The sequence below is a fragment of the Diabrotica undecimpunctata genome, chromosome 10 (assembly GCF_040954645.1).
Source record: "Diabrotica undecimpunctata isolate CICGRU chromosome 10, icDiaUnde3, whole genome shotgun sequence".
In the NCBI taxonomy this organism is placed as follows: Eukaryota; Metazoa; Arthropoda; class Insecta; order Coleoptera; family Chrysomelidae; genus Diabrotica; species Diabrotica undecimpunctata.
In genome coordinates, this window is record NC_092812.1 from 24187050 (window position 1) to 24259138 (window position 72089).

Here is a 72089-nt window from a genome sequence, read left to right on the forward strand (position 1 = left end):
AAAATGTGCCTCAGGTCACACTTACCCCACACCAGTTGGGTAAATGTATACCATGGACCGCAAAAAAGTAACAAAATAAAATTTAAATGTGTAATTAAATGTGTGAAAAATAAACCAGATATAGATACATATTTTTGGTCAATGCACTTCCAATAAGAATTACCGAAGTTCACAGTTTCCCTTACCCCGGTATACCCTAATGAAAAAAGATTATAAAAGTAGGTAAATATAGTTATTTAAATAAAATATTGAAAAATAGTTACGTCATATATAAAATAGTATGTTTAGTATGCCAAAGATTTTGCATTGGACAAACAGACTAATAGCTCACACAATCCTACAAAAGTTCCGCAATTACAAAAACAGATTACTTCTTAAAATATGCCACGTGATTAACAATTGATGTGACATAAAATTGCTTAAAATTGAAAAATGACACCAAACAAGTGATTTATCTTTAGTGTAATGTCCTATCGATAATGAAATTTGATTAAATTGCTGCACATGTACATGTAACTTGTAAATCCTGATTTATTTTAAATATTATATTAAAATAGCAATTTTTATCACATAATGTGTAATTTTTTTGTTTTAAATAATTCTCTCAGTTTGATGTAAATATTTGTGTAATATGTCATATCATATCATGTTATGTTCTAGTATTTTATTCTAAGTAAGTTTACCATTTTACATTTTTTGTTTATTTGTTGCTCGTATTATAATGTACTCCTGATGGAAGCTATATTTATATCTATATCTAATAGGCGAAATATTCAGATTCGAGAAAAATGGAAATTTTTTTTACTTCTGAGCGAAAATCTGATAAATAAAAACTTCTTTTACGCACATATACATATATATATATATATATATATATATATATATATATATATATATACAAATATCTTAAATATAAACAATAATACTGTTTTCATCATCATTACAGTTGATAATAACTTTACAAAGATTTCACTGAAAAATGTCAATGTAAAGTTCGATACAATACTCTACAAAAAATTTTCGTACAGATTTAACAAAAAATATAATTTCTACAACAAGATGAATATTCTAAAATATTTTTATAACACGAAAATTTCTATTTACCAAAGAGATTAAGTTAAATTATTATTTTTTTACTAAAAAACTGTTAAAAAAATAATAAGATATTGAACAATAAAAAACGATGACCGTCAACCAATTATAGAAAAATGCAAAGAGAGTGATAAAGATGAGCCAAATGCAACCCCAATAAAGTTAAAACCCTGATAGACCACCAGTCTTTAGAAGTCTTCAAAACACACCTTCAAAATATATTCACCAGCCCAAACAATCCCATATTTGACCAAGCCTTTCGTGTACTTACTGAAAGAGATGCACAACGATAGCTCGAAATCCCTTTCGACCTAAAAGTACCCCATAAACATTCGCTCAGGACCTTTTTGGATTAAAAACATTGGACAACTACTATCAAATACACAACTCCAATTCACCAGGTCCTGACAAAATTCCCAGGAACTTCGTGAAATATCTACCTGATGAACATAGTTATCTACCGCATCACTCAAACTCTGCTACTTTCCATCACCGTGGACAGTAGCCATCACGATTTTTGGTATGAAGTGTTATGGCTAAAGTCTTCAAGAGGATCCTTAAGAAAAAACTCGTACTCTTTACTACAGAAAAAATATCATTCCCTACTTTTAATTCGGCTTTAGATAACGTCACTCCATGATAACCACTTTGACTAAAATCGTTACCCATATCACTCAAAAGTTTAATAATAAAAAACTTTCTCTCGGAGTGCCACAAAGTTCTGTCCACAAGAGTATGGATTGGCACCCATACTCTACACAATATACAATAGCGACTTCTCCAACCCACCAGACACGAATACATTAACACTACTTTACGCAGATGATACTGCTCTCGAGATATAGGTGTCGCCAAAAGATATGCTCAAAATCACTTAAAAGATGCCGATAGGTACTGTGGGAGAGCAACGCTAAATATTAATAAAACTCAAGTCATACTCTTTAGATATCCCAACTGTAGCGGCTACGCTACACACAATGCTGAAGAAAGAATTGACCTGAGGCTATGGGGATACCGACCCCAACTCAGAGGTCAGATTGAGTACCTACTACTCTCCTGCCCTAATATATCAACTATCGAACATCCAGAGCATACTCCCTGTACGTTACAAACTATCAGAGGCCAAAACTTCGGCAATGTATTTATCAGACACCCCAAACGAAAACTACCCTTCCTCACTACAAAACTGCTGACCTCTGCCAGCAACGAACTCCTTGCTGAATACGTCGACACCCTGGAGATAACTCGACTTTTCTGCTGAATACTCAGATAAATAGGTCACTTCGACCTTTGCACACAGACAGGTAGGGATCGGTTTTCTGTGGTTTACCGATCCCATTGCACAATTATACCTGTCCATAGGGAGGATACAGCCACAGTTGCGCTCAACGTGAAATAAATTCAGCTTATATAACTATGTCATTGATATATTCAACTCATTCACATATTCAATTAAATAAAAAAAATCTGAAAACAACCATTTCAGCATCCAAGCCGTTTCTCCTCTGACCAACCTCTGAAGATGACCTGTTCCGCAGGACACACAACTCCACATACCAAACTACAATGATGAAGTCTCATGCAAGCAAACAATTGGCTATACCATTAGAGTTATCTATATCAAAGAATTAAATATATGCATCGTGCTATTACAAATCATATACATCTTTAACTATATAAAATAATCCAATTGGGATTACTACAGTACTATCTACACGGATGCCTCCAAATCAGAAGACGGTACAGGATGTGCCTTTTACATCCCCATGGAGAAGGTAGAAAAAATGTTCAAATTAAAAGCAAATATTTCCATATTTAGTGCGGAAGCAATTGCCATTATATCAAGCCCTACTTTTTATATCCTCCGTTATTATTGTTTTAGATTCCATGTCAGTTCTCACAGCCATTAACCAACCTTTTTTTTCCAACCAAATACTCCAATCCCTACATAATATTAATTAAAAAATTAGTGAAACGATTTAAAGAAAATAAAAAAAATGTGATATTTATATGGGCCAAAGCACACAGTGGAATTAAACATAATGAACATGTTTAACGTTTTATCTGCCCTAGCGACTCAAAATAGATTAATTTACGATTACATAATCGTTTTTTTTGACCAAATGTAATATTTCTTTTTAGTTAAAAAAAAATTGTTTTTATTTTTACCTTTGTTTTCTCTCCTATATATGTTTAATCCTATCTACCGTGGCCTAGTTCTCCTGTGTATGTTATATATTATAGTGTCCTGATGGGCCTCTGAACGTGAAGCGAGTGACCCATGTTAATTGTATGTGTTTATGGATATATATGTATGTATATATATTTTTTCTCTTCTTTTTATTAATTGTTGTACTGATTTCCCAACTTTAAATTTATCTATTTTAGTCTATTCGATTGCAAATAATTCAAAAACTTTTTACTGCGCCTAATGAGATTAAAAGATCATGTAACTGGCTGTATGGCAAACTGCCCGAATCCATATAAAAAAAAGAAAAAAAAACTATATAAAATAGGGTTTATTTCCTTTAGGGAAAAAACAGATTTATAGATCAACCATTGCTATCTACTGTTTGAAAGTAACTTAGAAAGTGTTAGTAGGATATGTTCTCTTTCGTTTATTAATTTTTTCTTTCTTGGTAAATTTCTCATCGGTTTGCTTTGTTGAAGTTTTTGCGTCAATGGCTTATGTTAACCACTCTACTATTGTCAAATAATAATAGGTTAAATTAAATTAATATCTTTTTATAAATGTGTATTACTGCACTTAGAAAAAAGCTGTGCTTGTTTATAGAACGTGTTAAATAAAAATATTTTAAAATCAGTCAACTGGTTGCTTTTAAATATAATAACATATACCCTGTTAACAAGAATCCCCACTAAAATATTCCCGCTAGTATTTTATTTTTTAAGAGATATTCCGAAAAAACAGATTACATTAACAATGATTTACTTAAGATTAAGAAGAATACCCAGTTATTTACAAATTAATATTTCCCAAAGATAAAAACCTTCAACTTCCTTGGTTTATATCAAGGTTGCTAAAATAGCAGGATGTGTATATGTAAGAAACTATGATGAGAGCGAAGATATTAAATGAGCTGTTGGACAATCCAGCGGAGCCTGTTTGCATTGCAGCTGGCATTTCACCTAAAAGAAAGATACGTTAGTATTTACATAAACATTCTTAATGTAGTAGTTTTAGCTATTTGTGTTCAAATTTTTAAATATTAAATTATTTATTCTTTTGTTTATAAAATCTTAAATTTTCTATTACTTTTATATAGACGCATATCGAAATTAATGATTTCTTTGTTTTGAAAAGATTAGCTACCAAATAAATGGTTATTACATGTTTTATATTGTGCCAATAAATAATATTTAATTGTTCAAATTTATATTTCAGGCGTATTACCCAAAGAGTGGTTAACTTTGATTTTTATTTGTCTGCCCAAAAAGAAAAACGCAAGAGAATGCAGAGATTACCGCACCATTAGCTTGATGTCTCATGTGCTAAAGTTACTACTAAAAGTCATCCATAACCGAATATATCACAAACTGGACATAGACGTTAATGATACACAATTTGGTTTTCGCAAAGGTCTAGGAACGCGTGAAGCTCTTTTTTCACTTAATACACTGATACAAAGATGCCTGGACGTTAATCAAGATATATACGCATGTTTTATTGACTATAATAAAGCATTCGATAAAGTACGACATAAACAATTAATGAATGTCCTGAAATCAAAGAAGATTGACTACAACGATCTCAGGATCATATTAAATTTATATTATAAACACCGAACAAAAGTACGTGTTAACGAACACCTGTCAGAAGAAATTGAAATTAGAGGTGGAGTGAGACAGGTATGCGTATTGTCGCCAATTCTTTTTAATACCTACACCGAAGAGATTCTGAAAAACACTTTTGAGGGTGAAACAGCTGGAATAAAGGTAAATGGAGTTCCCATTAACAACAACATTAGATATGTGGACGACACTGTGATCTTAGCCAAAAATATTGAAGATCTTCAGAGACTTGTGACCAGAATAGCGGAGTATGGAAAAGAGTATGGTCTAACAATGAATCGAAATTTATGAGAATATCGAAAACTCAAAGAAATAACGAGAATCTCCTAATAAACGGAACCAACGTCGAACAAATCGACAAATATGCATATCTGGGAACAATGATTAACTCCACAAATGATTACATTCAGGAGATCAAAATAGAAAAGGCTAGAGCAAATTTCAACAAAATGAGAAGAGTGCTATGTACAAGGGATTTAAAATTGGAACTAAGAGTTATGTTGGCGAGGTGCTATGTTTTTTCGACTTTATTTGATGGAATGGAATCTTGGACCTTGAATGCGACATCAATGAAAAAACTGGAATCATTCGAGCTGTGGGTGTATAGAAGAATTCTGAAAATATCGTGGACAGAACACGTCACAAACAAAGAGGTTTTGAGAAGGATGAATAAAGAAATATAAATTTGAAATACAATTAAAACAAGAAAATTGGAATATCTCGGACATAGTACACATGGAGAGAAATACACCTTGCTCCAACTGATTATGCAGGGAAACATTCAAGGAAAAAGAAGCATAGGGAGGCGTAGAATGTCATGGCTGCGCAACCTGAGAGAGTGGTACGGATGTACATCAAATGAACGTTTCAGAGCAGCCGTTTAAACAGTCGCTATGATGAATAGCTATGATGATTGCCGACCTCCGCCGCGGAGATGGCACTTGAAGAAGAAGAATAAATAATATAAATATTAAATTTACACAAAATTAAAAGTACTATTCGTCAAATATCACACAATTAAAGAAGGCAAAAGGAAGTAAAAAGGAAAAGTTAAAAAGTTAAAATAAAAAAGATTAAAATAATTTAGAAATTTTTAAAAATTCTGGAAGTAAAGCTACAAGATGGAATGACTGATAATGGAGGCGTTGGTGACTATTGCAGAAAGTGTAGACTACCCACCGTGACTATCAAATAAAGGAGCAGAAGGGACAAATTATCTGCTCATAACAAGTTGCTGCTCTATAATAAAATCCTCAAGGCTGTTTGGAGTTGTGGTATACAACTATAAGTTTGTACCAGCGAAAGTAACACAGATAATCCAACGTTTCCGGAAGAAGGTACTAAGGAATATCTTTGGTGCTCCGTGCTAGATTAGAAACAGTAACATTTACAAAGACTATCACGGTCGTAACCACCCAGATAGACTCAATCATCACGTGAATATTGTTCTGAAGCTATTTTCTTGTGGCATTTTAAATTAATTTATATTTAAATGGGAATAAGCCACAATTAAAGGTTAAAATACGTTTATTGACGTTTCAATTTCCACTTCGGAAATCGTTCTCAAAATACTTGAGAACGTATTTTGAGAACGATTTCCGAAGTGGAAATTGAAACGTCAATAAACGTATTTTAACCTTTAATTGTGGCTTATTCCCATTTAAATATAAATTAATCACGTGAATATCGAGACCGTCCAGATAATTGACAAAAGGTCCACGAAACATAGATATGCCGGTTGATTGTATTCTAATGATTTCTCTTGCACCATTATTTATATTGCATCGGTGCATGATCTTTCTGACCTAAAACCTTGTTGTTCTTCTGCTTGTGTTATAATTTCATTCAGTTTATTTGCTATCACTTTGGTTATTAATTTTAGTGTTGTTTTTAATATATTAATAATTCCTCTGTAATTTTCCGGGTCCGATTTGTCTCCCTTTCTAATTTTTTGACAGTAGAATTCTTGTATAAAATTTACAATTACTAAAGCATATACTTGACAAATTCTAAAACCACTTGAATATATATAGGTTAAAATTTACAAATAATTGAAATATAAAATCTTCTTCTTCCAAAAACAAGAATACAGAAAATGAGAACAATGAATAAACTAAAAAAGAACAGTGAAGTTTTGAAAGGTAATATTGAAGACTTACCCCTAGGTGGAGGTTGAAATTACAATGAAAAATAAAATATTTAACTGAAAACAGCCAATTTAAACAGTACAAAACTGAACCCTGCTTTCTACTGTTTATCAGAAGTCAGGGAAAAATACCTTGTTGATAAGATGACAAGTGTCATCAGTTTTACCAATCATTACAAATACACTATGTACACAAGGGAAGTGTACAAATGTGATACAAAAAGTAAAAGAACATAGTAAAAGAAAATAGAACAATAATAGTTGAAGACGATATTATATTTAGTGGTAAGAAAATTGGAATGACACTTATTTTTAAAATAAAAACAGAAAGTTGACACATAAACGAAATTCAAAGAAATTTAGAATAAAAGAATTACAAAGACAAAGAATAACTTTTTAAAAACTGTTTATTTAAATAGGTGATTTCTCTAGATTATTATGTGTTGAATCCAAATATGGCCTAATTTTTGTTTGTATCACCTATAATTTTTGAGCAATCTGCTGTCTATTATACCTATAGTAAAAAACCACTATATGGTATATGGTGAAATTAATGAAACTGTGTGTTCCATCATAAGCATGGTTTGTATTTAGATGTAAAATACATATTCTGAAAAAATAAAAACAAAATATCATAGAAAAAAAAGGATTGATTAATCGAAAAAATCAAAACTGCCTGTAGGTAATAAAGCTGTTATCTTAGAAACTAGTCGTCATATATGAATCGTATGTTGTCAATAAATCCAAAATCAAAAATCACTCAGATAGACCAGTCAAAAATTCTTCACCACTTCGTAGAAAGTAATAGTAATGGTAGCAGTAGTAATAGCAGTAGCAACAGTAGTTCATATCTAACAAGAATAATCTGCATATCCTGATAATCACAAAGGGTAAGTGAAAATTAAAAACTTACCATTTAATACATGAACTCGTATACTTGCAACATCAGCATTTGAAGGGCTGCAGGAATATTTTCCAGAGTCCTGTATACCAGCATTCTGGATTAGTAAGAAACTTGTAGTAACATCGCCCTTTTCAGTGATCACGCTTACCCCACCACGGCTGGAATCATAGCTGATAACCTATTAAAACAAGGAAGATTAGTATGTTTCATTTAAGATAATTAATTTGCCTGCCTACGATCGCCGTCGTATTTCGTGGTTGAAAAACCTCCGACAATGGTTTGGGATGACCTCCGCGGAGCTGTTTCGCAGAGTAGTCAACAAAATCATGATCGTCCTTTTTATATTCTCTGGATTTCTGAATTATTTGTTCTAATATATGGATGGCGTTTGTTGTTGATCGTTCTGGACGAAATCCGTTCTGGTAATCACCTAATATTTTCTCTTACTATCCTTCTAATTTCTGATTTACTAACTTAGCTACGATTTTATAAGTTTTATATTATTCCAGTTGTCCACTCTACAGGCATTTGATTCCTTTCCCTATGTAGGTGCTTACCGCCGTACTTTATCAGTTCTTTTACTAATTTATCTTTTCCTGCTGCTTTACCATTTTTTGCCGTATTTATTTCCTTTTTTATTTCAGCATTCAAACTTCAATTAATTCGTTTTCTCCACTTTGTTTGTTCAAGGTTGTGCAGCAATATTTTTTCCAAATTTTTCCCATTTTTGTGGGGTCATGTTCAATTCTTCCCTCGTTATCAGTTATACCCCTTACTACAGATGTCCGCTTGGGATTAAATGATGGTACCTTTTTATAGAATTCTTTCAATTTGTGGGTACGTCTGTCTTGCTCTATTGCTCCTAGTTGTTAGTTTAACCACTCGATCTTTTCTCCCTTGTAGATGGAGTTTGCACCATTTTTTGAATTTCGTATTCTTTTACGTAGAACACTCAAGCAATCAAAAATAAAATACTTTGAAGGTCAACTGACAAAATATAAAACTATACTTATATACTAAGATAATCAACATGAACTGTTATTATATAGGCTCTGAAGTAGAGGGGGCATAAGAAACAGACGAAAACATACATCGAAAAGAGTAATGGAAAAATAAATAAAAAATATCAACTTTAAATAAAGCAAACGGATGGCAAGAAAGACGAGAGTAGGCAAAAAACTGGTAAACAAAATGGAACGGAATTCAACAACTGTTGTGTGAGATTATCAGCCTCGCCATCGATAACTTGTTACAATTAAAAAGCAGTAAGGTGCAAAAGATATTTAACGGTAAGACATAGAACAAGTAGAAATTACTCCAAAGATTACTCCAAAGAAAAATCAAAGTTCGAGTAGAAAAAGCACGAACAAACTTTAACAAAATGAGACTGGTACATTCCCATTTCATTGACGTACAAGTGTTGAATAGTACAAGAGACCTGTAACTGGAATTGAGACTGGCCAAGAGTTACATTTTCTCGCCTATGTTTCTATCATTGTTTCATTCATCTATGTTTCATTTACAAAAAAAATCTGAATATAAGTATTATAGACAGAGCATGTAATAAACAATGAAGTCATGAGAAGAATTACCAAAGGAGTGGAAATAGTGGAAACCATCAAAACACGAAAGCTACAATACCTGGGTTATGTTATGCATGGGAAGATTGATTGTGATAATCTATAGTATGATAATAATGATGAAATCCGCCTTAGATTCAAGTGTTTTTGAGCATTTTTATATTATAATCTAACAGTACTTATATATTTGAGTAGTAACAATCCCATTAGAATGGAACAGTAATCTAAAACTACAATGATAATTATCAATCTAACTTCTATACTTACATCGTCATGATGATACCAAAATATATACGCGGGAGGCTCAGGACTAAATCTGATGGAGCAGGTTAGGTTGATGGTACTACCTTTATCGACATGTAGATCTGGTCCCCCTAGAATCTGAGCGGTAGGTACTGTAAAAAAAGCAAAAAAATTTAAATATTAACTTAAATTTAAGTTTTTCAACATGAAGACATCAAAACTTTACAAAAACATAAAAAAAAATTACTACGAAATGAACAATATAGCAGTAGAAATTAATTTAGGAGTAGTACACAAATATTTTGATTTAATTACTATTTAAATGGGAATAAGCCACAATTAAAGGTTAAAATATGTTTATTGACGTTTCAATTTCCACTTCGGAAATCGTTCTCAAAATACAAAAATTAGTAAATTAAACAAATTTTTTTTTTTGATGTCTGTCTGGTCAAAAATTTGTTCATCATCCGAAGATATTTTTCGAATGATAAAATAGACCGACAGCTCCTAAACATTGTAAATAGGAGGAAAACAAAATATTTCGGCCACACAGATAGAGGACATAAATATCATCGGTCTCGACTTATAATATTAGGAAAAGTAAAAGGAAAAAGATGGACGGAATAATTATTTGGGAGTATAAATATCTCACCAGCAAAGAAAATTTTCGAGACATAATGACAGCCAAAGTTTGCTGCTTGAATCCTGCTCTGGTGTCTTCTGTTAAAATCCAGTTTTCTGACCCATGTGTCAATGTTGGCCTATATATTATTTCGTATATTGCCATCTTCGTTTTTCTTCAAATTTCTTTGTTGTTGAGGAATTCTATATTCAATGACTGGAATAGTTTTCTACCAATTCTTCTTCTCACCCTTACGTCTCTTATCAAGCTCCTTTCTATTGGTTGCTATGGTTTCATAACATCGTTTCATTTTTCTGCTTCTTTTCCACTCTAACGCCCATATCTCCTTCGCTGTACAATTATTTTCGTTTTTAGGTGCATCTTTATAGGTCCATAGCATATAATTAGGTTTGTTATCGTTTCCTTTGTGCCCATCTCTATATCTACTTCAAATATACGATATTTTTCTTTATCATGCATGCTGACTCTGCCTGGAGTCTCTTTTTTCTTCGAAACCACTATATATTAGTATGAAAACGGTAGTTAAGTCTGTTTTGGAACGCGTTGGTACAGGGGGCAGAGAGAATGTTATCACTCCAGCTCTCAAAAACTCTATTTGGTAGAAACTTCTGTCTTCATCTTGTAGAAAAGTTCTCTTTTTGTTTAAACTGATAATCTCTGAGGCGTTCATCTTAATTTATGGTAAACATTTCGTCGAAATTTCCGAAAGTTAATTTTAATATTTTAAATGTGATAATAAGTCTCCACGTTGTCGTTGAAGTTCAAAAAAAGTTAGGTTAGCCATACTAATTTCTTCTGTATAAGGAGGTCTTCTCGGTCCCAAAGGAATTCGAGTGGCTTTTCATTAATTGTTTTCGAACAAAGTTTTGTCTCGAATCAAATCAGAATACCACGTTGGACCAGCGTATTCAAGAATCAGTCTTACGTAAAGAGTGTAAAGATAACAGAATGTTTACATTGAAACTCTCGAAAAACATCTCAGATATAGTCTGGATGTCGCAAGTTTATAAATAGAAGTAATAAGCAAGTGGTCAGACCACATTAGGCTGCTGTATACGTTAACACTAAGCTTGTTATACGAGAACACAGAATCTAATGGTTGCCGGTCAACACAGTAAGACACAAGTGGGTTATTTTTACCAGTTTGAAGCACTACACATTTTTTTTGCATTTAAGGGTAGTATTCACTGGAAAACTAAGTTAAAATAAAGTCCAAGTCCATTTGGACGGTTAGCTGGCATTTAACTGAAATGGCATATATTTTTGTGTCATCAGCATATAACGATATTTTACTTGAAACATAATAAGGAATATCACTGCCTGTCTTGTGAGAAAGATTCGCTTGAATTTTCACGAGATTCACTTTAACTTTGTAATGACGATCTGTCAGGAAATGTTTTAACTTATGAAGAAACCTGTGCTAAGGAACACGGTCAAAGGCTTTAGAGAAATCTAGATAAACAACGTCGACCGGCTGCGAACTGTTAAGGGACGATATCCAGTCGTTAACATAATGTAGGAGATTGGTTAGAATAAACCAACCAGAGATAAATCCATGTTATTTTGTTGGAATAACACATTCCCGGAGAAAGAATTTGGTCATTTCCTCGGAAATAATGGCTTCCATGACTTTGCCAACTACTGGCAGCCAGCTAATGGGACGATAATTGTTGGGGTCGAGTTTATTGCCTTTTTTAAAAATAGATGTGACGGATGCTTATTTTGTAACTAAAGGAGAAAGGAATCCTGTAAAAAAAGGCCTGCATACTTAACGTTAAAAGTATGGCAACCGTGTCTGCACATATTAAGTTTTGGTGTTAAGCTTTGGTTGGGTTTTTGAAGTAGAGGAATGGAAACTTTAGACGTCAAGGAGGATCGTATGTATTTGCAGACTTTTTAAAGTTACCACTTTAAATAAAACTCGCTTCAATTTTTTTTTAATTTTTAGATATAATTGTAAGTTATTTGAAAATCTGCGGTGGTTTTGGAAAACACTGAGAATCCCGGTGTGTTTAAATTTCCGCGAAAGATGTCGTTTGTGATTAATTTGTTTTATTGCTGTTTGATTTATCCAGGGTTTAAGATTTTTATAAGTCTTACGGAAGGTGGTATTTGTAGAAATTATATTGTGGACGGTATCGAGAAATTCATTCCACATTAATGAGGGATCGTTTAAGTCTGCAAAAAATAAATGCCAGTCGATTTAAGAGAGTTTAGTGTCAACTTCAGAAAAGACATTAGTAGCGTAGTTTTGATTGAACTGAATGTGAGCCGTTATAACTGCATGATCTGACTTTCCCATATGAGAGCTGATTTCGAAAGATGAAATCAGCGGTTCGTCGTTAACAAACAATAGGTCTATAGTAGAAAGTTGGTTATTAATTTCTAATCTAGTAGGTTATGTGATGAGTTGTATCAGGTTTGAATTTACTACAAAGCTTTTAACAAATTATGGGCGTTTTTGGAGTCCGATAATGAAGTTATTGACTAGGTGATCTCTGGGAAATTAAAATCTCCAGTAATAATAAGATTATCAAGAGATGATATTTCTTTAAGTTTTCCAAAGAAAACATTATCCTGTGCAAGTATTGTAACAGGTGGACGATAATAACGAGACTAAATTAAGTTAAAAATGATTCTTACAAAATCAGGTATCCGAGAAAGCAGGTTCCCGAAGAGTATGCGGTCTTACAAAGTAAGCGCTGGAGAAGCGGAACGTTGGCAGAAGAAGGAGGAAGGCTGTAATATATTGTATATGTTATTGAAATGTAACTATTATTAGACAATAAGACAATAAACGAGTTTGGGTAGTTTTCCGTTCTATATTTGAATGGAACTTGGGTTTGTTGTTGCTGCTCTACTTTATCTGTTTCTATAAATTCCGGATGGTTCTCTGTGGGTAACTCTAAAATACAGTCTTCCCATTCTTCTCCTTTTATGTACTTTACTTAAAAACTGTACTGATACGGTGGTATTGTTTTTCAAGTATTTCAATATTTTTCAAGATTCAGGTTTTCTTGCTGCTCTTATATATTATTCAATGTATGCCCATATTGCTTGTCATTCTTAATTCTTTATTCATATCTATTTATTGTTGCTTTATTCTGGTTGTTTCTTTTTTCAACTTCTTCCAAAACTTCCAACGCGACTTTTTTATGCTGAATTTTACATGCTAAATGTGTCTTTAATATTACCTACTTAAATCGAATTCCCATAAATGTTGGTCCAATTTTTTGACACAAATTGGTCTTGTAATAAATGTATATTAAACACTATATATTTTTCTATCTCTTTTTGTACTCTTATTGTAATGTATTAAAAAATAATTTTAACAAAATTCTGATAAAATAGAAAAATAACTTACCGACTACATTTAAGTTGACGAAATAACTTTTTACCGGTTGGGTACTAATCTGACATTCATAAGTACCAGCATCTCTTTTTTGAGCCCATTTGATCTGCAAAGTCCAGTCGTCTGTTTCAGGATGGTGATTTGCTTGAAAACGTTGATCGCTCGTATATGTATAGCTGCCCACTGTGAGGATATGAATATCTCTGTGTCTGATCCATGATACCTAAAAACAAAAATATTTCACAGAATTATTAGATTTTTGTTTCGATACAGTGCAGCGACAACCGCTGATACGTATTTCGACCTCCTTAGGTCTCGTCAGAACGGTATAGTCACTGCTCTGAACCAAAACAAAAATCTCTCCCGTCCTAGACAATAGTTATTAAAATAACTATATACGGACGTAACTACGCCATCTAAAAGCAAAAAGAGAAATCAAACGATTTCTACCTAGCGAAACCGAATTCAAATTTTTACCAATGTGTTTCCTAAAATTTGCGAAACAAACAGCTGGATGAATTATTCGGCAAGGGAATCTAAAATTGCATTCCACAAGCCGTTCATCCTGGTCAAAATTCGTAGTGAATTCAGTTTCTGGTACTTCAAACGAAGTAAATAATAAAACAGAATGACGGTATTAGATTTTTGTTTCGATACAGTGCAGCGACAACCGCTGATACGTATTTCGACTTCCTTAGGTCTCGTCAGAAAAGTATAGTCACTGCTCTGAGCCTCTAAGGAGGTCGCAATACGTATCAGCGGTTGTCGCTGCACTGTATCGAAACAAAAATCTAATACCGTCATTCTGTTTTATTATTTACTTCGTTTGAAGTACCAGAAACTGAATTCACTACGAATTTTGACCAGGATGAACGGCTTGTGGAATGCAATTTTAGATTCCCTTGCCGAGTAATTCATCCAGCTGTTTGTTTAGCAAATTTTAGGAAACACAGTGGTAAAAATTTGAATTCGGTTTCGCTAGGTAGAAATCGTTTGATTTCTCTTTTTCTTTTTAGATGGCGTAGTTACGTCCGTATATAGTTATTTTAATAACTATTGTCTAGGACGGGAGAGATTTTTGTTTTGGTTCAGAGCAGTGACTATACCGTTCTGACGAGACCTAAGGAGGTCGAAATACGTATCAGCGGTTGTCGCTGCACTGTATCGAAACAAAAATCTAATACCGTCATTCTGTTTTATTATTTACTTCGTTTGAAGTACCAGAAACTGAATTCACTACGAATTTTGACCAGGATGAACGGCTTGTGGAATGCAATTTTAGATTCCCTTGCCGAGTAATTCATCCAACTGTTTTTTTCGCAAATTTTAGGAAACACAGTGGTAAAAATTTGAATTCGGTTTCGCTAGGTAGAAATCGTTTGATTTTTCTTTTTGTTTTTACAAAAATATTTGTTTAAATATTCTCAGATTTATCAACCAATAACGAAAGATTAGTTGTTAAATGGTTTAAAATAGAAAACATGATCGCCAGGAGCCTAAGATCATTTTTTTTAACACTATGTGTTAGCCTTTCTCTGTGAAGTCTATTTTTGATGGATGTTTTATACTTGTTTATCCTGACACTTAGTGGTCTTGCGACTTCTTCCACATAGAAATCTTTGTATTCTTCCTCTTCTTCCTACTTTATAAATAGACTTAATGCCTGTTTTACTTCGGTTTTTAGCCTCAATTGACGTTGTCTGATCATCTTTTCCTCGGTCGTCCCAATGATCTTCTTCCATTTGGCGATTTGTCTCTTGCTATTCGTACTATTCTATTTTCTGTCATTCTTTCGATGTGTTGATTCCATTCCACTTTTCTTCTTTTGGTCCACGCGTTTATTTCCTCTATACCACATCTCGCTCGTATTTCCTCACTTCTTACTCTGTCTCTTAGAGTTTGGTTTGTTATTTTTCGTAAGACTTTCATTTCTGTTGTTTCCAGTACTCTTTGTGTTTTCGCCGTATCTGCTCTTGTTTCCGCTGTGTACTTCATTATCGGTCTTATTGTTGATTTATATATCCTGGTTTTCGTTTCCGTTGTGAGGTATTTGTTTCTCCAGATTGTGTTGTTGAGACATCCTACTGCTCTGTTTGCAATGTTCACTTGTTTTTGTACTTCTTCTTCCACTTTTCCGTAGCTTGACAGTTTTATTCCCAAGTATTCAGATTCCATCACTTGTTCTATTATTTTGTTATTTACGACTACGTTTTTTCTGTTGAGATCTCCATGTTGTATATGAGCGCCGTATCCTCGAATTCTTTAATTAATCTTTGTAAGTCATCTTCATTTTCAGCTGTTATTGTGGCGTCGTCGGCGTAGCATATTATCCTTGTTTCCTTTTCTCCCATTCTATATCCTCTTCTTTTTTAACTTTCTTTATGATTTCATCCATTATCAGATTAAATATTAATGGGCTCAGCGAATCTCCTTGTCTAATGCCAGTTTCATATTTGATAGGTTGCGATAGTTTTCCTTTACATCTTACCATAGCTATGTTATCTTTATATATATTCTCAATGGTTTTTACTAAATCCAGTGATATTCCCTTCGCCTGCATTGCCCACTAGGTGGATCGAGTAGCTTGATGGGTGATGTTGCCGGTCCCAAGCCCGGATAAAGGAGGAGGGTTGTAGGGTTAAGTTAGCAGCCTGCCATATATAACAATAAAAAAAAAGCTCAAAGAACCGGTGACGAGCCTCGGACTAGGACAGAAATCTTTGTATTGTTGGGTTTAATTTTGGACATAATAAATCTCAGTGTATTAATTCTTTTGAATGTTGTTGTGATGTTGTATTTATTTCCTATCCTTTTTAATTTTTCTGCTAAGCCTTTTATATATGGTATTGTTGTCTTCTGTGAATCCCTTCTTGTGAGTGTTTCTGCATTGCTTGTGATCTTTTGTTGTTTCATGTCTCCAGTTTTATAAAATTTTTTGTTTATAAATGACAATGAGTATTAGCAGGTTGTTTTCTTTTTGAAATGAATTTTCATTAGAATAGGTGTTTTCAGCTAATAATAATAATAATGATTTGATAATTCCCTTTTTTGATGTTGACGTCGTGGTTGGAGTTAAAATCTAAATATTTGTTGATGTGGGTTGGTTTTACACGTGTACACTTTGGTTACAAATTTAGCATATTTATTAACATTAATACTCTTATTATGGGACACCGTTGAATTTGGGATACAAAGCTTTTTGTTTGGCCTAACCTTCACCCCCTAATTTTTTCCATTTTAAAGATGTCACAGCGCCCGTGATGACGTCACAGATCTCATGTATATGTCAATTGATAGTATTGTAGTTAAAATTGACATTTCCCAATTTGCAAATAAAAATATTCATATATTCCTGAATTATAGGCTGGCAAAATCATCTTGGAACACCCTGTATAGTATATATTATATCGATAGTTCTTAGCAACGAGTCACACGCTCTCTCTCTCTCTCTCTCTCTTTCTCCAAAAAATTTCCAGAGTATAGTGGTCTGTCTTTGTCATGCCGCGAAGTATAGACGTCTGCTCTATACGATAACATAATTCGCCAACGCACAATGCATATTCGCCGATCCCACTACGTACAGAATGTGCAAGTAAATACGTCCCTGGGATTGGTAATAAATATAGTAAGGGGATATTATGATTTGACGCCAAATTCAATTTTGTTATGCCACAGAAGTTGTTTCTAGAGTTCTAATGGGCATTTTTTTAAAATCTTTTAGTTATACCTACAGTTTTTTAAGTAGAATTCAATGGTATGGGTTGAATTTTTTCCAAATATGATATTTTTGAGAACAAACTTTCTGATATTTACTAACTCAAATTCAAAAAAATGAAAAATATCAAATTTGGAGAAATATAGGTATCTTAACCACTGGATTTTACGGTAAAACTATATAAATCTTTTTTTAAATTAGAAAATAAGTGAAAACAACCTAGAGGTTCTAGATATATAAGGTTCTTGAACTCCTAAGTGGAGCATAGAGCTTCAGTGAAAACGCGCCATCGGGTTCTATTTTGCGCTAAGGCCTTCACCTCATTCCAAGACTTTCCTTGGCCTTTTATCTCGTCCATGATGGATCTTCTCCAAGTTTGTACTGGGCGACCTCTTTTTCTTTTCCCTTGGGGATTCTACTCTAGGGCAGTCTTTGCGATACTGGAACTATTTTTTCGGAGTGTGTGACCGATCCAACCCCACTTTCTGGACTTAATTTCATTTTGTACCCTCTTTTATTCGGTCAGGTATAGCAGATCTTCGTTTCTGATGGTGTTAGGCCAGAATATACGAACAATTCTTCGTAGACATTTGTTAACAAAGACCTGCAGTTTGTCTGTGAGGGTGTTTGTCACTTTCCAGGTTTCACATCCGTAGAGTAGAACAGACATGACATTTGATCGGAATATTCGGATCTTTGTCCTTGTAGTATACTCGCCAGATCTCCAAACAGGGTTGAGCGTGCTGAAAGCTTGTTGGGCTTTTCGTATCCTCATACGAATATCGTCTTCTGTATCTCCGTTTTCTGTTATGACACTTCCAAGATACGTAAAGTTCTCCACATTTTCAATCTGCATATTGTCGATAGTAAATAGCGTGTTGTTCCTTGCATTTATTCTCATGGACTTGGTTTTACTAATATTGATTTTCAAACCTATTTTATTGGCTTCAGTGGAAAGTGTTTCCAATTGGTAAGCCAGATCTTGGAACCTTTGACCTAATAGGCAGATATCGTCCGCGTATTCTAGATCGCTTAGGCGTGTGATTAACGTCCATTGTATCCCTCTTGTGTCGGAGTCTAGTTTGGAGAGAACATAGTCTATAGCTATGTTAGAGGGTCTAGAAGGGGACTAGAAAATTTTTGGAATTTGACATCTTTAGTTTATTTAAAAAAAAGGAGCATTGCGCAAATCCCAAGTCTCTGATACCTACAGTACTCACAGCACTACACTGCAAATACAAAGAACATATTAAGCACCTCGTTTAAGATATGTAAAGTATAAAGAATTTTTGTTGATACTAACTAGCGAAAAAATAAAACTATTTGAATATTTTTTTTATTTGAGACGACGTTTAAATTAGGACCAATCGGAGGTTCGTATTTATTTTCCTATGCCATACGTTGTAGGATCGGCGAATATGCACGCCCAATAATAGGTGTACGTGTTATATACAGTGCAGTCCCGATATAACTAACCCCGATATAAAGAAATCCCCGATATAACAATTTTTTAAATCCCCTTCAAACGTCCATAACACTCAATGTAAAAAATACCCCTATATAACGAACTATTTCGGTTTTAATCCTCGATATAACGAATTTTTACGATTTGCGGAAAAAAATTAAAACCCCTGTATATTGAATATTGAGTGTGGCAAACACCTACATAACGCACGAAATCCCTGTGTTACGCATTTCTGCGTTCCAAACCTCGGCTTAGCGTAGTTTAGTACAGATTGTGGTGACTCACGGACAAGTCCAGACATGAAAACAATGTGACCTGCTTCCCACCCCTTACCCCTAGAACCATCAGTCAGTCAGTGCAGTGCTGACCTTGATACTGTGTTTACACCGTGATCAGTACCTAAAGTACCTAAAGATTTGAGTGTTACTATCGTACATCGAAGTGTAAAGTTTTTTTTATTTTGTGTTCGTATTTGCTATGTCACAAAAACACAGTAGAATTACAGTAGAATTTAAACGTAAACTGATACAATTTGTTTAAAAAAATTCCAAAAAGAAGAAATTTGAGATTGCCAAATTACGGAGTTGACGGTGGACTGTCCACAATTTGCAAAAAGGCTAAGAAATGTGAGCTACAGGATGTCGAAGAAGCTGTTATTAAGTGGTTTAAACAGTGCCGTGATAAAAATGTGCCCGTTGGAGGTCCCATACTCCAAGAAAAGGCTCAACAGTTTGCAGAACAATTAGGGCATGCAGACTTTCGAAGCCAGTAGTGGCTGGTTGGATCGGTTCAAAAAGAGAGACGAAATTAGTTTCAAAAAAGTTTGTGGTGAAAGTGCTGTCATGGATAATGTAACTTGCGAAGATTGGAAAGCTAAATTGCCAGACTTGACCCGTGGATACAATGCAGATGTTATCTACAATGCTAATAAAACAGGGTTTTTTTAAGTTCCTACCGGACAAAACGTTAATGTTGAAAGGAGACCCTTGCAAAGGGGGCAAAAACAGCAAAGATCGTTTGACAGTCTTACTCTGCACTAACTCATCTGGTACAGATAAACTGAAACCTCTCGTCATAGGAAAATCAAAAAAACCCAGATGTTTCAAAAACGTATCAACCTTACCAACAGACTATACAGCTAATAAAAAAGCGTGGATGATCGAAGAGGTCTTCAGTGACTGGCTGAAACAAACCAACAACGCGATAAAAAAGAAGAAAAAACGCATTCTTTTATTTATCGACAATTGTACTACACATGGAGATATTCCGGTTATAACAAACATTAAAGTTTAGTTCCTGCCTTCAAACACAACGTCTAAACTTCAACCGCTTGATCAAGGAATGAATATACAAAATTTCAAAACCAAGTACAGAAGGGAGGTTGTCCGTCAATTCTTGAACGACTTGGAATGCCAATCTCCAATCAAAATTAGTGTGTTAGATGCTATGTGGATGGTTACAAAGGCATGGAATAATGTTAACGATAAAACTATTGTCAACTGTTTCAAGAAAAGCGGCTTTCAAGTGAATGATCGTGACCAAAACCAAGATGAGGACAATCCAGAAGTTCAACAACCAGAACCAATTGAAGGATGTTGGACGACAGTGAGGGAGGCTTTAAACGTGGACTTGGGTTTTGAAGAGTTTGTCAACTTGGATGATGACGTTGCAATCTGTGAAGAGCTCACTGATGCTGAAATCGTATCTTCCGTGGCAGGAAGTAAGAAACAGTAGAAGAAGCAGAAGACGACTTGGATGAAGAACTCGTTAGTCAACCAGATTTTACATCAAAAGGATGCCCTCAATGTGTTATTTTCTAAAAAAAAAAATGCTTTAAATGATGGTGTTCTTAAATACACTCGCGATCATAAAATCCGGGTCATCTTGAAAATTTCAAGTTTCTTAAATATTTTTGCCTCTGGTGCAGTAATTACCTTTTTTTTGGCTAATGTATTTTTTATTTGTCATCAATGTTTGTTTTGAAAAAAAAAATGGTTTTTTATTGTTTTTATTGAAAAAAAACAGAAAACAAATCAAATTGTTGATAAAACAGACATACGAAAAAAAAAAATGGAAAATACAGACGTGGTAAAAAATCAGTGAAATTTCAATGACCAATATCGTGTATTGCCCTCCCTTGCTCTAATAACCTCTTGCAGACGACGGGGCATACTCTCAATTTTTCTCCGGATTACATGTTGTGGTATGTTATTCCACTCTCTCACTAACAGATCCTTAAGCTCCTGTGCGTTGTTAGGAGGAGGTGTATGGGTTTGAATACGTTTTTTCAAATCGTCCCAGAGATTTTCGATGGGATTCAGGTCCGGAGACCTAGCTGGCCAGGGTACCCTCGTAATTCCAACTTCGTCCAAGTATTACATACTGATCCTGGCCACGTGCGGTGGCACGTTGTCCTGCATAAAAACTGCGTTTTCTCCAAGCCCTGCCATGTTGGGCATAACATGTTCTTCCGGAATCTCCGTAATGTACCTTCGTGCAGTTAGGGACCCATTTTCTTTCAATGAAGGGTAATTCTGTGTGGAAGTCGGAAGATATACCTCTCCAAGCCATGACCGAGCCTCCACCAAATGGCATTCTTGGAGCAATGCAAGCTTGTGAAAATCGATCACGGGTCTCCTCCAAACTCTTACACGTCCATCGGATCCAGTTAGGCAGAAACGGGATTCATCTGAGAACAACACTTTGCTACAATCGTTAATTCCCCAATGCACGTATTGTCGAGCAAAAGCTAGTCGTGCAACTCGAGGCACCCGGCGAAGTGGCGGTCCTCTAGCCATTACCCGAGAAAATAGTCAAGAAGAACAAAGTCTTCTTCTGACTGTTGCAACACTAAAATTGCGATTTCGTACTTCCTCTAGACGATTTTGATGCATAACCGGGTTTCGTAAAGCCTGAAACACAAGGAAACGGTCATCTAGTGCCTTGGTCATTCTTCTTCGTCTAGAGCCAGGTCGCCTGGTTAGCAAACTTGCCTCCTGAAAGCGTTGAAGTACTCGTTGAACCGTAGAAAGGCTTACGCCAACAGTTCTTGCGACTTGCCGTTGAGTGTGACCGTCTTCCACAAGTGCAACAATTTGTGCCGTTTCAACAACAGTCAAAGGCATTTTTGTGAAAAAAGGTAGCGTTCATTTTGGGAAGTGTGCACTTTACCGCGAAATCGGCACTATTGGAATTCTTTGTTACAAAGGAACCCGCAACAATTCTTAGAAACATGCATGAGTTTGTATTTGTGTTATTATTATTTACGATAAAGCTCGTTAAAAATGAAATATCGGTGATTTTCAAGGTGACCCGGATTTTATGCTAATTTGATGCGGATCACTGTGCTGGATTGTGAAATGGATAACCTAACACAACAAGGTAAACAATCAAAAATTACTGCCTTTGCAGCGGTAATCAGGGTACTCAATAACGAACGATGTACATAGAAGGACGTAGTAAAAGTATTTTTTTATTTGTTTAGTTTTATATTACATTTCCAACACGAATTTAACTTTGTCAAATAAATTACGTTATTCTCAAAAATATTTAGGTTTTTCCCCTGTTTTTGGTAGCGTACTTTCTAAGTTAAGACACAGGTCTACAGTTATTCTGTAAATCATTATTTGTTAAACTGAGGTTAAGTGATGAGAAATTCGTTATATAGAGGTTTGAATTCAGCTTTAAGAACCCCTTTATAACGAATATTGGTCGCATTTAACCTCGATATAACGAACACCGTTATTGAAAAATTCCCGATATAATGAATTTTTTTTCGGAGCCTTCAGATTCGTTATACCGAGGTTGTACTGTATTTTAAAACTTTTTGTATAAAGTCGCATATTTATGTGTAAATATCTCCAATCATCCAACTATGTATATAAATATTATAAAGTTTTATTTAATTATTATTAATTAATTAATTTTATTTTAATATATTAATACGATATTAATTAAGATACTAATTTTATTATATAATGTTTTAACAGTTGTAAAAAGTGAAGGAATAAAATTTAGCGAAGTTAGAGTTATCTCGAAATGAAAGCAGACTGGATTTCGCATGTGGCTAAAGGTATTTGTGGTATCTGAATCAGCGTGATATCTGGGGATATGAATATATTCAAAGTTTAGGAACTTTACTCGTCGTTCATTTAAATCCCCAAATGCTCATACTTATATCTCCAAATTTCAATTTTCCTAAGAGTTCATACATATCAGGCTAATTTTACTGGATAGTATTTCGGAAACATATCACCCCATTTCGGTCGATTTATCATTTCTTAGGTTTTGCATTCTTAAGCGGTATCTCTTGTAACATCTGCTCTCATTTATTAAGAAGTATGTGGAATATTTAGAGCGCGTTTAAATTTTATTGCAACGCGAGAAACATGTAAATATGTCTGGAAACTATTAAATAAAGTAAGCTAAAATTTACAGTTTTATTATAAGATAATATCATCTTAAAACAAAAATAAGTTAACGATGTAAAAGATCATATGTAATGAATAATGAAAAGTACAGAAATGAAGCTTGAAATTTATTAAATGAGAAAAATAATATCACTAAGAAATTCAAGAAAACTGCAAATATCAGACAGTGAAAAGAATTTTTTTAAATTTTGATTCTAAACATCATTAAAGGCTTTAAGAGCAGGTGGTTTATTCCTCTTTATTATTTAGAACTTACTATGCATTTTTGCTGCTATCGTGACTCTCTCTTATTTGTTCCTGCCTTTGCTTTGAATTTTCCAGTCCTTGGTATTAATTACATGTATATATTAACCTACGTTGTTCTACCATTTTTTACTAGGACTTTCTCTGCACCTGGTCCATAGCGGTGCAGTTAATTATCCTTTTCAGTGTATCTATGAGTCATCGTCTATGTATGTGTCCAATGCATTCTAAGCGAAGGGAATTTATGTTCCTAGCCAAATTTTCATTATACAAGTCATCTTTAATTTCTTCATTCATTTTCCTCCTTCTGTTTCCTACTCTTGTTACATTGTGGCCTACTTGTCCATGAGAATAGGGGAGCTAGAGCTACAAAGACTATAGTAATTTGAAAAATGTTATATACAAATTACAGCTATATTAGAAATGGTTCTTCTTGCAGTGCTTATCCGTTTCGGACGTGAGCGACCATCATGACAATCTGTATTTTGCAAACCGCTGCTCTGAAAACATTTGTGGTTGTTATGTTGAACCACGTACGTAGATTTTTCAGCCAGGAAATCCTTCGTCTACCTGGTCCTCGTTTTCCTTCTACTTTTCTTTGTAGCATTAATTGCAGCAACTCGTATCTTTCGTTGTTCTTCATGATCTGACCAAGGTATTCGATTTTGGCTGTTTTTATTACCCAACCAACTGATCATTGATAGAAAGACAAGAGCATCGTACAAATGAAACTACAGCCAAAGCACTCACTTATCTTGGAAAAATTAGAAATCCTGAAAACACATCATACAATCGAGCCAACCAAAAAACAAATCTACAGCCATTGATGACAATGAGCATAAGTCTCACCCTTATAATAAAAGTTATGTCTGTTCTAGCACTAATTTTATACAAAAAAAAATGTTATTTGGACCTAAAATGTCACAACAAAAAGGAGCAGGTCTACAAGAACTTCTTGAAGTTCCGAGGACAGAATTCAATACCAAGGAAAGAGGAGAAATGTAACTATAATACCTAGAAAAGTACCAACACGACTAGACCTCCTGGACGGAAGCAACAATACCATTATATATAAGTTATTACTTAAAACATTATACAAAAACTCACCTATTATAAATAGAGCTGATAGAGCCCTTTGATTAATCGCCGTGAATCACTCTGCATTCTTCTTGTCTACTGTCAAAGTTTGTTGTATAACTTGGCTTTCGTTACAATTTTCTTCCACTTATTTCGATCTGTGCATTGGTGTCTCCAGTTTCTCACTTTCAGGATTTTAATATCTCTCATGAGCTGGTTTTTTTATCTCTCTCTTGGTCTTCCCCTTGGTCTTTCAGTTTCTGGCTACCATTTGGTGACCTTCATAACCAGTAAGTCGTTTTTCCTCCTCTCTATGTCTCCCACACATACTAGTATCTACGCTTTAATAAATTTAATAATCTTCTCCCTTTATTACGCCTCTTATTTCTTCGTTCATTCATCGAGAACTAAAATAAAATGTAGTGTGGAAAGAACCCGATTAATTTTGATTCTGGTGGATATTAGGTTAATTATATTGCCCCTTTTTCCTTCAAATATTCTAAGAGTTCATCTTTAACGAGCTGTAACTTACTCAGTTTACATGCACATGACTTTTTGTAGTAAAACATAGTCTCACTCTTCTTTTATAAACTTCTTTTTGTTTTGCATTCTTTTTTGATCAAAGGCATAATATTTTTGAAAGTATTGACTTTCTGCAAAAACTCTATTGAACACAAGTTGCTTAATCCTCTACTTAATTCCGTGATTATTTTGAGTAAAAAAATTTCCACCCCTGAGAAGGGGTGACAACCACCCCTGGGAAGGAAGTACACATCGGCGTTATATAACTTTTGTTATTTGAGCACTTTGCTATTAACTCACCAAATTTCAAGTGAATCGGTTCCCTCCGACAAAATTAAGAGATGATTGCCCGAGTGACTGGATACTATATGTATGTCTAGTAATACGGGTGCATACCACAACGCCAGTAATGGCGAAGGTGAAGATTATTTACGCGACGCAGCCAGCAAAAATGGCAACCCAGTGTTTATTTTTTTGCAATCAGAGTTAAACTTTCTTTTATTGCATGAAAATGCATATACAAAATGGTATAAGTACATGACATCCACGGCATAGACCCGTCTCACAACATACAAAACATCTGCAAAGCATAGGATGCACAAATAGTACAAATTAAAACATAGACTGAACAATTCGTTGATATTTTATTTTAATTAATTATTATTTCTTTGACTAAAAAATAATTAAAACAAAAAACTAGTGTTAATTATTGTTGATGTAGATAAGTGACATGGTTTATAAAGTGGGGCAAATTTGTATTGGATTATTGTTTATATAAGTTTTACCAATATCCCTAACTTATGCCTCACAGTTTATAAGTGCAAAAATATTTTGGTATACATCTGGACGTTGAGAGCAATACGGCTTTCTGCATGGTGTTATAGAGAAGTTCATATAGACTCAGCTTTTTTATGTTTTCCAGGAGATTTGTCGGAATGATCCTAGTAATAAAGAAAATCATAGGTTTTATCTGAATACTTTCCATTCTCCATTGTCTTTGTATTTGAATTTCCAGATCTCTGTACTTATCGATCTTTTCATTGTTATGTATGGCTACATCAATTAGTATTATCCATATTTAGTCATACAACTCACACTCCCTCTAAGGTGAAAATTTTATTATTAATTATAAAATAATTATAAATTAAATAATTAATTTTAAAAATTAATGAATTCTTTATGAAACAATTAATGAAACAATTAATTATAAAAAAATAATATTATTATTAATTTCTATCTAGAAATTTAGCCAATCAGATCCCCTCTTAATAATGTTGGATCCGCCGCTGAGTGTATATCTAACAATATTTACAATTAAAATTTCAATTTAATACCATTGCTTAAAGACTAGCGTATTCTTGGGCGATTGCGTTACTAAAAAATTTCGAAATATGGAATGTTTTACTGTTTTCTGTAGAAAGAAGAAAATCGATCATAAAGCTTAAAAACATAATGAAAAAAAACAACTAAATTCCTAATAAAAAAAACTAATATAGAGAAAAAAGACATCTGTTTATAGTCCAAATCGTGAACAGACAACGTTAAGTTTTTTTTTCAACATCTGCTTTTTTTATTGAGTTAACAAGACGATAGGTATCGGTTTAATCTCCACTTCTCTTTTTGAGGGCAGGGGCTTGTACGTTATTACATTTTTTCGCCAATACTTAATCTAAAGTCAACTCCCTTTTATTAAATTTTGTAAGCCAATAAAGATTTTTTGGATAACGGTTAACTGCATTGATATATTTTTTTGTTAAATAAATCCGTGTCATATATTATACGTATAGGACACGGTCCAAAAAGATGACCATATCTTCGAGATTTTTGTGATTTTCGATATTACGAACTATTTTAAGAAATACAATGTGTACATTCAACATCAATATAATAAAAATTACTAAAGGTAAGAATTATTGTAGCGTTAATGGCAAAAATGTATATATTTATATCGTCTCTCGATAATATTCCAATTTGAAAAAATTAGTAAGTACTGGGATATACTTTTTTACTTAGAAATCTTTAAAAAAAATTGAATTATTATTTTATTTATATATTATTTTTTGAAATGCAGTGTAGTTTTGCGCTAATCGCGATAATTTTTATTAAGAACTCCAAATTCCTATCAGGCGTAAAACTGATGACAAAATTACGCGCAGCCGAGAGTTCAACAATTAAAAGACTTGGAAGTAATTGTAAATGGTAAAAATAAAAGTAAAGAAGTAACGGAGTGAATACTAGCAGGTAGGTAACATACTGGAGATACCGTAGGCTAATAAAGGGCAAGAACTTATCCAGAAATACAAAACTGTAAGTATACAGAATTTCGATGAGACCAGTAGTTACATTATGCAGCTGAGATACAGTGCCTCACAGGTAAAGATAAAGAAAGATTAGGAATATTCGAAAGAAAAATCTTTAAAAGAATGATGGGCCCGATAAGAACGAAAAACTGAGAAATGAGGAGAAGAATGAACGATGAAATAAGCGTAATAAAGTGAGAAGATTTATTAAATTTATTAAATCGCAGAGACTAGTATGTCTGGCAGACCTAGAGAGGAGGAAAAACGACTTACTGGTTAAGAAGGTCACCCAATGGTAGCATCATGTGCTACCAACACATTTAAAGATCCCCATTAAATTAATAAAACTCGGACCATTTATTATACTTTAAGATAATTGTTGGTAGAGATCTAATAAATATCTAATCAAACAAGGAAATATTCCAGACGATTAGAGCTTGGGGTATATAAGCTCTATTTACAAAAAAGAGACAAAAAAAAATGTAAAAATTACAGAGCTAGAAGCATTTTTAGCTCATCCGGAAGCATTATTGGACTACCATACAGAGAAAATACAAGTATAGAAGCTTCGCTTCAAAAAGAAAATTGGAAAAAATGCTTTTCATAGTTAATTTTGCATTACTCTTAAAAACAACATTTTTTATTATAAAACGTTTGTAAAAAGGTTACCACATGAGTTGTAACAAATATTAATCGAATTATATCCCCCAGCCAGTGTTTTATTTTTCCCCACTATAGTTTAATTGAAGCATTCTATAATGAATTATCCAACACCTTGAAACACCTTCCCAAAAAGGATCTAACCTTGATTAAGTATGGGTGATTTAAATGCCAAGATTGGTAGGAGACAATCGGGAGAATTCATAGGACAGTTTGGGCTTGGAGGAAGAAATGAGCGAGGAGACCGATTGGGTGAATTTGTATAAGTAGAGTTTGTAATTACTAACACTTACTTCAAACTCCCATACAGAAGATTATACACGTAGAAATCACCTCAAGATACTTTAGGCCCCATAGTCAGAAATAAAATAATTACATATTGATTAATAAAAGATTCCGTAACAGCATTATCAGCAGGAGCCGATATCAAGTCAGACCACAACCCACTCATTTGCAAAATGAGAGTCAGACTAAAGAAGATTCGACGTAGTGTCAACCCAAAATATGACATCAGGCTACTCAAAGACCAACGCACAGAACAGAGTGTAAAACAGTGTAAAACAGCAATTTGAATACCGTTATTCAAACTGATTTAATAGGATTCAACCAGGAGCTTGAACAATTGCATAGAGTTTTACAAGATATACAAGAAAAATTCCTCAAACCACTAAAAATTAAGAAAAAATCGTGGATGACAAATGAGATTCTAGATATGATGGAAGAGAGGCGAAAGGTCAAAGATCATTATACAAAAGAATAGACAAAGAGATCAAAAAAGCAATCAGAATGGCTAAGGACACACAGCTGAGAGAACAATGTACGGAGATACAGCTATTTCAACAGAAACACGATTCATTCAATATGCACAAAAAAGTTAACGCATCTGCAGGCTTATACAAGCCTAGAAGAGTTAGATGTTTGACAGACAACCAAGGTAATCCACTACTAAGTGTGGAGGAGAGACTAGACACTTGGAAGAAATATGTGGAAGTAACATTTGGAGATGAAAGGAAGATTGCCATTGAAGACAGAATGCCAAACAGGACCCCCGATTACCATTGAAGAAGTCACGGCCACTATTAGAAAAACTAAAGATGGTAAAGCTATAGGAAATTTTATACAGAACTCCTAAAAGTTATGGACAAACAAGGAATACAATGGATAACGACTATATTTAGAAACAAAATATATATAACTGGAAATATTTCCCAAAGCTGGTTAAAGTCGACCTTCGTAACTATACCAAAAAAATTAAATGCAAAAACATGCGAAGACTACAGAATAATTAGCCTAATGAGCCACTTACTTAAAACGTTTTTAAAAGTGATACCTAACAGAATATATAAAAAATGTGAAGAAAAAGTGTCATTTTTGGATTCCGCGATACCTAAGACACCCGAGAAGCTCTATTCGCAATACAAGTGCTTATCCAGAGGTGCAGAGATGTCAACTGTAATGTATATACTTGTTTTATCGACTACAAAAAGGCATTTGATAGAGTAAACATGACAGGCTCATATCCATCTTGAAAGAAGCGGGCTTGGATGATAGAGACTTGCGAATTATATATAATTAATATTACAACCAAACTGCCAACACTAAAGTGGATGACCAGTTGACAGAGACAATCTCCATAGATAGAGGTGTGAGACAAGGATGTATTCTGTCTCCAGTGCTATTTAACATGTACTTGGAGCGTATCTTCGAGCAAGCACTGGCCCAACTAGAGCAAGGAATCTTAGTTAACGGAGTGCTTCTAAACGACATAAGATATGCTGACGACGAAATGGTTTTTGCCGATAGCCTAGATGGTTTACAAACAATAATGTCGCGCATATCAGATATAAGTCGAGAATATGGGCTGAATCTCAATACAAACAACACAAAGTACACGGTAATTAGTAAGCGCGAAATATTAAATACACATCTTTTAGCAAACCAACAGCCAATGGACATAATAAACAGCTACACATATCTTGGTACTAACATATAACAAAACGCATAGGGAAAGCAAGATCAGCGTTCGTAAAGATGAAGTCTCTTTTCAGAAGTCACGATTTACCACTAAGTACCAAAATCTCTATCATCAGATGCTATATATTTTCTACATTATTATACGGAGTAGAGGCATGGACGCTCTCAGAAGCTTCTTTAGGAAAGCTCGAGGCCTTCGAGATGTGGGGTTACAGGCGCATCTTACGAATTCCATGGGTGGATCATGTGACTAATATTGAGGTAATACGTAGAATGAGCAAGGAATGCGAGATCACTAACACAATCAAAGAGCGCAAATTAGAATATATTGGCCGCCATGTTATGAGAAATGAACACAGATATGGCTTATTGCAATTCATTCTTCAGGGCAAGATATTTTGAAAGAGAGTACCAGGGAGAAGAAGAATATCTTGGCTTCAAAAACTAAGGAAGTGGTTCAATACGTCTACGACCGGACTATTCCAAATAGCCGCAAGTAAAGTTAGGATAGCTATGCTCATCGCCAACATCCGGAATGGATGGACACCGTAAAAAGAAGATAGTTTAATTAAATAAAGTACTTTACTCACTGTTTTATTTCCTAAATTTCGAACTCGGCAACTGAGATACGCTGATTTCCCAACAAGAGCAGTAACGTTACTGGGAGTCGTCGCATCGAAGTATGGATCAAAACGATTTGGTGGAATTGCAGGTGGTCCTATGGGTAGTGGAGGCAGCATTTCACTATCTGGGAGGGAGTTAAACCCGGTACCAGAAGATGCCATGCCGGAACTTACCAATGGCAAACCTAAAAATAAAATAAATATCTTACTAAGTTTGGCTGTTGATTTAATTATATTTTATTTTTTCAGCTTGAACTAGACGTAAAATGCTTATTAAAAATATAATATTAGTATTACATATGGCAAATTCTGGTATTTAAAAATCACTGAATATAAAAAAGGTGGGTCGCAGCGATAACAGCGGGTGAATCATTCAGTTTTATTGATTTGTAAGCGTAATAGTGTATCTCGTGCTATCTTCAGCAACCACGAAACTTATATTTCTTCCTCTACATGTACTGAACAAATTGAAAACTGTGTCGGTGTAATATAAGCGCCGAAGCTTGATATCTCAAACTTCGATAATTATATGTGCAAACTAAAGACTCGTTAGTTTGCACTATTAAAATATAATCATACACACATAAATAAACTAAGATTATTATTTTAAATTGTTTAAAATAAACACCTGTCTTCTGACAAAAAAATTATTCAATTAATTAATACTCTTGGCAAACAAAATTTTAAGTGTTTAACCACTTGATTACCAGGCAATTTTTAGTATGAACATAGAGAAAAGAATAAATCAGTTCAGTTTCCGAGAATAATAAAAAGATCAACAATTTAATTAGAAATCTGTATGTTCGTTAACAATCGATAACCAGATCTATAACAAATAGTGAAAGATAATTTTGTTAAATCTAGAATGAAAAAGAAGACAAAGTAATGGATGACAGAAATAACCTTAAATTATATATTGTTTTGCTAACTCTTGTTGCAAATTGTACGTTTATTTAAAATAACTTTGTATAATTTTTCCACCATACCTTGAAAACACTGAAAATTTAAAGAAATCAGAAATAAACACACAGTTTAATTAAAAAAGCAGGTTTTTAAAATCACCACAGTTTATGATATAAAATTAAATTAAAAACAAAAAAAGAAACTGTCATCCGTGGGATTCGATCCACGTTACCGAAGGGACCAAGACCAGACAACTAGTTCCAGTGTTGCTGTCTTATGTTTGTTATTATGAAATAATATACTTTTATTCTTTTTAAGTTTTACTTGAAATCTTACATATTACAATGTCCTTAACCTATATTCGTTAAGTGACCTGAAGTTGGTCATGGTCTTCTTGAAGCTGTCATAGTCATATGCTTAGAACTAGTTCCAAGGCTATATGAGACATCTTCCCCTTATACACTTTTTTAACAAAACTACAACTGAGAAACAAAAATAAGTATTCTGACTATGCTCTAGGAATACATCTATGAAAGCTATGTCTAACTTATAACTAATCTTTATACCTAGCTGGTTTTACAACAGCTATACCAGACCTTGTTGTAACTGTCTTACTATTAATACCTAAATTCAGGTTACTGTTACAATTCAAATTACTAGACACAATTTTGGTGGAAACAGTTGGTTCATTTAAACAAATCTCAGGCTTAAAGTTATTATTGGTATTATTATTAATATTTAACCTTGTTTGTGAGGAGCTAGGTTCAGACCTAATGAGTGGAGACATATAATCTTTCTGAATGGGAGGACATTCATTTGGTGATGATCTTAAAAATGAAGTATTTCGTCTCGTTACCCTGCCAAAGTTATCCCGAACCATATACGACCTAGGAGCATCACATTTCCCTACAATTTTCCCTGATATCCAGTGTTTCTCCTTTTCTAACCTGATTATTACACTATCACCTACCTTTCGAACTTTGATCGTAATGAATCTTATCCTTGTTCCTTTTTTCAGCTAGTTTCTGTGACTCACTATTCAAGGATGGTTCCAAATGTTTACCTGAAAGGGGAAGGATACTACGCAACTGTTTCTTAAAAATCAATTCTGCAGGCGAAATATTGCACCCTGCTAAAGGAGTGTTCCTATATTCTAATAACGCCTTAAAAACGTCTGTATTTGATTCTAGACTTTTTCTCAAAATATTTTTACATATACCTACTATTGGATTGACTTACGTGATCTGATCCTACCTGACCATGTTTTTTATTAAAACAACCTACTGCATAATGATTAAGTTTTCCACAATTTTGACAGTTTTTTCCATACGCTGGACAGCTCATTTTACCATGGTTTGTTCCACATTTGAAACATTTGTACACATCAATACTCTGTCTATTACTACTGTGTCTCATTGATTTCTTGTTACTATATCTTACAAAATCCACTTCCTTGTCATTTCTTATTTCTTTTACTTGAATTGAACTTATTTCAGTGGCTCTGCAATACTCTTCCGCCTTTTTTAAGGTTAGATTAGTTTCACGAAGGAATCTTTCTTGTAAGGACAAGTCTCTTATGCCACTTACAATCTTATCTCTTATTAAGGAATCTTCCAGGTCCCCAAAGTTGCAAGGAGACGCAAGGGTTTTTATGTCGGTGATGTAATGATCAAAACTCTCACCTTCTTGCTGAATTCTCGTGAAAAACTTGTATCTATCGTAATTCTCGTTCCTCATTAGCTTACAATGGTTTTGAAAGGCCCCAACAACTCTCTTAAATATTTTTTGGTCTGCATCTGACAACTTAAATGTCTCGAACTTTTTCTGGGCTTCTTCACCGGCATGGTTTAGTAATATTGCCACTTCGGTTTCATCCCTTTTTTCGCTCAAACCGGTCGCCTTCAAATAAATGTCCAAGCTTCTTAAAAAATTATCCAAATTCACGTGGACATTACGGTCAAACACCAGGTTTTTCGGCGGCTTGAAGCTACACTCCATATTAAGATTTTTATTTATCATCTATTTAATTACCTGACACCATGTCTTATGTTTGTTATTATGAAATAATATACTTTTATTCTTTTTAAGTTTTACTTGAAATCTTACATATTACAATGTGCTTAACCTATATTCGTTAAGTGACCTGAAGTTGGTCATGGTCTTCTTGAACCTGTCATAGTCATATGCTTAGAACATAAAAGTAGTTCCAAGGCCATATGAGACATTCCTTACCATTAAAAACTACAATGGTCTGGACAATATTGATGCCGAGCTAATTAAAACAGGCGGGCATGAACTCATAAGTAAAATCCATCAATTACTAGAAATGGCCTGGCAACAAGAAATAATTCCGAAAGAATGGTGTGGTAGTATTATTGTACCAATACACAAGAAAGGAAAAAAGGAATCATGCATGAATTACAGAGGAATCTCACTAATCAACACTACATATAAAATATTGGCTTCGATATTATTAAAAAGATTAGTACCATAGGCCGAAGAAATAGTTGGGGACTACCAGTGTGGTTTCAGGCCTGGCAGATCGACTATTGATCAAATATTTACAATAAGACAAATGCTTGAAAAGTATTGGGAATATAATCACGACGTGCATCAGATTTTTATAGACTTCAAACAGGCTTATGATTCAATTAATCGTGCAACATTATGGAAGGAAATGATCGAGCTCGGGGTACCCAAGAAACTAGCTGCGGTAACACAAAGTGTGTAAGTAACTCTTTTGCACAAGTTAGAATAGGGGGAAAATATCAAATGCTTTCTGCGTAAATTCTGGACTGAAACAGGGAGATCCCTTGTCCCCATTGCTGTTTAACCTGGCCTTAGAATATGTCATGCGAAAAATATATCCAAAAATCAAACCAGACATAACTGCTCGGGGAGCAAAAATCGTACTCGCCTTTGCCGATGACGTAGACGCAGTAGCACAATCAACATTAGAAATTAAGGAAATTTTCTTAAGCTTTGAAGAAGCTGCATTAAACATCGGTCTAAAAATAAATAAAGACAAAACAAAATACATGGTCGTCTCAAAAAAAGAACGACGGCGAATAAGGCAAAACATTACTATAAATGATCACAATTTCGAACTTATTAAAGAATTTAAATATCTAGGAGCAACAATCACAAATGACAACAAATTAGAGCGAGAAGTTGAAACGAGAATAATGGCAGGAAACAGATCTTTCTTTGCAATGCAACATCTAATAAAGTCAAAACTTCTTTCACGGGACACAAAGATCCGGATATATAAGACCATAATACGACCAGCAGTCGCGCATGGAAGCGAAACATGGACGCTAACAAAAAGAGAAATAAATAAATTGCTAGTGTGGGAACGTAAAATTCTTCGAATGATATATGGCCCTTGCAGAGACAGCGTGACAAACGAATGGAGGGGCAAATACAATAACGAGCTAGAGTCTCTATTCGGAAAAGAAAATCTAGTCAGATATATAAAGGCCAATAGACTCAGATGGGCAGGGCATGTGATACGTAGTAACGACAATCGCCTTATTAACAATGTGTTCTGGGAAAGGCCAGAGGGAAGAAGGTATGTAGGGCGGCCTAGCAAAAGGTGGAAAGATGCAGTCAAAGAAGATCTAGAGAAAATGGGAGTGCGACAATGGGAATTACTGGCACAGGACCGACAAACATGGAAGGGAATAGTAAACGCGGCAAAGACTCACGAAGAGTTGTAGCGCCATTGATGATGATGATGATCATTAAAAACTAAACTACCCCCTACCCCAACCCCCTGGGCGTAAAATGGGGTGCAACTTTGAAATTTTAAATTGCAACCCCTATTTTTTATTTCAGATTTTAATTTCACATAAAAAAATAAGTAGATTTTGTACGACACTTTTTTTCAAATTGTTAATAAAAAACGTCTCAATTACGAAAAACAAACATTGAATTGGAAATAATCTGATATTATAAATTCGTTTTTATAACCGATATTTGTCGAATGTGATCGGCATTGGAGTTTAAAAATTATGAATAGGGTTTGATATCTCGAGAAATACACTTCCAAATGAAAAAACCAATAAAACACTTGTGTAATAATTTTTAAAGCTCTATTGATTGACACCAAAAACTACCACCCACCATCACCCCCTGGGGGTGAGAGCTGATGCAACATTGAAATTTTAAATAGGAACCTTGATTTTTTGTTGCAGATTTCCTTTCCTCATAAAAAGATAAGTAACTTCATAAAATTTTTTTCAAATCGTTGATAAACGGCGCAAATTTTATATTTTTTACCATTTATTAAATTTTCTTAAAATTTACAGAGCTGTCACCATTTAGAGTCGTCAAAAAGGTCCAAACGGCTGTAAACTAGTCTATTGTACTATATTTATAAACTGTTCATTCACTTTGCTTATATTTTTTCGATATTCAGCCATTTTAACCTAAATGAAAGATTTTCGGTTATAATCAAGTTAATTATATAAATTAGAGGAAGTGCAAAAGATTTACATTGGTTTTTGGGCGGTCGTTTAAAAACGCAAATATATCCAAAGTTACAATAAATACGATTTAAAAGAGGGGAAAAAGACGAGCCCATAGACATCCAACAAGGCATAGTTTTATCTAATCTGAGTATTTTTTCAAAATTGTATGCTTTTTATCATTTATCAAATTTTCTTAAAATTTTACAGAGCGGTCACCATTTAGAGTCGTCAAAAGGTCCAAACGGCTGTAAACTAGTCTATTGTACTATATTTATAAACTGTTTATTCACATTGCTTAGATTTTTTCGATATTCAGCAATTTTAACCAAAATGAAAGATTTTCGGTTATAATCAAGTTATTATATAAATTAGAGGAGGTGCAAAAGATTTACCTTGGTTTTTGGGCAGTCGCTTGAAAACGCAAATAGATCCAAAGTTACAATAAAGATGGTTAAAAAGAGGAGAAAAAGACGAGCTCATAGACATCCAACAAGGCATAGTTTTATCCAATCTGAGTATTTTTTAAAATTTTATATTTTTTACCATTTATTAAATTTTCTTAAAATTTACAGAGCTGTCACCATTTAGAGTCGTCAAAAGGTCCAAACGGCTGTAAACTAGTCTATTGTACTATATTTATAAACTGTTTATTCACTTTGCTTATATTTTTTCGATATTCAGGCACTTTAACCAAAATGATAGATTTTCGGTTATAATCAAGTTATTATATAAATTAGAGGAGGTGCAGAAGATTTACATGGGTTTTTGGGCGGTCGTTTGAAAACGCAAATAGATCCAAAGTTACAATAAAGATGGTTGAAAAGAGGCGAAGAAGACGAGCCCATAGACATCCAACAAGGCATAGTATTATCCAATCTGAGTATTTTTTAAAATTTTATATTTTTTACCATTTATTAAATTTTCTTAAAATTTACAGAGCTGTCACCATTTAGAGTCGTCAAAAGGTCCAAACGGCTGTAAACTAGTCTATTGTACTATATTTATAAACTGTTTATTCACTTTGCTTATATTTTTTCGATATTCAGCCATTTTAACCAAAATAAAAGATTTTCGGTTATTATATAAATTAGAGGAGGTGCAAAAGATTACAATACCTTGGTTTTTGGGCGGTCGGTAGAAAACGCAAATAGATCCAAAGTTACAATAAAGATGATTTAAAAGAGGGGAAAAGACGAGCCCATAGACATACAACAAGGCATAGTTTTGTCCGATCTGAGTATTTTTTTAAATTTTATTCTTTTTACCATTTATCAAATTTTCTTAAAATTTTACAGAGCGGTCACCATTTAGAGTCGTCAAAAGGTCCAAACGGCTCTAAACTAGTCTATTGTACTATATTTATAAACTGTTTATTCACTTTGCTTATATTTTTTCGATATTCAGCCATTTTAAACAAAATGAAAGATTTTCGGTTATAATCAAGTTAATATTATATAAATTAGAGGAGGTGCAAAAGATTTACCTTGGCTTTTGGGCGGTCGCTTGAAAACGCAAATAGATCCAAACTTACAATAAAGATGGTTGAAAAGAGGAGAAAAAGACATCCAACAAGGCATAGTTTTATCCAATCTGAGTATTTGAAATACGTAAGAGTTTTTGGAGAATTGGTGACATTAATATTCAAAGAAACTACCTCTTCAGTGTATGAAACCCATATGTCCAAAATATCGTATGCAGACACAAAATAGCTCGAGATCAAATAATTATGCGTATTTCTTAGAAGTGGGCGACAAAAAAGTGAAAGTTTGCAAAACTTACTTCATGAATACACTGATGATATTTATAGCAAATTTATTTTTACCACCACCAAAAAGAAGGATGAAAAATGGAGTGCTTTCAAAAGATTTAAAAGGAACTCATAGCAACGGAGGACCAAAGATAGAACCCAGCATAAAAGAGGATATTAAGAAATCATATTAAATCTTTCCCAACAATACTGTCGGGCACGATCAAACAAACAGTAAATTGATGGAAGTTTGAAAATTACCACTTCGATTTTGAATTACACTTCTCATTCGACTTGACATTGAATTGATCTAATTCTGGATGTTATCTTGAAGAAAATCTTCCCATTTTTCCATGAGTGCCAACCGAAGCTGCTCACAATTTATTGGAGCAGGTATTCTGTTTCTTACTCTTCGTTTGAGTTGGTCCCAAACATGCTTAATCCGGTTCAAATCTGGGCTTTGAGCCGGCCAATTCATTTTTGTCACACCGACGGTTTCCAGGTATTGCATTACCATCCTCGCTACGTGTGACCGCGCGTTAGCTTGCATGAAAATAAAGTTTTCGCCCACAAACCCATCAAAAGGCATTGGACGCTCGTCTAGAATTCCGGTAATGTATCGGGTGAAGATTCAACGCTCCCCTATCAATAAACAGGAGTTCAGTACGGCTTTCGAATGAAATTCGAAATTCTTCTAATGTGTTTTTTAACAATGGTTTTACTGTATCTGGAATTCTACGACAAGAACTATGGTTTATAATCATTTTTAAGCATTATTTTATACCGAAAAGGAACTTTGCCTGTTCCTTCAAAAACTTCAATATTATTTTTAACAAAACTTTCTTTGTCGTCACCCTGTGATCTTAGAGAATCAATTTTTTGTACTAAATTTAGTTTTACACAAGCATTTAGACCCAAAATAGGCACCGAAGCCTCCTCAACCAACAAAAACTTTATATTATAGACAGCATTTTTTATTAAACATTTTATTATGACACTCCCAACTGTTTTAACCTTATTATTGCCATATGACACAATCGTTACACTAGACTTGTCAATTTTATTTTTGTTTAGATTTAATTTAGTAAATAAACTGAGAGGCATGCAGTTACAACTAGCCCCAGTATCTAATTTTAGCGATACTACCTGATTGTTAATCTGAGCTTGTACATACCAAGCCTTATTATTATTACTATCAACTGAGTCTAATATTAAATAATCAATAGAATATGAAACATCTTCATCTGAACTCTCATTATCAACCTCATGTACATGTTTTCTTAAAAGATTGTTATTTTTATATCCAAAATTTTTAACATTATGATACCTACTATTGGATTGACTTGCCTGATCTGATCCTACCTGACCATGTTTTTTATTAAAACAACCTACTGCGTAATGATTAAGTTTTCCACAATTTTGACAGTTTTTTCCATACGCTGGACAGTTCATTTTACCATGGTTTGTTCCACATTTGAAACATATGTAACACATCAAAACTCTGTCTATTACTACTGTGTCCCATTGATTTCTTGTTACTATATCTTACAAAATCCACTTCTTTGTCATTTCTTATGTCTTTTACTTGAATTGAACTTATTTCAGCGGCTCTGCAATACTCTTCCGCTTTTTTAAAGTTAGATTAGTTTCACGAAGGAATCTTTCTTGTAAGGACAAGTCTCTTATGCCACTTACAATCTTATCTCTTATTAAGGAATCTTCCAGGTCCCCAAAGTTGCAAGGAGACGCAAGGGTTTTTATGTCGGTGATGTAATGATCAAAACTCTCACCTTCTTGCTGAATTCTCGTGAAAAACTTGTATCTATCGTAAGTCTCGTTCCTCATTAGCTTACAATGGTTTTGAAAGGCCCCAACAACTCTCTTAAATATTTTTTGGTCTGCATCTGACAACTTAAATGTCTCGAACTTTTTCTGGGCTTCTTCACCGGCATGGTTTAGTAATATTGCCACTTTGGTTTCATCGTCTTTTTCGCTCAAACCGGTCGCCTTCAAATAAATGTCCTAGCTTCTTAAAAAATTATCCAAATTCACGTGGACATTGCGGTCAAACACCAGGTTTTTTGGCGGCTTGAAGCTACTCTCCATATTAAGATTTTTATTTATCATCTATTTAATTACCTGACACCATGTCTTATGTTTGTTATTATGAAATAATATACTTTTATTCTTTTTAAGTTTTACTTGAAATCTTACATATTACAATGTGCCCTATATTATATTCGTTAAGTGACCTGAAGTTGGTCATGGTCTTCTTGAAGCTGTCATAGTCATATGCTTAGAACATAAAAGTAGTTCCAAGGCCATATGAGACAGTTGCCAGGTAGAGAAGAATGAAAATCTCCAAATGACGGTAAAAAAGCCACTAAAAGTCGAAGGCGGAAAATTTTGAGGGTGCTACTCCCAATTTTCACCCAAAACTCGTTAAAATTGTTAAAAAGAAAACAGTTTTGGTGCTTTTGTCTAGAAAAAAATGAGTTATGTATGAGCTAAAAATGCGAGCCAAAAAAAAGATATTCTACTCTATTAATATGCTATATAAATTTTATATAGCGTACTAAAATAGTAGAATAAAAAATACACCTGCAAGTTTTTACCAGTAATTTTATTTTTAATACAAAGGGCCAGAAAAAATCGCACGAAAAACATACCTAAATATAACTGAAAAACCTACTTACTAAAGGTAAACAGAAACTGAACAGTAAACTACCCTATTCTAATAAAAGTAATATGAGCTATAAAAACTTTGAAATGGAATTTAAAAATACATAAAATTTGTTCTTAAAAATTATTCACTGTCACTCAAACTAGAGAAGACTCTTCCTCTTTCGGAAAATTTACATTACTATAAATATTTTTCATTTTGCACAGGTGATTGTCATTAATTTCGTAAGTCAAACAACAATTTTTATTTTACTTAACCCTTAGAATACAGCACAACAGTTCAACACTTAGCTGATGTGAAAACTAAAAAGAGAAATAAACTATGTCAGAAAATGTTCTTTCAACATCAGCTTTTCCGTGTGGAATTATTAAAATAGCCATTACAATTTTTGAAATATTTGGGAAAAGATATTGGTCGTAATCGTAAAAAATTTTTCATCTCTTTTAATTCAGACCAAAAAGCCACCACTGAATTCTGCTGCAGTTGTTCTTTTTCTGCAGTATTAAAATAATTTTTAATTTTAGGTAATTCTAAAAAAGCTACATTACTGTCAGCTATGTGGTTAAATTTTTTTAAAACAGTGTTAATATTTATTGTAATGTTTTCGGTATATATGCAATTTAAAACGTTCTCTGGTTCTATGAAATCAAGATTTTCCATCCACTTATCTTTAATGGGATACCTTTGAATTGAATCTGTGGCAGCTTTTTGGTAGAAACTTTAACTTGAATTGTTAAACATCGTCTTTATTTAAGTCTTTGAAGTCATTATATGTATCTGGGCTAAGCCCAAGTTCGATTTCTTCTAATGGCAGTAAACAGTGAGGGTGATAAAAGTATGTAAGGATTCATCAGTAATAAATTCAGCCTTAACAAATTTTCCATATAATTGTCTAATGAATCTTTTACTTTCTTTGGCAATAATGGGAAATAAAGTTTTCTCGGATTGGAAAAGACAATTAAATTCATTAAAGAGCGGTAAAATAAAATTAAGAAATTCTAAATAAGCTTTAACAAAAGGGTTTAAAAATTCATTATAAATAAGCTGTGCTACTGAATTTTTATCCTCCAGAACTGTAACTTTAAATAGTTCTAGTAGAATCCGCCATTGGCTAAGTACCCTCTCTACACATTTAGATAACGATAGCCGGTTTTAAATTTTGTGTTTTTCTTTTTTAAAAAATACCTGAAATTCTTCCAAAATAGATTGGCGCTTAGGGCTTCTAGAAAATATGACGAAATATTTTGTAAAAGGGACTCCAAATTAGTTGGTAAACATTCTGATGCAGCAGAAGCTATAAGATGGGCGCTATGGCAAAAACATCCGCCTGCGATTATATTTTCATTTTTTTTAGTAAGTAAGTTTTGAAGGATTCTTTATTTTCCATTATCACAAAGGCATTATCAGAACAATATCCAACAATATTTCTAAAATTGAGATCAATTTTTTTAAGGCAGTGTTCGAATAAAAGGAACAATCCTTTAGCTGTTCCTTGATCAGCATCAATTTTTATGCAGTTTAAAGTTGCGTTGTTAATTTTTTTTAAAGTCTACAAATCTTACTAAATGCACATTAATTTATTTGAAATGTACTTTCCTGTACTTTCATCAACCAGAACAAAAAAAAATTATATTTTACCTGGCATTTAAATTATCGCATATTACAGGCAAAAAAAAACATTTTTTACAATTAAACTACATTTCGTTCTACTTAATGTAATTTTTCCACTCAATGAAGAATCACTAAAGATCAATTTTGATATGTCCACAACATGTTTTATAGAATTGAAACTAAAATTACGTGCCACAACCAATAAGGAATATCTTAGATCAGCGATCATCATGTCTTTAGTAACTTTTTTCTGTTCAAATAAAACATTTATTGTTTTGGTATTGGAAACCTTATCAGAGTTTAATTTATGCTTTACTGTTTTGGCATGTTTTAGTAAATTGGATCTGTTCGTTGACAAATTAATATTACAGCAAATGCATTTAGATCTACCGTCTGTAGTTTTTAATAACCATCCTGAGAAAAGAGGATCTTCTAATCACTTGATAGAAAATTATGTTTCGTGATTTGCCCTTTTCGGATGTCTTTGCCCTTTTCTTATCCAGCGTTTGATTGTCAGTGTCATGAGTTTCCTCAGAATCACTATTATCTGATTCTGATGCATTGTAAAATTGACAATAAAGCAGTATGTTATTACCGTATTGAATAATTTAATACAAACTTACCTCTTTTTGCTGTTGAAGTCCGCTTCAAAGTATTTCTTTATGGTATTATCAGTCATTGTATGACAAAACAAAAAACAAACACCAAGCGATAAATGCGTCAAATAATAATACACCAACAGACCGACAACCAGCGAGAAGAGAAACGAAATACCCTGCCTGCCGGCACGAAAACGAAAGCAAAAGTTGCGTGCATGTTATAAAACGGGGAAGTCCCGAATAAAGAGAAGCGCAAAACAACTCTCAAATTACAAGGCAACTGGTAATCAGTAGTGCACGTTCTTAAATATATCAAATTTAAATTATCAAATAAATCAAATCATGGCCATATAATATAATTGGACATTTCGAAAAATACAATAAGTGCTTTTTGTAGTGTATTGTATTTTTTAAAATAAGTATGATATATTTTATTTTATGTTCGAGAAAGTCGGTACCAATGGCAACTCTGCTAAGACGATCAGTATTATAATTATATAATATTTAAGCTTACTTCACATGGGAGAAATAGTGACGGTTAGTATACTTCAAAATACTCCTGTAGAGGGCGACTGCATAAACATTATTTGCAGATTACTACATGTTTAAATTAAAAATTTTAATCACAATATTGTTAAGTTAAGTATTAACAGGTAAAATCATATTTTATTTTCTACGTAAAAAAATATGGTGCATGAGTAGGATTTGATTTCTAATTTTATAAGATGCAAAAATTTAAGGCTAAACATTCACATGAGCGCTAAAGGGGGATCACATGAGCGCTCCCTGGTATTCACGAAACAGAAGTAAAATGTTCCGTCACTGCATGTACCAAAAATATCATGTTGGCGTGTGCTTCTGTGCTTTTACATGCGTCTATGGTCTATATAACACAGTAAAAGTTAGAAAAACATCATACCTAGGCCACATACTGAGAAATAATAAGTACCAATATGCCCAACTTATAGTGAAAGGAAAAATCGAGGGAAAGAGAGGCCTAGGAAGGAAAAGACTATCGTGGCTCAGAAACATCCGACAATGGACAGGGCTAAATTTTGAACAGCTAATAAGAACAGCTGAAGATAGAGAAGATTTTAAAATTGTAGTAGCCAACCTCCATTGAGGAGAGGGCACTTTAAGAAGAAGAATGGTCTATATAATTATATTCGATGATATTACGTATAATGCTTACATTTCGCGTGGGTCTATATTATACGGGATAATAATGGATGCTATTTATTATAAAAACATACTAAAAATAATATCAGCCTACATGAGACAACACGTTACAATCCTAAACGAAGAGTTAGATGCTGTCCTTGACACAGATGCACCAACAATATTAATATTAATAGGTAACTTATACGCAAGATATCCAAACTGGCACTACAGAAGAACAAATACCAACGGAAGAGTACTATGTGACTAGAAGCCAAAGCCAACAGAATAGTAATATGACCCAACGAACTGATCTTCTAACCAGGAGGAGAATTATTTCCAACACACCTGGACATAGCAATTCTGCAAATCGTAGATATACTGTATGATATACAATCAGTACCAGAAGGAAGTGGAACCCACTCCTTCTTCTTCTTCTTGTAGTGCCTATCCGTTTCGGATGTTGGCAATCTTTATTTTGCAAACTGCGGCTCTGAAAGGATTCGTAATATGGTCGTAATAATTCGTATAATGTATAATAACATTCATTAAGAGTATCCAACTCTTTGTATATGTTAGATGTATCACCAATGTAGACTTTATAACAGACGTTATAAAGGGAAGCGATCTGCAGCTAAAAAAGGAATCTTACAGCAAGAGGAAGTTTTCAAAATATTCAAAAAATGAAATTTTCTTAAAAATGGCAGTACCACCAATTTCTCAAAGACAAATTTAGAACTTAGATATAAACGGACAAACCATTGAAACTTGTAACCGTTTCAAAAGATTTAAAAGAAAATCATTATAATTTCGATTATTTTTTTTAAATAAAACTACTAACCCCATCTATCTGTCAAGTACCTGTAGCCGACTCAAGGATTCTTCTGTAATTCCCAAATATATCCGGTAGATGAGCCTATTTATCAACTTGTCACTCACGCCCAATTTCAGAGAGCGCAAGAATAGCGTCCCCCTCTTTTCTGTTAAGAACGTCCAACCGTTAAGACGCGTTTCCGAAGTGGGTCTCATTTAGAGGTTAGCTAAGAAATCCTTTTCTTGTCTATATTTCAGATAGATATTTATTTTTAAACCCTTATTGGAGAGGCTATATTGCTAATATATTTCTGATACATGTCTCAAGATAATATTGGTATGGAGTTATTCCAAATCCTGGTCCAATAGCCATATTTTTTTTTATGGAATACCTAATCCCTCTTATCTAGGATGGTGGTGGATTGATATAGGATGTAGCCGAATCAATGGTTTCATTTGGTTGACTGATTAAATAAGAAAAGAAACAGAGCAGATTCAGGTTGTACCAATTTTTATTATATCTTCTTTCAAGAAAACAGATTATGAACTCAAAGAATGAAAATGTAGTGAAGTGTTTTAATTTTATTTATAGGTTTATTTTCTTTATTATTCCTAGTTGATAAATAACTATATTATTTTCAATGTAAACAAATTTCGAAATTTGGGGTTAATATATATTGTTATGGATCAGTTTATCGATCAGAAATAGAATAAAGAGTTTTTTTTTATTATTTTAATATACCGCGGGTATATAAGTTAAAATACAACCCTGTACTTATTTGTAACCGTTAGAATAAGAAAAGACATTGTTTCCGTGACGGACTAGTTTTTCCTTGAAGGACTAAGTGAATAGTGAAAGGACAATGGAATTCGTGTAATTATATATTTAAGGAATAAACTTTGTAATTGTATTTTGCGGTGGACATTTTTCGAAAGTAAATAAGAATTAGATTTAGATATGAGATAACAAGAATTTGGAAGCTTATTTCGGTTGAAAAAGGCAAAATTGTTAATGGTTTCTGAAAAGTAATTTGAGTGAAATTAGTTTATTTGTTTTAAATATTATGTTGGAAATTTTCTGAATCGAAAATTAGTGGGAAAGATGAATGCTTATGATTGGTTAAAAAGGAATAATGGGGGATGAGAGAGTTTGAGAAGGTTGTCTGGGGAGATTAAAAAATTTATTATGTTACCGGCAGACCAGAAGAGAAGACGTGTTTTTTTCGTGTAGTCAATCGGAGTAGGAGTGTTTTTCGTTTGTTAGTGAAAAAGGTGGAAGCTGAGAGCAGATCAAAAACGAGAAGATTAATACCTCTTTTGAGTCTGCATAGTCCACGAGATCTAATTGAGAAAGAAAGGAGAATTTGTGAATAAAGAGTACCGGTCAAAAGAGGCTTGGGCTTGTGTTTTCGGAGGAGTAGTTTGCTGGTATGCGGTTTTGGAGCGATGCTGAGAACTGGAAAGATTTGATGGTAGCCGGACATAATCAATCAAGGAAGGAACTGTGGTTTGATCGAGAGGAGAGGATCATTGGTGTAAAAAAATAAAGGTCAGTCAAATAATTTGAATGAAAGAAAACTTTAAGACATTCTAAAGATAAAATCAAATATAAGCATACGAACTAAGATTCCAAGTTTTAAAGAGTTATTTTTTTGTGAATAAATTATATTTTTTATATGGTAAATTTTTTAGTAGATATTATTATAAAGCAGATCAATAGATAGTTTGTTAATTAAAATTAAATTTAGAGTATAGGAGTTTGTTGGGAAAGATAATTGCCCACAAAAAGTTATTTATTAACATTCACCGTATTGCTTATTGAAATAAATAATAATTTGTGTGCATATTTATGTTGTTTTAATGTTAGTTCCGTTTCCTGTTTTATCCCGATTATGAGCAACTAGGAGATACTGAACCCACTAGAAGAGATATATAAAGTAAACTGATTAAAGTAAAATTAAAAAGGCACCCTGAGAATTTTTAATAGTAATTGAATTGTATGACTCTGCATAAATTAGTGAACCAATTAATTAAATAATTGGATTAATTAAATTAGTCTTAATCAATAATAAGACATCATAAAGCAGATCACAACAATATATATATATATATATATATATATATATATATATATATATATATATATATATATATATATATATATATATTCATTTACTTTATAACTAATTCTTGATTTAATACGATACAAAGCTTTTTTGTTTATGGTAATGTAAAAATGAAATGGTAGTTTGGTATCCTTTTGAGATGACATAACTTTTAATGTTTTCTTTTTGTTCATTACTAAGAAATAATAAAGTATAGTTTTCCTGTAAACCTTCGATAAATCTTAATTTTTTTGCTCGTCCCCTTCGAGGATAAACCAGGGGTGGCGTCCAATAATAAATTATAATTTTATATTATCTAATTGTGCTTGGATTTAAGATACGATATAGTTTCTATATGTTTAAAAAAAACCCGCCAATTCTCTTCGACAGTGAGCGATTCTGGCCTTGCATATATCATTGTAGTACGCAGTGTTACAAACTAATTGAGAATTTGTATAGTGGCTCTTTTCTCAATACAAGAAATGATATGAACAACAAAATCTAAACACAGATCCTACTTGCTAACAGATACTACTTTTGCCAGTAGTAGTTTTATGTCTACTATGGATACTTGGACAATTACTAAAAAAGAAAAGAACCTAGTCTTCATCTTCAAGTTCCGCTCCTATCGGAGATCGGAAATCATTTTGGTAATTATAATTTTGTTGATTACGCGCCTGAACAGTTCAATTGAACTGCATCCAAACCATTCACCTAGATTGCGTAGCCACGAGATTTTACGTCTTCCTACGCTTCTTCTGCCTTTGATTTTACCCTGCATTATATTACTTAGTAGTTCGTATTTTTCACCTCTCATGATGTGCCCCAAGTATTCCAATTTCCTGATTTCTATGGAATTTAAAACTTCGCGTTGTTTTCCTAGTTGTTCGAGAACTTGTTCGTTTGTTTTGCGATCCATCCATGATATTTTCAAAATACGTCGGTAACACCACATTTCGAATGCTTCTAGGTTTTTAATGTTGGATTTTTAAGTGTCCAAGCTTCAACCCCATATAAAAGGATAGAGAAAATATAACATCGAAGCATTCTTATTCGGAGCGATATATTGATATCGCGATTACAAAAAAGTAAAGAGAAATATTAATGGCTGTCTTTAGGCACTCTGGAAATATACTCTTTTCAAAGGAATCATTAATTAGTGACACCAGGACTTCCAACACATTTTTTGAAAGATTTAAGAAAATTTTTGTCGATAGTCCATCAGTACTACAGGAAGATTTACTTTTGATGTAGAAGATTGTAAGGATACTACATAATTTTGACCTTTATATAATTACAAACATTAGTGATGTTACAAACTAATGTTTGTATTTTGAGAACGATTTCCGAAGTGGAAATTGAAACGTCAATAAACGTATTTTAACCTTTAATTGTGGCTTATTCCCAGTTAAATAGTAATTAGTATATTTTCTATTTAATTACTGCTTAGTTGTATTTAGTGCTACTTACACATGTATTTATTCGATATTTTTGTGCAAGTCTTCCCTACATATTTGTATATTAAAATATTAAATTAAATTAAAAAATATTAATGTGTTTCTCTCTTCAACTAGAACTCATTACAATAAAGTATGCAACTATGTTAAGTTCCAACAATAATATTTAGACAGTAATTGATTCTATAACCAAGTTTTGATTATAGTTATTACTATACGACAAGGAAAAGTAATATATTTGCAGTTCCTTAGAAAAGAGTACTCATATTCTTTCCAAGAGGCAAACACATCAATCACTTAACACTTCACATTTTATGGGATAAATTTATGGGGTAAAAGAAAGTTCCAAGTAATTATCATAATTAAATATTTTGGTCTAGAGTAAAAAATGCTTATTTAAATGGATTTTAAATAATAAACTTACTTTATTTATGTGTTTATCAACTATAAACATACAGGGTGGTCCTGCGAAATCTTTTCACTTAGGATTTTGTTCTTTTTTTGTTTTTATTCTATTTAATTCATTAGATGTACAATATTTATACAATATTTATTTAATTTTAACACAATAATAAATATGATCATAGTTATATTTTTTTTAGTTTTAATCTCTTGTTATTAAGCTTTTGAAATCTCTATATTAATTCTAACAAGCAAAATTTTCCATTCATCAGGATGTCTTAACGTGTAATCCACCTGGATTAAAACGAAGGCCTCGAATGTTCAGTACAGTTAAGTCACCTACTATTTTCCCAGCCTTATTGTATACCGGAGATTTGAAAATATTGTTGTTTTAAATTATTTTAAGCAAACAATATTTTACTCTATTATAGACCACAATATTTAAGAGATAATCACTTTGAACCAAATCTATCTTATAAAAAATATAATCATTTACATATTTTGTAAATACAATAATGCTTAAATTTCTCAATTTATTTCCCATGGCCAGTTCTCGAGAAATTAGTTGGTAAATGGTAAACATTTTAACAACTGCCAAAATCTGCATCAAAATACTAGGAAAAAAGTAGTTTTGGCTTCATTAGTTTCTGTAAGCGAAATAGTTTATTGTTAAAGGGGTGTACAATATTTAACAAAGAGTTGAAATTGTTTCTATTTCCTTTTGAAAGAATGGTAGTGTTTAAGCTACTACAAATGCATTTAATGAACTACATCTAAATTGTAATATGTCACCCATAATGTTGCTCTTATGGTTATAATGCAATGAAATACCTTCACTACATGAAAATTACAAATGTTGCAGGTATTCTACGGACACCTGTTCGAAGAATATTAACACCACATCATTTTTACCTTTATGAAATGATCTAACATTACTACCAAAACATAATTTTGTTTTTCGGGAAAATCACTCCACTACACAACAAGTTCATTGAATAATAAATGAAATATCAAAAAGTCTTGAAGAAAGGACATACTACAATGCTCTATATCTATACATCTTAGAAGCGTTTGACAAAGTCTGGTACAAAGGTCTGCTTTACAAAGTAAAAATAACACTATCCAGTAACTATTTTCTCTTACTCTAATCCCACACACCAAATAGAAATTTCTCTGTAAAATTGAATGACCAATAATCCAACCTCCCTCCTATCAATTCCGGAGTCCCTCAGGATAGTGTTCTAGGTCCGCTGCTTTTTTTACTCTACACAGCCGATATACTAGAGACTAATAATACTACAATTGCTTCCTTTGCTGACGACGTAGCAATACTAGCTGAAACTGAAGATCACATACAAGCTACACAAAACCTGAACATACTCAGTGATAGGTATACACAATAGAGAACAAAAGTAAATAAAACAAAATCAACTCAAATAACATTTACCAACCGCCACAACATATGCCACCTGTATAAATGGAAAATGTAAGAATACCAACAGTAACAGACGCTAGATACCTTGGCCTCGATCTTGACCAACGTCTCACTTGAAAGAAAAATATCAAGACCAAAAGTAGACAGCTTAAAATTCCGGCAAATGTATTGGCTCCTTGAACGTAAATCAAAACGTAATATCCAAAACAAAATTCTTCTATGCAAAGCCATACTCAAACCTATCTGGTTTTACGGACTACACCTATGGCGCTGTGCAAAGCCAACGTCGCTGAATGTCATCCAAAGTATCCAATCTAAAGTGCTAAGATCAATAATGGATGCAAGCTAGTAAGAGAATTATTCAACAATGGTGCAACCACAAGAAAACTAGATAGAACCTGGCCCCCAAAACTTAACCAATATAGAGTAAGGTAAGACGTCATTGGATGTCTCGCCTTCACTCCCAAAACAAGTAACACCTTTACTTAATACTCTGTAATGAAGTAGATTCTAAATAAACATAATTATATAAAAAAATTATTGGGCTAATTGTTGCAGTTTCGCAACTGTTAATAAACATTTATTAAATATTAAGACTTTATGGTAGTTTTGATTCTCCCCGTATATCAAGATTTCATGTATAAGGGTGCATCTGGGTTAAAAACTACATGCTACGAGACGGGCAATCTGCAAAATGACACAGATGTGTATTGGAGATAAGCGATGCATCTACACAATCGGAGTCGAGTTTTATCTCTCAAACCACACACATGTGTGTGCGTTTGGGTTAAGAGTACCTTACGACACTTAGCATCGGTCCTTTGACCGAAGAAGTCGTTTTGATGCAGAAAAGTTACATTAGGAATTTTGTGGTTCCTGTTATTCGTCGGTGAAGACATATTTTTTGCGGTGGCCGGAGTGCCATCTTCTCATTGGGTAAGGAACAATACCATAATTTTGTTGCTGCATGGGCTAAGTACGTTTATTTGGTGCCCAATTATCACATATTGTGTCGCGATTTTGAACTTTTGAACTTTATTCAGAACATTAAACGTTGTCAATTGGACATTTGGCTTTTGTTTTGTGTAGTATTTACTCTATTCTTATTTTTTGTAATATGTCATTCCCGATTATAATTTGAATTGAGTTTAAATATTTGTATTTGAATATATAATTTGAGTTGAGTTTGATATAATTCATATATGATATTTTTGATTGCATTTTGTGTAACTGTATTAACAAGGTTTATTCATTTTATTACGAATTAAGTATATTATAATATGTGCGTATATTTTTCACTCTTTCACGTTTAATATCAATTTTTTTATATGACATATATATTCATATTTTTATTTCTTTTTTGTATAATATTATTTCTACCTATGGTTTGTTTATGGTTCTCTTTTTGTGTGTCGTTACGTATTGATTAATATTTAAGTTTGTACTACATATATTCTTCTTCTTTTAAGTAATATATTCTTCCTTATTTATAGTTGTATATTGGGTTATGTATATTTATGTTTAATTTCACCTCTTTTTAAAATAGAGTTTTATACAGTCCACTGGTTTTCATTTCTTTTCTTTTTTTTAATATACATACCCAATCCGAAAGGGGGAAACCAGCGAGTTCTAGATTGAACAAAATATCTTCTCTCCCCCTTCAGGATGACCCCAATTGTTATATTGAGGTCATCGTATGTGCAGAACGCAACATAATGGTCCTTCGAGCCGGATTTTCTTCTTCTTTTTCTGTTTTTTTTGTTTGTTTAGGGTTCTCTGATAGTAGATACCTTTTTTCCATGTTCTTTTTCATGTGTAGTGGCGGTTTCCTTATGGTAGGAGCCTTGTCGGTTATAATAACTAGTTAATATGTCGTTGTTTACGGTTTCCTTATGGTAGGGACCTTATCAATTATGATAACCATTTTATTTGACTTGCTCACGGGTTCCTTATGGTAGGAGCCTAGTTGGTTGTGATAACTATTTGTTGGGGTATTTCTTTTATCTAAAAAGTTACCCAGTCGTCTGCCGAAAGACGATACCTAGTCTGCTGAAAGACTATTTCTTTGTCGAGGTTCTTTTATGCTAGAGACCTTATTGCGGTTATCACAACCATAGTATAGTTGGGGTATTTCTTTTATCTGAAAAGATACCCAGTCGTCTGCCGAAAGACGATACCTAGTCTGCCGAAAGACTATTTCTTTATCGAGGTTCTCTTATGGTAGAGACCTTATTGCGGTTATCACAACCATAGTATAGTCGGGTTTTCTTTTATCTGAAAAGTTACCCAGTCTGCCGAAAGACATTTTACTTTTTACGTTGTACAAGGTTTATTTACTGTATACCTTTTTGCGGTTATCATAACTAAATAGTCAGGTATTTGTTTTATGTAAAAAGATACCTACTCGTCTGCCGAAAGACTATTTCTTCTTTACATTCTTTGTTCCAGGTGCTCTTCTGACAGAGACCTTCTTTTCGTGGTTGTTATAACCATTTATTGTATATATAATTCTTTTCTACTAAAAGATACCTAGTCTGCCGAAAGACTATTTCTTTTTTTTACATTGCTTTTTCGAGGTTCTCTTCTGACAGAGGCCTTTTTTGCGGTTGTTATACCCATTTTACATTACGGTATATCTTTTATACTAAAAGATATCCAGTTGTCTGCACAAAGACGATTTTGTACTTTACATTAATTAATTTTCAAGGTGCTCTTTTTACAGAGACCTTTTTAAGGTTTTTATAACTATCTTACATTTAGACTTCTTTTATACTGAAAGATAACTAGTCTGTCGAAAGACTATTTCTTTTTTTATATACTTTATTCAAGGTGCTCTAATGACAGAGGCCTTTTCCGGTGTTTTTATACCCATTTCTTTCTGATTTTTTCATAGTGCTTTTAGTGGAGTATTTCTTTTGTCTAAGCATATACTCAGTCTGCCGAAAGACATTCTTACTTTTACTTGTTTAGGGTTTTCTTATGCTAGAGACCTTATTACGGTTAGTATAACCATTTACATTGGGGTATTTATTTTATGAAAAAGATACCCAGTCTGTAGAGACATTTCTTCTTTTGTATTCGTTAGTGTTTGTGAGGGTGGAAAAAGTATTTTCGGTTATTACAACCATTTTTTTTGTTTAATTTTTCCTGATTGTAGGGACATTAGTAACAGATTGTAATCGTTTTATGTTGGGATATATCTTTTCCTTGATAAGATACCTGGTCTGTGGAGACTGTTCTTTTTTTTATTTTGTTTGTGGTTGTCTTATTGTAGAAACCTGTTTCGACTAATACAAGTATCTCTTTGGTTTGTTTCTGTAAAAAATCCAGGGATTTACAATTACTCTTACTCATTCACAATCTTTTTCTTGTTTGTCTTGTGAGTTTTAAATATAAGCTGCTCCATTTTTGTCTAAATAATGGACACCCTCAAATTCAAGAGACGGTCTGCAAAGAATGCAATTATTCGTCACTGTAATTGGATTGCAGAAAATGTTTCATTGGTCGATATTGATTATCTTTTGAAAGTTCGTCGTGAGTATTTACAGGTTGAGTATGATAAATATGAATGCGCACAGGATGCAATCGAGAATTTATTGGTAGATTCCGCTGAAGATAGCGAGGATCGAAACATTGTAGATGATTTGTTTTGTAAGGCAATGGGACTTATAATATGGGAGCCCGTCCTCTCATCCTTTACGTATTATAAAGTAGGTAGTGCATCCCATTGTTCTTCTAGGTTACATGTGGGGGAAAGACCTTCCACACATATTTCAGATTTATGTCATCTACTCAATGTAGTTAAATCTTCTCAAAATCATATGTCAAAAGACTCATCTTTCTCAAAACCTCAACCTTCTTTCGAGACATCCACGTCTCAAATACCTCGTGTGATGGCGCCTAGTTCGTCAGGTCAGCTATCATCGACTTTAGCTCATGTAGATACTGTCCCTAAGTCGTTACCTACTGGCCTTAGCAGTATTGCATATTGCCTTCCACCTGTTACAATGGTAAATTATAGTGAGTCCTACAAGACTCGTGACGCTCATACAAACGCGAGTTCTTCTACGGGGCTATCCTTTAATAATGTACATCTCTCTGGACCTCAGGTCCATTCTAATATTCAATCCTTATCTAAGGATTTTTCTTTGCACGACTTCCATGATGGGGTGTCTGGTGATGACGCTGCCGATACAGCTTCGCGGGGAGCTAACCCCGATACATTTGCTCGATCAAAATCTTGGCATTGTGAGCAAAAATTCTTGTCGTCTCGTGACAGAGACAATTTTAAAGAAGCTATTACCCTAGATATTGTGACCATAATTGGGTCAAAAGTTCCTAGAGTGGCATTACACCCATCACTAGATTTAGCATTCGGAGTACATATGTTTAAAACGTACTCCTATCTTTCTAGTTTACGCCGAGTAAAGGCATTTGTGTTTTGTTTCATCAGAAACGTTCGTAAAAAGCAAGCTGAATTGCTTATTGTTCAAGACTTAACAAGTTTCTCGTTTCCTTGTATATTGGAATCGTTGCCATCCGGTATTGCCAATCCGGATAATCAGTTGGATATTCCGAATTTATTTCCAGAGGAAATTATTCAGCGTGCGAAAGTTAGCGGTATGTTGAGGAATACTACCATTCCTTATGCTCAAAAGCATCATTTTCTTCTTTCTTCGAACAATCTAGTTGTTTTAAAGATGTTCGAAACACACGTATGGTTGGGACAAGTAAGGCCCCAAGGTACGTCCAATTGTAGACATCATTTCGGACTTAGTTGTTGCACATTTTATAATGTTGAGAGTCCCATCTATCATTGTGTTACCTGTTCGAGATTTCTTTTTATTGCCATAGATTATGGAATATATTTTTTGCTTAAAGCTTACATAGCTTTATCTGATTATATATTTGCGCCACGTTATATTAAACTAACGGTTTCAACGTTTGGATAGTTATGACATTTTATAGTGACATTGTACGAATTCTTTAAGGTACAAAGAATTCTTAGGAGTCGCACCATTTTTGTTTTTGTTCATTTCAAAATTGCCTTCTTATGTATAAAAGCCTTGTTTATTGAATAGCATAAATGTTCGTATTTTATCTATTCTCTTTATTTCTTATTTATCGTAATTTTGATTTATTCTAATTGACTAAGTCTACTCCTAGCTTAGTCGCCGCTTTTTTATCGAGAGGGAGCTAAGTCTCAACCTGAGATATAATTTGCTTATTGCTTTTAAATTATCATAATTATCTTTTATGGATAAAGCTTATGGAAGAATAGAGTTTCTTCATTTTACATTTTCGTCATGATTATGTCTGTCCAGGTAGATTGCTAATATATATAATATAATATAATATAATAGTGTTATAAGTCATACGATATTTCTTTTGCCTTTGCTGCTTATTCGTTTCGAATATTTTAGTGGCCATTCCGGCTACAAATATTCTGTTTATTTGCCCTTGACCTATTTGTTGTTGCGGAGAACCATTTCCTTAGGTTTGTTAACCAGGATATTTGTCTTCTCCCATTTCCTTGCTTGTCGAGAACTATTAGAAGGTTATTTGTAGTATTTATATTGAGTGCCGTCTCTCATAGGTGTCCGAGACATCCTGATTGTTGCCTTCTAACGATATACATCACTTTTCTTTCTTTCCTCGTTCTTTTTCATACGGTCCCGTTGGTTAACTGGTCCGTCCATGATATCCTGAGGATTCGCTTGAGTAGTCACATCTCGATGGCGTCAAGTTCATGAATTGTATCCTAGGATAATAGAGGAATGCACTTCCTATAAGAGAGGAAATCCGTTTTATGTATAGTACTGAGAATTGTATAATTGTAGTGATGTATATTTAGTATGTAGTTATGTATTTGTAACCTATTATCGTTTGTTGTATAAGTTTATTGTTGTATGTATAAGTTATTGTTCTTTGTGCTCTTTTGTAAATGTATAGATTTGTAGGATTGTAAGTGTGGCGTTCGTTTCGTAACCGAAGAAGTGTTTACGGTTTCCTAATTTGTACAGTGCGTCGGGAGTACAAAGTACAGTTATGTTTTATCTGGGTGCATCTGGGTTAAAAACTACATGCTACGAGACGGGCAATCTGCAAAATGACACAGATGTGTATTGGAGATAAGCGATGCATCTACACAATCGGAGTCGAGTTTTATCTCTCAAACCACACACATGTGTGTGCGTTTGGGTTAAGAGTACCTTACGACACTTAGCATCGGTCCTTTGACCGAAGAAGTCGTTTTGATGCAGAAAAGTTACATTAGGAATTTTGTGGTTCCTGTTATTCGTCGGTGAAGACATATTTTTTGCGGTGGCCGGAGTGCCATCTTCTCATTGGGTAAGGAACAATACCATAATTTTGTTGCTGCATGGGCTAAGTACGTTTATTTGGTGCCCAATTATCACATATTGTGTCGCGATTTTGAACTTTTGAACTTTATTCAGAACATTAAACGTTGTCAATTGGACATTTGGCTTTTGTTTTGTGTAGTATTTACTCTATTCTTATTTTTTGTAATATGTCATTCCCGATTATAATTTGAATTGAGTTTAAATATTTGTATTTGAATATATAATTTGAGTTGAGTTTGATATAATTCATATATGATATTTTTGATTGCATTTTGTGTAACTGTATTAACAAGGTTTATTCATTTTATTACGAATTAAGTATATTATAATATGTGCGTATATTTTTCACTCTTTCACGTTTAATATCAATTTTTTTATATGACATATATATTCATATTTTTATTTCTTTTTTGTATAATATTATTTCTACCTATGGTTTGTTTATGGTTCTCTTTTTGTGTGTCGTTACGTATTGATTAATATTTAAGTTTGTACTACATATATTCTTCTTCTTTTAAGTAATATATTCTTCCTTATTTATAGTTGTATATTGGGTTATGTATATTTATGTTTAATTTCACCTCTTTTTAAAATAGAGTTTTATACAGTCCACTGGTTTTCATTTCTTTTCTTTTTTTTAATATACATACCCAATCCGAAAGGGGGAAACCAGCGAGTTCTAGATTGAACAAAATATCTTCTCTCCCCCTTCAGGATGACCCCAATTGTTATATTGAGGTCATCGTATGTGCAGAACGCAACATAATGGTCCTTCGAGCCGGATTTTCTTCTTCTTTTTCTGTTTTTTTTGTTTGTTTAGGGTTCTCTGATAGTAGATACCTTTTTTCCATGTTCTTTTTCATGTGTAGTGGCGGTTTCCTTATGGTAGGAGCCTTGTCGGTTATAATAACTAGTTAATATGTCGTTGTTTACGGTTTCCTTATGGTAGGGACCTTATCAATTATGATAACCATTTTATTTGACTTGCTCACGGGTTCCTTATGGTAGGAGCCTAGTTGGTTGTGATAACTATTTGTTGGGGTATTTCTTTTATCTAAAAAGTTACCCAGTCGTCTGCCGAAAGACGATACCTAGTCTGCTGAAAGACTATTTCTTTGTCGAGGTTCTTTTATGCTAGAGACCTTATTGCGGTTATCACAACCATAGTATAGTTGGGGTATTTCTTTTATCTGAAAAGATACCCAGTCGTCTGCCGAAAGACGATACCTAGTCTGCCGAAAGACTATTTCTTTATCGAGGTTCTCTTATGGTAGAGACCTTATTGCGGTTATCACAACCATAGTATAGTCGGGTTTTCTTTTATCTGAAAAGTTACCCAGTCTGCCGAAAGACATTTTACTTTTTACGTTGTACAAGGTTTATTTACTGTATACCTTTTTGCGGTTATCATAACTAAATAGTCAGGTATTTGTTTTATGTAAAAAGATACCTACTCGTCTGCCGAAAGACTATTTCTTCTTTACATTCTTTGTTCCAGGTGCTCTTCTGACAGAGACCTTCTTTTCGTGGTTGTTATAACCATTTATTGTATATATAATTCTTTTCTACTAAAAGATACCTAGTCTGCCGAAAGACTATTTCTTTTTTTTACATTGCTTTTTCGAGGTTCTCTTCTGACAGAGGCCTTTTTTGCGGTTGTTATACCCATTTTACATTACGGTATATCTTTTATACTAAAAGATATCCAGTTGTCTGCACAAAGACGATTTTGTACTTTACATTAATTAATTTTCAAGGTGCTCTTTTTACAGAGACCTTTTTAAGGTTTTTATAACTATCTTACATTTAGACTTCTTTTATACTGAAAGATAACTAGTCTGTCGAAAGACTATTTCTTTTTTTATATACTTTATTCAAGGTGCTCTAATGACAGAGGCCTTTTCCGGTGTTTTTATACCCATTTCTTTCTGATTTTTTCATAGTGCTTTTAGTGGAGTATTTCTTTTGTCTAAGCATATACTCAGTCTGCCGAAAGACATTCTTACTTTTACTTGTTTAGGGTTTTCTTATGCTAGAGACCTTATTACGGTTAGTATAACCATTTACATTGGGGTATTTATTTTATGAAAAAGATACCCAGTCTGTAGAGACATTTCTTCTTTTGTATTCGTTAGTGTTTGTGAGGGTGGAAAAAGTATTTTCGGTTATTACAACCATTTTTTTTGTTTAATTTTTCCTGATTGTAGGGACATTAGTAACAGATTGTAATCGTTTTATGTTGGGATATATCTTTTCCTTGATAAGATACCTGGTCTGTGGAGACTGTTCTTTTTTTTATTTTGTTTGTGGTTGTCTTATTGTAGAAACCTGTTTCGACTAATACAAGTATCTCTTTGGTTTGTTTCTGTAAAAAATCCAGGGATTTACAATTACTCTTACTCATTCACAATCTTTTTCTTGTTTGTCTTGTGAGTTTTAAATATAAGCTGCTCCATTTTTGTCTAAACAATGGACACCCTCAAATTCAAGAGACGGTCTGCAAAGAATGCAATTATTCGTCACTGTAATTGGATTGCAGAAAATGTTTCATTGGTCGATATTGATTATCTTTTGAAAGTTCGTCGTGAGTATTTACAGGTTGAGTATGATAAATATGAATGCGCACAGGATGCAATCGAGAATTTATTGGTAGATTCCGCTGAAGATAGCGAGGATCGAAACATTGTAGATGATTCGTTTTGTAAGGCAATGGGACTTATAATATGGGAGCCCGTCCTCTCATCCTTTACGTATTATAAAGTAGGTAGTGCATCCCATTGTTCTTCTAGGTTACATGTGGGGGAAAGACCTTCCACACATATTTCAGATTTATGTCATCTACTCAATGTAGTTAAATCTTCTCAAAATCATATGTCAAAAGACTCATCTTTCTCAAAACCTCAACCTTCTTTCGAGACATCCACGTCTCAAATACCTCGTGTGATGGCGCCTAGTTCGTCAGGTCAGCTATCATCGACTTTAGCTCATGTAGATACTGTCCCTAAGTCGTTACCTACTGGCCTTAGCAGTATTGCATATTGCCTTCCACCTGTTACAATGGTAAATTATAGTGAGTCCTACAAGACTCGTGACGCTCATACAAACGCGAGTTCTTCTACGGGGCTATCCTTTAATAATGTACATCTCTCTGGACCTCAGGTCCATTCTAATATTCAATCCTTATCTAAGGATTTTTCTTTGCACGACTTCCATGATGGGGTGTCTGGTGATGACGCTGCCGATACAGCTTCGCGGGGAGCTAACCCCGATACATTTGCTCGATCAAAATCTTGGCATTGTGAGCAAAAATTCTTGTCGTCTCGTGACAGAGACAATTTTAAAGAAGCTATTACCCTAGATATTGTGACCATAATTGGGTCAAAAGTTCCTAGAGTGGCATTACACCCATCACTAGATTTAGCATTCGGAGTACATATGTTTAAAACGTACTCCTATCTTTCTAGTTTACGCCGAGTAAAGGCATTTGTGTTTTGTTTCATCAGAAACGTTCGTAAAAAGCAAGCTGAATTGCTTATTGTTCAAGACTTAACAAGTTTCTCGTTTCCTTGTATATTGGAATCGTTGCCATCCGGTATTGCCAATCCGGATAATCAGTTGGATATTCCGAATTTATTTCCAGAGGAAATTATTCAGCGTGCGAAAGTTAGCGGTATGTTGAGGAATACTACCATTCCTTATGCTCAAAAGCATCATTTTCTTCTTTCTTCGAACAATCTAGTTGTTTTAAAGATGTTCGAAACACACGTATGGTTGGGACAAGTAAGGCCCCAAGGTACGTCCAATTGTAGACATCATTTCGGACTTAGTTGTTGCACATTTTATAATGTTGAGAGTCCCATCTATCATTGTGTTACCTGTTCGAGATTTCTTTTTATTGCCATAGATTATGGAATATATTTTTTGCTTAAAGCTTACATAGCTTTATCTGATTATATATTTGCGCCACGTTATATTAAACTAACGGTTTCAACGTTTGGATAGTTATGACATTTTATAGTGACATTGTACGAATTCTTTAAGGTACAAAGAATTCTTAGGAGTCGCACCATTTTTGTTTTTGTTCATTTCAAAATTGCCTTCTTATGTATAAAAGCCTTGTTTATTGAATAGCATAAATGTTCGTATTTTATCTATTCTCTTTATTTCTTATTTATCGTAATTTTGATTTATTCTAATTGACTAAGTCTACTCCTAGCTTAGTCGCCGCTTTTTTATCGAGAGGGAGCTAAGTCTCAACCTGAGATATAATTTGCTTATTGCTTTTAAATTATCATAATTATCTTTTATGGATAAAGCTTATGGAAGAATAGAGTTTCTTCATTTTACATTTTCGTCATGATTATGTCTGTCCAGGTAGATTGCTAATATATATAATATAATATAATATAATAGTGTTATAAGTCATACGATATTTCTTTTGCCTTTGCTGCTTATTCGTTTCGAATATTTTAGTGGCCATTCCGGCTACAAATATTCTGTTTATTTGCCCTTGACCTATTTGTTGTTGCGGAGAACCATTTCCTTAGGTTTGTTAACCAGGATATTTGTCTTCTCCCATTTCCTTGCTTGTCGAGAACTATTAGAAGGTTATTTGTAGTATTTATATTGAGTGCCGTCTCTCATAGGTGTCCGAGACATCCTGATTGTTGCCTTCTAACGATATACATCACTTTTCTTTCTTTCCTCGTTCTTTTTCATACGGTCCCGTTGGTTAACTGGTCCGTCCATGATATCCTGAGGATTCGCTTGAGTAGTCACATCTCGATGGCGTCAAGTTCATGAATTGTATCCTAGGATAATAGAGGAATGCACTTCCTATAAGAGAGGAAATCCGTTTTATGTATAGTACTGAGAATTGTATAATTGTAGTGATGTATATTTAGTATGTAGTTATGTATTTGTAACCTATTATCGTTTGTTGTATAAGTTTATTGTTGTATGTATAAGTTATTGTTCTTTGTGCTCTTTTGTAAATGTATAGATTTGTAGGATTGTAAGTGTGGCGTTCGTTTCGTAACCGAAGAAGTGTTTACGGTTTCCTAATTTGTACAGTGCGTCGGGAGTACAAAGTACAGTTATGTTTTATCTGGGTGCATCTGGGTTAAAAACTACATGCTACGAGACGGGCAATCTGCAAAATGACACAGATGTGTATTGGAGATAAGCGATGCATCTACACAATCGGAGTCGAGTTTTATCTCTCAAACCACACACATGTGTGTGCGTTTGGGTTAAGAGTACCTTACGACACTTAGCATCGGTCCTTTGACCGAAGAAGTCGTTTTGATGCAGAAAAGTTACATTAGGAATTTTGTGGTTCCTGTTATTCGTCGGTGAAGACATATTTTTTGCGGTGGCCGGAGTGCCATCTTCTCATTGGGTAAGGAACAATACCATAATTTTGTTGCTGCATGGGCTAAGTACGTTTATTTGGTGCCCAATTATCACATATTGTGTCGCGATTTTGAACTTTTGAACTTTATTCAGAACATTAAACGTTGTCAATTGGACATTTGGCTTTTGTTTTGTGTAGTATTTACTCTATTCTTATTTTTTGTAATATGTCATTCCCGATTATAATTTGAATTGAGTTTAAATATTTGTATTTGAATATATAATTTGAGTTGAGTTTGATATAATTCATATATGATATTTTTGATTGCATTTTGTGTAACTGTATTAACAAGGTTTATTCATTTTATTACGAATTAAGTATATTATAATATGTGCGTATATTTTTCACTCTTTCACGTTTAATATCAATTTTTTTATATGACATATATATTCATATTTTTATTTCTTTTTTGTATAATATTATTTCTACCTATGGTTTGTTTATGGTTCTCTTTTTGTGTGTCGTTACGTATTGATTAATATTTAAGTTTGTACTACATATATTCTTCTTCTTTTAAGTAATATATTCTTCCTTATTTATAGTTGTATATTGGGTTATGTATATTTATGTTTAATTTCACCTCTTTTTAAAATAGAGTTTTATACAGTCCACTGGTTTTCATTTCTTTTCTTTTTTTTAATATACATACCCAATCCGAAAGGGGGAAACCAGCGAGTTCTAGATTGAACAAAATATCTTCTCTCCCCCTTCAGGATGACCCCAATTGTTATATTGAGGTCATCGTATGTGCAGAACGCAACATAATGGTCCTTCGAGCCGGATTTTCTTCTTCTTTTTCTGTTTTTTTTGTTTGTTTAGGGTTCTCTGATAGTAGATACCTTTTTTCCATGTTCTTTTTCATGTGTAGTGGCGGTTTCCTTATGGTAGGAGCCTTGTCGGTTATAATAACTAGTTAATATGTCGTTGTTTACGGTTTCCTTATGGTAGGGACCTTATCAATTATGATAACCATTTTATTTGACTTGCTCACGGGTTCCTTATGGTAGGAGCCTAGTTGGTTGTGATAACTATTTGTTGGGGTATTTCTTTTATCTAAAAAGTTACCCAGTCGTCTGCCGAAAGACGATACCTAGTCTGCTGAAAGACTATTTCTTTGTCGAGGTTCTTTTATGCTAGAGACCTTATTGCGGTTATCACAACCATAGTATAGTTGGGGTATTTCTTTTATCTGAAAAGATACCCAGTCGTCTGCCGAAAGACGATACCTAGTCTGCCGAAAGACTATTTCTTTATCGAGGTTCTCTTATGGTAGAGACCTTATTGCGGTTATCACAACCATAGTATAGTCGGGTTTTCTTTTATCTGAAAAGTTACCCAGTCTGCCGAAAGACATTTTACTTTTTACGTTGTACAAGGTTTATTTACTGTATACCTTTTTGCGGTTATCATAACTAAATAGTCAGGTATTTGTTTTATGTAAAAAGATACCTACTCGTCTGCCGAAAGACTATTTCTTCTTTACATTCTTTGTTCCAGGTGCTCTTCTGACAGAGACCTTCTTTTCGTGGTTGTTATAACCATTTATTGTATATATAATTCTTTTCTACTAAAAGATACCTAGTCTGCCGAAAGACTATTTCTTTTTTTTACATTGCTTTTTCGAGGTTCTCTTCTGACAGAGGCCTTTTTTGCGGTTGTTATACCCATTTTACATTACGGTATATCTTTTATACTAAAAGATATCCAGTTGTCTGCACAAAGACGATTTTGTACTTTACATTAATTAATTTTCAAGGTGCTCTTTTTACAGAGACCTTTTTAAGGTTTTTATAACTATCTTACATTTAGACTTCTTTTATACTGAAAGATAACTAGTCTGTCGAAAGACTATTTCTTTTTTTATATACTTTATTCAAGGTGCTCTAATGACAGAGGCCTTTTCCGGTGTTTTTATACCCATTTCTTTCTGATTTTTTCATAGTGCTTTTAGTGGAGTATTTCTTTTGTCTAAGCATATACTCAGTCTGCCGAAAGACATTCTTACTTTTACTTGTTTAGGGTTTTCTTATGCTAGAGACCTTATTACGGTTAGTATAACCATTTACATTGGGGTATTTATTTTATAAAAAAGATACCCAGTCTGTAGAGACATTTCTTCTTTTGTATTCGTTAGTGTTTGTGAGGGTGGAAAAAGTATTTTCGGTTATTACAACCATTTTTTTTGTTTAATTTTTCCTGATTGTAGGGACATTAGTAACAGATTGTAATCGTTTTATGTTGGGATATATCTTTTCCTTTTTTTTTTATACAGTCCACTGGTTTTCATTTCTTTTCTTTTTTTTAATATACATACCCAATCCGAAAGGGGGAAACCAGCGAGTTCTAGATTGAACAAAATATCTTCTCTCCCCCTTCAGGATGACCCCAATTGTTATATTGAGGTCATCGTATGTGCAGAACGCAACACTAATACGCTACATAAGCGAATTTTAACATTTTAAACATTTACTTCCACAGGAGCGTATAATACCATTCATTACAAACTGTAGAGAATAAAATACCATTACACCAATCTCTGTTTAATATTAAATGCCGAATTGGTATTGTAAATTGTAAATTCAAACCCGACCACAAACAGTTAAACAACTTTGAGTATCCATCATCAGCGTACATCGCAAATCGCAACTATGTATAATATAATTCACATGCACTGAAAATGACAGAGAACTGGAACCTGTGAAATCATTTACTGTATAATATAATGTACAAGCGTATCAGTATTAACAGGATATTTGTTTAAAATGGTTTTACGTCAGGAAATAATTAGGAATTGCAGTGAGTTAGCTAGATATTTCACTTATTACGATTTAGATAGGATAAATAACCAGAATTATTCAGAATATGATGTAATATGAAACGAACATTTTAGTTATATCCATTTTATCACAATATGAATATGAATAATTTACACCGTTATATATTTAGCTCAACAGGCTGTGGAATTCTAAGTTACACGAGACAAACTATATTATAATTCTAAAAACAAAATACAACTTATAAATTACAAATTATTTTGGTCTATTATTACAACTTCTCTTCTGTGTTCTTCCCTACATTTCTTTGTTAGGATTTGGTTATGGATTATGAAGTAATACTAATACATAATCGCTTTCATAGAGTAAATACGCCTTTGGATTCCGTGTCTATCGCTCCAGTCGTTGTCACTTAAATTTCTTTCTGACATTGCTGTGGTGATTTCGTGTACCCATATTGTAGGTGGGTTATATCGTTTTCTCTTTTCCTGTGACATCTACCTATTCCAGTATCTTTATCGGGATTCGTTAATCGAAAAATTCATTTAAAATTAATGTTCCGGAACAAAAAAGTCATCATTTAATGCAGCAAAAATTATAGCCAAACAGTCTTGAGCTACTTTGATATAATGATAACTTTTGATGATCATCATGACCAAAGATATTTTCTCTAAAAGATATATATATATATATATATATATATATATATATATATATATATATATATATATATATATATATATATATATATATTTAACGTGATTATTTCGACCAAAAAACAATTTATAAATATGTTGGAAATATCGGGTATGTGGTCTATATTAAATAAAAATCTTTGTTTTTTCTAAAGCTCAATATTTCGCCATTTATTTAATAGCTTCATCGGGAGTAAAGAATTTTCTTCCAAAGATATTTCCAACATATTTATATATATATATATATATAAATATATTTATATATATATATATATATATATATATATATATATATATATATATATATATATATATATATATATATACTCAGGGATTCTACAGTATTCACTGCCTTCCCTCGCTCAACCGTTTCCATCTCTCTCTGTTGTTCCATTCGCCATCGTTTAGGCCTTTCTTACTCATGGCGTCGTCTACTTCGTTCCTCCAGGATTTTCGGGGTCGTCCTCTTTTCCTCTTTCCTATGGGGCTCCATTCGGTTATTGTCTTTATCCATTTGGTGTCACTAGTTCTTCTTACATGTCCATACCATATTGTCACTCCTGCTGTTTCTGCTGATGGTGCTGCTGTACCACCTCTAGATATTAATGATACAACTGTTAATAAATCATATTTTGCCACGAGTATATACATATATAAGCGATTGTAACACAATATACATCAAATATACATCAAACCAAACAATACTATTCACGCTCGTCACATACTAACCACTAGACGATAACAGACAGATGAGTCTATCGATTCTTACATGCAATCTTTAAAACAGTTAGCAAAGGACTGCAATTGTACTGCTGTAAATGCTGATACTAATAAAAATGATACAATCCGTGAAGATTTTATCGCTGGAATGACATCCACAAAGATACGATCGAGATTGTTAGAGAGTTTAACACTAACTTTAGAAGAAACTTACAATATAGCTATTTCAATGGAAATGGCAGAACTCAACTCTCAGGTTTATTCAAATGAACATTCAACACTTAGTGCGCTACCTGGTAACTATCAATTTAAGTCACGGAGCTCTCCAACAAATTTTAAATGTGTCACTGTGACAGCTGCTGCTGCTAAGAACTGTCCTGCTCGGGAATCCATCAGCAAATCCTGTAATAAAAAGGGACACTTGCAAAGGTTTGCCGCTCCAAGAGCACTAGTGCATCTGCCAACGTATTTGAAGGCTATGATAATTGCACAGCCTGCATTATTGCTGCTACTCCTGCTTCATTGAAAAAAGCTATAGTGCCTGCATCTATAAAAGGCCTTCGTGCTGATGCCCTTATAGATACTGGTAGCTCTGTCAGTTTTATTAATGAAGACTTTGCTAACCTGTGCAAATTCCCTAGGAAGCCTTGTACTCAGACTGTTTCTATGGCCTCATTATCACACACCTCTGAAGTTAAAGATGTGACTACTCAAAATATTAAAATTGGTGACCAATCGTACGGCAACATTAATTTACTTATAGTTAAAAATCTCTGTGCTGATATTATAATTAGTCATGATGTCCTATCTAATCACTCAATTCTAGAGTTTGAATTTGGAGGACCTAAAGAAGTATTCAAGGTATGTAGTGTAGTTGAAGCCTCAGTACCTGCAGTTCCTTTATTTCCTAACCTGACTTCAAATCGCGCAGGCATAGTGCTGAAGATCAGATTTTTATTAAAAATGAGATAAGGAAGCTTTTAAATGATGGCATTATTGAAGAAAGTCAGTCCCCTTGGAGCGCGCAAGTGTTTATCACCAACGAAACTCACAAGAAGCGGCTTGTCATTGATTATTCTCAAACAATTAATCGATTCACTCAACTTAATGCCTATCCACTGCCAAATATCGAGGAAATAGTGTTAAATGTATCACAATTCACTGTTTTCAGTGCAATAGATTTCCAAAGTGCATACCATCAGGTTCCAATACTTCCACACGAAAAGATGTACACAGCTTTTGAAGCGGGTGAAAAACTGTACCAATTTTGTCGCATTCCGTTTGGTGTTACCAATGGTGTAGCCGGTTTCCAAAGAACAATCGACTGGCTCATACGCACAGAAAACCTTGCCTCTGATAAAATTCTAAAACAAACAAATTATAATTTCTAAATTTTTAGAAAAGACAATTTTTACATACCTTATTTCTCAGCTAAAACTAAAACTTTCATTTCAAGATAAAGGATGAATTTTTAGGGCTCATGTTAGTTGAGACAGCCACTGCGCAAAATTTGTATAACATTTTAATAACTTTTTTAAAGAAAATAATATTTCCTATAAAATTAATTTAGTAGGATTTGCTTCCAATGAAGCAAATGCGATGATAGGGGCGCATAATTCGCTGCAAACTCTTTTAGTTAATGACCTCCCTGATCTATACATCATGAAATGTATTTGCCATTCTTTAGCCCTGTGTACCTCTTATGCATGTGCAACATTACCGAATGATACCGAGAAGCTAATTAGAAAGAAGTATTTATTCATATATGCATAATAATAATAGTTTTAAGAAGCAATCAGAATTCAAAAAATTTCAATCCTTTCTTAATATTAACCCCATAAGCTGTTGCAAGCTGCACAGACTAGATGGTTGTCATTGTTTGCTGCTATTTCTAGAATCCTTGAACATTATTATGTTCTTTAGCATTATTTTAGAATCGAAGCATTTGTTCAAGTATCAGGAGCAAATGCAATCAACGATATGCTAAACAATCAATTAAATAAAATCTATCTTCTCTTTCTTGAATAAAGTTTACCAACTTTTACAAATCTAAATTTAGAATTTCAATCTGAAACTCCAAAAATGTACAAATTCTACCCCCGAATGTTTAGTGTCTGTAAATTTTTATTAAGTTATTTTATAAAACCAGATTTAGAAAATATCAAGTACCGTGAACCACAAAACTTTCTTCTGCTTAATGAAATTTACTTTACTACATAAAGAAAACGGAGCAAGAAACCTAGAAGCTTCTACAAACTTTTATCAAAATAAACTAATTCGACGAGTTACGGTAAGCATGTTTCATGTTAATTTGCAGTGTATTTCAAATAAAGTTGATATGATCAATGATTTTCTCGAGGATCAAAATTTATATGATCTCACGTGTATTTCGGAGCACTGGCAAAGTGAAGAAAATTTTAAATTAATTAGCATCTCCGGCTTTTCATTAGCTAATTTCTTTGTGTAGGGTAAAAAAGAAACAAGGTGGAGTTGCAATTTATGTAAAAGAAAATATTATGTATTCTTCTCTTAATCTAAATGAATATCATGCAGAAAGTTCAGAGTTTTGTGCAATTTATGTACCTTCAATAAAAACCAATAATTTAACTGTACACAGATCGGGTAAGGTTGACTTTGACTTGTTTTTAGTGAATTTTGAGAATGTCATAACGTCCTTGCTTAGTAAAGCAGACAAACTGATCATACTTGGTGATTTTAATATAAATTTTAAAATTGAATCTGACCCTTCTTTTGATATTCAAAATCTATTAACTAATCTATTAACTATTTTTTGGTCTAAAAGTAACTACATATAAACGATTATACTAGAATCACATCACTAGTAATAGTGAAAGTATCTACAGAGTGGGCGTATTTGAACCTTGTTGTTCTGACCATCGAGCTCAATTTTTATTTATTTTATTAACTCTGAGCATAAAGTTGTTAACAATAATCAAACGAAGGTTTATTACTTCTTCTGGTTTACAGCAGCTTAAAGGTGTGCAGGCTAGTACAAAGATGGATTTTTTCTATGATATTAATAATGATCCTGCTTTTTTTAACAGTTTTTCTTACCGAAACTTATAACAACTTGATATTAAAGCATTTTCCACTAAAAAAAGTACGACAAACTGCTGAAAAAACACTTGTGCAATGGTTTAATTAATGAATTAAACCATTGCAGATGCCACTAAGGATACCGATTTATTTAATGTATATAAACAACAAAAATTTGACTATAAGAGGCAATTACAAATTGCTAAAAAGTAGCTTACTGTGATTTTATTACTAATTCCAAGAATAAACCTAGATATTGCTGGAAAACAGTAAATTTCGAAAGAAACAACACAAGATGCAGTTCGGTACAACCTGATCTACCTCCAGACGAAATAAATCAATTTTTTACTACAATTGCAGAGAATATATTTGAATCTCTTACTAATATTAATGTCTATGTCTTCTTCAATTATAGAAATTATCCTTCTCCGAGCAAGTCCTTTTCTTTCGTGCCGTTGTCGAAGAAGAGGTCTCTCAAATAATAAAGTCTCTTGGCAATTCTAATTATAGAGACGTTCACGAAATTAATAGAAAAATTTTAAAAGAAACTTACCAAATGGTTTTAACACCTTTCACTCACCTTGTTAATTTAATTCTATAAACTGGAGTATTTCCAGAAGTACTAAAATACACAAAAGTACTACCAATCTACAAAAAAGGTGATTCCTTAAAAACTGACAATTTTATTATAGACCCATTAGTATTGTTTCCACTTTTGGGAAGCTGATTGAAAAGTTTATCAAACAACAATTTTATTCATATTTTGAGTAAAATAATGACTTTAGCAACTCACAATATGGATTCAGAAGTGCTCGTTCTACTATGAACGCGGTATTTAATGTTGTGAGCGAGGTGATTGAGGGGCTTGGAGCGGCAATCGCATAGCAATTTCTCTTTGCGACTTGTCGAAGGCTTTGACTGCGTTTGACTGTTTGACACTTACCTAACATACTGACACTATAAAAACTGTTAAAAATAAATGGAGAAATAATGTAGAAAAACCTGAACTCATAGTATAATAGTGGACTACTTTAAAGGTAATTATTTTTTCTTTTAAGATAATATACCATTTCATATACCTAAAACTGTATAGAAAAGAGTTATAGAACAATTTTTGCGCAAAAATGTGTGTGACTGAAGTTGAAAAAAGTTGATGTTGCATTTTAAACTTATCACGTGAATATGTGTAGCATGTATCAACACGGCGTTTTTTAAAAAAACACTAAAAATTTGTTAAATTCTTGGCTGTTAAATTTTATTTAAAGTTGCTTTGATATACGTGTCACAAAATAATTAATATCTACATTTTGGTGATTGTTAGATGGAAATGCAAATGCTTCTTTGATGTACTCTTTCTGGTGTGTTGACTGGGGCCAATGACTGCACCAGTTACCTACATGTTAACATTTTTTGGTTCTCAACATCAAATTATTTTACCCGACTTATTTTTAAATGTAGCTGTAGTTGCTCAAATGAAAACCTTATTCATTACTTTATCATTCATTACAAACAAACGAAATATTATGTAATTCCAGACTTGCTACCGTAAACAGAGAGACAACGAAACCAGATATAGCAAAATCCTAGATATAGCTATATCCAGATTTAACAAAATATTCCAGATTTTGTTAAATCTGGAATAAAAAATTAGCATAAAGTGATTAATGGCAAAAGTTATGGATTAAATACTCATTCGCAACATTTATTAACAATTAAATGATATACCTATTTTTTCTCAACTCTCCTTACAATTTGTATCTTTCTTTTATATTTATCCTAATAGATCTAAAATTTTTCTAACGTCCCTTGAAAGCTCTTAAAATTTATAAAATTTAATAATAAACAAACAGTTAGCTTTAAAAAAATATATAATACTAAAATTATCACAGTTTATGATATTTTATTAAATAAAAAAACAAAACAACAAAAATTTGACTATACCAGGCAATTACAAATTGGTTAAAAATCAGCTTACTGTGATTTTATTACTAATTCCAAGAATAAACCTAGATATTGCTATAAAATAGTAAATTTCGAAATAAACAACTTAACATGCAGTTCGGTACAACCTGATCTACCTTCACACGAAATAAATCAATTTTTTACTACAATTGCAGAGAATATAATTGAATCTCTTACTAATATTAATGTCTATGTCTTATTCAATTATAGAAATTATCCTTCTCCGAGCAAGTCCTTTTCTTTCGTGCCGTTGTCGAAGAAGAGGTCTCTTAAATAATAAAGTCTCTTGGCAATTCTAATTGTAGAGACGTTCACGAAATTAATAGCAAAATTTTGAAAGAAACTTACCAAATGGTTTTAACACCTTTCACTCACCTTGTTAATTTAATTCTATAAACTGGAGTATTTCCAGAAGTACTAAAATACTCAAAAGTACTACCAATCTACAAAAAGGGTGATTCCTTAAAAACTGACAATTTTATTATAGACCCATTAGTATTGTTTCCACTTTTGGGAAGCTGATTGAAAAGTTTATCAAACAACAATTTTATTCATATTTTGAGTCAAATAATGACTTTAGCAACTCACAATATGGATTCAGAAGTGCTCGTTCTACTATGAACGCGGTATTTAATGTTGTGAGCGAGGTGATTGAGGGGCTTGGAGCGACAATCGCATAGCAATTTCTCTTTGCGACTTGTCGAAGGCTTCGACTGCGTTTGACACTTACCTAACATACTGACACTATAAAAACTGTTAAAAATAAATGGAGAAATAATGTAGAAAAACCTGAACTCATAGTATAATAGTGGACTACTTTAAAGGTAATTATTTTTTCTTTTAAGATAATATACCATTTCATATACCTAAAACTGTATAGAAAAGAGTTATAGAACAATTTTTGCGCAAAAATGCGTGTGACTGAAGTTGAAA

General features: G+C 33.3%; 1 protein-coding gene across 1 annotated transcript; it reads right to left on the reverse strand.

Moving 5' to 3' along the window:
• Positions 1-3571: 3571 nt before the first annotated feature.
• On the reverse strand, positions 3572-30936 carry LOC140452159 (zwei Ig domain protein zig-8-like). Its single transcript, XM_072546254.1, has 5 exons — positions 30750-30936; positions 13786-13996; positions 9803-9930; positions 7965-8133; positions 3572-4242 (listed from the first exon to the last, which is right to left on the reverse strand). Exons 1-5 carry the CDS (start codon positions 30897-30899, stop codon positions 4106-4108), a joined length of 795 nt encoding a protein of 264 aa, XP_072402355.1. The 5' UTR covers positions 30900-30936; the 3' UTR covers positions 3572-4105.
• Between the last annotated feature and the right edge of the window lie 41153 nt (positions 30937-72089).

Coding starts and splice junctions, on each gene's coding strand:
- LOC140452159 (XM_072546254.1), bottom strand. CDS start 30,899: ATGCTGCCTCCACTACCCATAGGACCACCTGCAATTCCACCAAATCGT. Junction 9,931..13,785: donor CGTCAACTTAAATGTAGTCG/GTAAGTTATTTT, acceptor CTTTTTTTACAG/TACCTACCGCTCAGATTCTA. Junction 4,243..7,964: donor ACGAGTTCATGTATTAAATG/GTAAGTTTTTAA, acceptor TCTTTCTTTTAG/GTGAAATGCCAGCTGCAATG.